This window comes from Amblyomma maculatum, chromosome 7 (assembly GCF_055883805.1).
Source record: "Amblyomma maculatum isolate TAMU_Amacu chromosome 7, ASM5588380v1, whole genome shotgun sequence".
NCBI classification, from domain to species: domain Eukaryota; kingdom Metazoa; phylum Arthropoda; class Arachnida; order Ixodida; family Ixodidae; genus Amblyomma; species Amblyomma maculatum.
This window is the reverse complement of record NC_139350.1, coordinates 115,499,481-115,571,569: the sequence shown is the minus strand read 5'-3', so window position 1 is coordinate 115,571,569 and position 72,089 is coordinate 115,499,481. Positions and strand designations below refer to the sequence as shown.

General features: G+C 45.6%; 1 protein-coding gene across 1 annotated transcript; it reads left to right on the top strand.

Annotated features, from left to right (window-relative positions):
- The first annotated feature begins 16,648 nt into the window (after nt 1–16,648).
- LOC146184496 (aurora kinase A-B-like) lies at nt 16,649–47,330 on the top strand. The gene is made up of 7 exons (XM_084608569.1): nt 16,649–16,692; nt 19,905–20,031; nt 23,784–23,863; nt 25,222–25,360; nt 38,837–38,985; nt 39,488–39,719; nt 46,940–47,330. Exons 1-7 carry the CDS (start codon nt 16,649–16,651, stop codon nt 47,042–47,044), a joined length of 876 nt encoding a protein of 291 aa, XP_084464695.1. The 3' UTR covers nt 47,045–47,330.
- Nucleotides 47,331–72,089: the final 24,759 nt, after the last annotated feature.

Genomic DNA, 72,089 nt, shown 5'->3' with positions numbered 1-72,089 from the left:
AGCCCTTACTCTGCCCGCTTAATTAAGAATTAATTTTTTCCTTTAAAGTGAACGGCTGCCACTTACGTGCTCTGAATGCGATATCAATTCTTTATTTACCTAACTTAGTCTAGCATAACCCAAATTAGTCACCTTTATTCGAACCTAATCTATATAATTCAACGTGATCACCTTTATCTCAGCCTAACATTTCTTAGTTGATGGCGGATCACCTTTAATGAAAGGTAATCCACCATTATCTAAGTTAACCCAAAGTAATCATCATTAATACCACAAAATTGTCATAATCCAGCTTAAACCTACCTAATCCAAGTTATTTCTTCCTAACCTAACACTATTGCGCCTAATTAAACGTAATGAGCCCTAATCGCCCTTTATACTCACTATCTCCCCATTAATATATCTTGGTAAAATTTTAATTCAACTTTCTCCACCTAACCTTTCTTAACCAACTAATAATCCAATTATCACCCTATCTGACTTAATACATCATTCCTGTGCATTTTAGTACAGAACAGAAACTATGCTAGGCCTATATAGTAATGAGCAGCGCCTGCAGCCGCTCCGGGATTAACGCAACCGGCACAGAGTGTATGAGCAATTGTGGTCTTTGCCAAGTGCAGTCAAACAAGTCTGGAGTAAAATAACCGAAGACGAGCGCTTTACGTATTTTTCTCGCCAGCTTTCGCGATGAACCGCTTGTTCACAAAGTGCTCGCACCCCAGGATCTTTTGGAAACCTATAGCAGGACAGAGAGAGCCGCTATATACCCGCAGGGTATATAGCGACTCTTGAGCTTTAAAGAACGCAGATTTTGAAATGGGACTCCACCGCAAGCCACGCATGAACCAACAACGTTTACCTTGATCGTGTTTTATGCCACGCACTTAAACAACCTCCACTTCTTCGTGCGCTCAGCAGGCGCGTTCTGCAGCAACCGGCTCGCTTTTCTGCCCCCTCAAGATGGCCTTGCGGAGGCTTCACTCGACCGGCGCTCCTTCCAATCCACCAGTTTTTGATAACCCCATTGATGCAGAAGCAGACGCAGTGTATCAGGAATCAGTAGCGTTTCAAATTGTTTTACAGGAAAGAAAACGCGCAGTATATGTCACAGTTCTGCCAACAACTCATTGAAAACTCGTGTATCGAGGTATATTCACGAATAAGTTAATAGAACCAAAGACAAAGAGCATCGCTGTGTCATTAGTCGTACACGAGAGTGTAATCAGCCCTAATGTTTTGCATTTGGCTCCGTATCTGAGGATCTTGCTCTCACTGTTCATTAAATGGCATCCTCTGTTCCCGGATTGTCGCATCTGACGAATACGAGAGCTTAATGGCAGTTGGCTACGAGCAGTATGATCGCAGGCGTTACCTATTAAAGAAGCTATTTGGTGTACTGTGCGAAACTCTGTATCACGAGCGTCCACATTTTGCTGTAAATGGCAGCGGCTTGTTCGGGGAAAAGGGAACCCTTGAGGTTGAGCCGGCGACAAAGTTTAGTACGTCTGTCGCCCGCCGTAATGCATGCATAACAAGGATATATAAATGAATCAGTTGCTGAATGTTTTTCCCGTGGAATTATCTTTGCCATTAGTAAACGTTAAGATGCGAATCAAAATTCACTGAGTTAATGGTATTGTGCTTGCAAATAGCAAGAAGGGATACGTTATCATACGCATACAAAATACGTAAACAGTGACAGTTGAGAGATGTGAGTGATTATGTGCATCGCGGAAAAACCGAAACGAGTACCAGTGCTGCCCTGGAGGTTGAACAAAATGTCACATAAAGCACGGTAATTCTTCTTGGCCATGTAAGAATGGCGGCGAACACTTCCCACTTCCATTTAACTTCTCCGTCGTCAGCTAACTGCCGAGCGGAGCCTAGAGCTGCCAGCACAAAACCTTCCAGGCAAGACTGGCAGCCAGCGGTCAGCTCGCAAAATTCCCGCCAGAGATAAATGACCACGTTCTGGCAGCAACTGAAGATGCCGGGGCGACCAGAGAAACAACTTAGTAGGATTTCAGTACGGTTAAACGGTGTTAGACGTGCGAATTAACAGTTTTATTCGGTTTAGCTGCCTATATACGTATTTGTGTTTGTTTGCTGTAGGTTCGATTCGGTTACTGTCACGAAATCGGCGCACAGTTTTTTAAGCCGGCGCGGCGCGAGTCCTACGCGGCGCCGCATGGAAAGTTAGAGAAAAACCACCTCCCCCGAGCGTGAGAGCACGTAGCTTTGTACGCGTCGCCGTCGCCCTTTTTCTCACCACCCGGCGATGAAGGTAATTCACCAGTTTGGAAAACGCCAGACGCCTCTAGAACATTCTACGGCACCTGGCCAATGACGACGCGCGGCTCGACGGGAGGAAGACAGAGCGCTCTAACCAGCGAAGCTAAGTGTGTGTGCGTGCTAGCTTTGGCGCGTGCTAACAGACAGACGAGGCGTGCCCTATTTAGAAACCGCGCCCCTTGTGGAGTCAGTCAGTCAGCCAGCGTTTGCGATGTTTTCACTAGTGCTTCGGCTAGACTCCCGGGGATCACCTGCTGCTGCAAGCCCACGGACGTGTGAGGGAGCGGCGCTCGTCTTGCATGGCGGCCACATCGTGACTCTCGAGGCGCCCGACTGCAACAGTGCCCGGTGAACAATTTGGTGTTTGTTTACGTGACTCTCTCGTGTTTTGATCTGTGTTGTAAAGCCTCTGTGTTATTGAATCTCTCTGTAGTTGCATGCTTAGCGTTTGTATTATGTGAACCTCTCGTCTGTGCATTTCAAGTGTTCTTGTGTATTCCTTTGTATCGTCTCTTGCTGTGCATAAATTGCATTTTGTTTGTTACTTCTGACTCTGAACCTTACTCTGGCTTGAACCGGCGACAGCTGGGCACCAAACGGCCACCCCCTTCTGTCACTACAAGGTAGTTCAATTCCGGCTGAGCTTGCCACGCAGGTCGAGGGCATCTCCTTTGCGACCGGAACAGCTACCCCCCCCCCTCACTCTAAGTGTGTCTGGGAGTGTGCGCACCGTTAAGGACGCATCGTTAATAATCCCCCTAATTATTAACGGGTGACAATTATTCTGGCGTCCGCGACAGGACGTTTGGTGCACTCAAGGTCAGAGGACGGAGAACGAGTTGGAAAAGTTTACGAAGAGGTCATAAACAGCGTAGCAGCAGAGCGATAGTGAGAGGTAGTGCCGTGCGGCAGCGTTCAGGCGAGGTTCGCTAAGCATACTTAAGGCTACACCCAAACGGTTCGCGCTGCAGATATGAATCTGAAAGAGCTGATTGAGGCTGGCACCCAGCTGGGGTTGTCTGGTGCCGAACTGCGCAAATGGGTTAGCCTGAGAGAAAAAGAGGAAAGAGAGAGAGAAGAAAAAGAACGAGAGAGGGCTCGAAAGGAGCGAGAAGAGGAATTTCAGCGGGAAAAGAAATTATTTGCTATGAAACTTCAGCTCCAAAACTCGGAGAACGACAACGGTTTTGCTGAAGTGCATAGCACTAGTGAAGGACATAGTAGCTTGCGGATAGATGCAAGATAATTGATCCCGAAGTACGACGAGAGAAGAGACGATTTCGACGCGTTCCTCTTGCGCTTCGAAAGGATCGCCATAAATGCAAATTGGACAGACAGTGAATGTGCTACCATCTTGAGCACTAGCATTAGCGGCGAATCATTAAGCGTATTTGGAAGACTTCCTTCTGAGGATGCAGGCAGCTATAACAAGGTCAAAGCTGCATTACTTAAAAGGTTTAGATTTACGACGGATGGGTTTCATGAGAAGTTCAGGACTTGAAAACCTGTGGACGGTGAGACGGCAACACAGTATGTTGCGCGACTGAGTCATTATTTTGACCGCTGGACTGAACTCTCAAAAATTAAAAAAGAGTATGGCGCACTTCGCGAACTCCGAATTAAGGAACAATTCCTGGACAGCTGTCACCCTGGTCTGTCGCTTTATTTAAAAGAAAGAAAAGCGCATACATTGGACGAAATGATGGATCTCGCAGACGAATATTTGGAAGTCCAGGGAGGCAAAAATTTGAGCAGGAATACAAATTCTCAAACCCCTCAAAAGCCTGCATTCCGGCAGACAAAACCTAGCGTAAAGTCCCCCCCCCCCCCCCCCCCCCGATGTGCTATCTTAGCGGACAACTAAGCCATTATGCACCTACCTGCCGCAAACCTGCAACGAACAATCCATCCACGTGTTGGAAATGCAGACAGAAGGGCCACAAAGCGATGTCGTGTCCCTACGCTGACAAGGCAGCTCCGCAGGCGGCATGCGCGAGGGCTCTGTCAGAGTCCGAATGTCGCCTGGAAGAAGATGCCGATGGCTTTGTGGAGCTGAAGAACGGCAAGAAAGTACGCGTGGTGCACGGCCTAGAGGAGGAGGAAGCAGAGAAGGTTGTTAATCGGAAGAAGGACAAGAAAATTATACAGTCAAACCGTCATTATCAAAAATATTACGTCACCTACAACAAATTCTGGCGAATCCCCCACTGTGGGTATGTGCTATTACAACGAGGGAGAAGAAGAAGAAGACAAGAAAATTCGGGTAGTGAACGCCGTAGTACATGCGCAACCTGGATCTGCGATGAATCGGATGCCGGTTTCGAGGGGAAAGATAGGAGGAAAATCACTTTCTGTGCTACGAGATACAGGTAGCAGTCCCGCAATCGTTAGACGCAGTTTTATTCAGGAGAATGAACTGACTGGTGAGAAATGCCCTGTGAGGCTAATTGACGGCTCAATTCAGTTGCTCCCTGTGGCAAAATGTGAAGTGCAGACGCCATATTATTCTGGAAAACTGACAGCCCTTTGCATGGAACGCCCTATCTACGATTTGGTGTTGGGCAATATCAAGGGCGCCACATTTCCCGCGGATCCTGATCGAAGTTTCGCGCCTGTGCTCTGCAGTGAATCTAAAAAAGAAAAAGGGAAGGCGAGGCAAGCAAGGCCATGAGAAGCCGGAGGAGAAGCCCCGTGAAAAGAATAAAGAAAAGGAAGCACCTCAGGAGGAAACTGAAAAGAAAGAGACGACACAGAAAATAAAGACAGGAATGCCTAGGCTATCGCTGATGCAAGTAGCCCAAGTGTTTTTCCTACTTATGGGGGCATTATTTGGAATATTTCATCTTCAGCGGAAGGCATACCGGGGCCTAGGTAAGAGCACTAATGCAGTGATTGTTTTTGTTGGTCTGTGCGCGTTGGTGCAGGTTCCCGTGTATCCATCGGTGTTACTGGTTGTAGGGACATTTATTGGCATGGTTGTGTGATTTGCAAGGTGACTATCAGTCATGCTCTAAGGAATTTGCAGTAGCCCGATCTGGGAACATGGAAGTACCTGAAATGTGAGAGCCTAGAGCGAAGACAGAATGCCACACAGACAGAGGCGTGTCACGCACTGGTCGCAGCTTGTAATTATGCTTAAAGTTTACGTTTGTGCGCTTCGCATTTGAGAAGCTGTGTGTTGTTGATTCCTATGTGTATCCGACAACCGTGTGTTGCTATGTTTGTGAATATTATGTAGTGATGTGTGAACAAAATTGTCATCAGAATCTGAGAAACTTGTGAGACTTCTGATGTGTGCATTGTAATGTGTTATTGCAATTTGTGAAATGTATATGCGTGGCGTGGACATTTGCCCAATGTGGTTTGTGAGCGCATGCATGTGCGCGCGATGTTCGTGGTCGTTGAGAATATTGTAGGACAATATTCTATAAGGGAGGGGCAGTGTCACGAAATCGGCGCACATTTTTTTAAGCCGGCGCGGCGCAAGGCCCACGCGGCGCCGCATGGAAGGTTAGAGAAAAACCTCCTCCCCCGCGCGAGAGAGCGCGTAGCTTTGTACGCATCGCCGCCACCCTCTTTCTCACCACCTGGAGATGAAGGTGATTCACCAGTTTGGAAAACGCCAGACGTCTCTAGAACATTCTACGGCACCTAGCCAATGACGACGCGTGGCTCGAAGGGAGGAAGAGAGAGCGCTCTAACCAGCGAAGCTAAGTGTGTGTGCTCGCTAGCTTTGGCGCGTGCCAACAGACACACGCGGCGCGCCCTATTTAAAGAGACCGCGCCACTTCTGGAGTAAGTCAGTCAGCCAGTGTTTGCGACGTGTTCGCTAGTGCTTCGGCTGCACTCCCGGGGGATCACCCGCTGCTAGCAAGCCAACGGACCTGCGAGGGAGCGGCGCTCGTCTTGCATGGCGGCCACATATCGTGACTCTCGAGTCGTCGGACTGCAACAGTGCCCGGTGAACAATTTGGTGTTTGTTTATGTGACCCTTTCGTGTTTTATCATTGTTGCAAAGCCTTTATGTTATTGAATCTCTCTGTAGTTCCATGCTTAGCGTTTGTATTCTGTGAACCTCTCGTCTGAGCATTTGAAGTGTTCTTGTGTATTCCTTAGTATCGTCTCTTGCTGTGCATAAATTGTTTTTTTTTTGTTACTTCTGACTCTGAACCTTACTCTGGCTTGAACCGGCGACAGCTGGGCACCAAGCGGCCACCCCCTTCTGTCACTACAAGGTAGTTGAATTCCGGCTGAGCTTGCCACGCAGGTCGAGGGCATCTCCTTTGCGACCGGAACAGCTACCCCGACTCACTCTAAGGGTGTCTGGAAGAGTGCGCACCGTTAAGGGCGCATCGTTAATAATCCCCCTAATTATTAGCGGGCGACAGTTACGATCTATGATGTATAAACATTAGGCAATTTGGCACAGTGTCTTTTGTCCCGTTCCAACTCAGCCCGCCGCACACGGCGCGCTTCTTCGGCGGACACGGTGAAAGGACTCGTCTCACTCGCCATCCTGGCGTGGTCTTACATGACATAGCAATTGCAAGGTGCGACTATGTAAGCGACCATGGCGCAGCAAGATGTTATTTTCTTTGTTTTTCTTCTTATTTATTTTCTATTTTATTCATTGATCCCAATAATTATGTAATATGTTTAAGGTAATTATTGGAATAAAAGTGTTCATTACGAAACAGTTTACAGCAAAGGTAAGGGGCAGTATCTACACTCTGTGTGCGCAGCTGAATAATATAATATTAATAGGTCCACAGGACAGGTAAATCGCAGTATCTGTGGCGCACATTCTGAAGGCCTGTTAGATCTCGCGAGCTAGTGCCTCGCACTAAAAACAAACTCTGCTCTCGAGCGACCCGCGGGTAGCCCGCAGGCTACCAGACGTGGATTATCAAAGGAGCCCAACGATAGCGGGTAAAAAATATGCCGCCATGTGTATTTGAGATGTCTTCTGAAATATTTCAAAAAGAAGGATTTCGTACATGGTTACGAGGTGGCGCTTACTCCCTTATCTATTCCCTCTCTAAAATCAGGCAATCATTAGTATACATTCGTAAAGCATGGCAATTTGTGAGAGGCTATAGGCAACTAAAATCCTACGTTAAACTAGCTGCACCAATGCGCTGTTTTGGATACATATGCGTTCCTTACTCGGAATGCAATGGTCCCGGTATCGGTTCTCATCTCATATCCCAGAATGTTTTTTCGAAATTTGTTCCTTTTTCAATTTCTCTGGTCCAGTTCTGATGCCGAATTTTTTCGACCTATCGCCATTTTTCAAGACATACAGTTGCTCTAAAGGGCATAAAGCCATATTTGTGTCGACTCCTCAGCTCGGACTCAGTATGCTTCGTTGTTTTCTTCATCCAGGGATAGCGCTCTCGTGCTTCGCCCCGTGCACGCGCCGGTGCTCGCAGTGGACGTTGGAACACTGCCTTATTTGAGTACCATTCGGTCACGAAATCTAGATTTCTTGGCGGCAGCTGTCTGCAGCAAGCAGGTAAGTCGGCGGCACTTTCCACTGGCTCCTGTCAGCAGCAGGGGTAGCCACATTAGCGATAAGCTTTAAGCACAGGGTGCTGCAGCGCTGATTCAGTGCCGGGTGTCACACCAGGGCCATTTGTAGCTATATCCGCGAGTGTTCAGCTAGTGTCCTCGGCATGTCTGCAGTATGAGGAATTTTTAGGAGGAAATTTCTACAGAAAATTACATGCTTTCTATTTGACTTAACCATGGACTGACTAAACTAGAGTGAGTTTGCTTGGCGGCCACGGGCACGTTAGGTCTTTGGACGAAAATGAAGGTTAGTAAAGAATAGTTACGCTGCAGTGGGACGAATAATGTAATCCCCCTGATGTTGGTGCAACCATTTAGCAGAGAGATCGTCATTAGACCTTGTGGTATGCTAACTAGATATTATTAATCAAGTGGGGAGTTGCATCCGCTCGCACACTGATTAGGTTGAAACTACGCCGGTGTTTTATTCCCGATAGCAGCTCGCAGGGCTTTTTTTCCCAGAGAGCAGACTCGTGCTTTTCGCCGTATCCTTCCCACTTCGTCATGCAACGCGTGGCCTTTCATTGGCAAGTGCAAAACATGTTTTCGCTGAGCCACTTCTGTTCCTATAAGGCTAACAGGGAAGCATGAACGTTCGTGTGCATCGGTCTGCTGCAATATTTTCGAACGCGGTCTGCTGCTGACTTCTTAAGTGTGCGCGCTACTTTCGGCGATTGGCACTTATTCTTCTACGCCTTGTAACGTAACAGAAAACGTTGTTTGCGATGATTGTGCAAGTCCAATATAAATGCCGGTGGGGACGGCTGACTTTATTTTGAAATTTTCCAGCCCGCCTAGATTACTCCGGTCAACTGGCTAGAGTAAGAGCGCTGCCGAGCGGTGGCACTTCGCCGGTACCGAGGTTGCGCCGAGAGAAGGAGTGCCTTTTATTCCAACGAGTGGGTACGCCGGAGGCACGGACGGTAAGCACTTGTTTGCTCAGTCTAAAACTGGGGTTTGTGATGACTCCGGCAAGATATCAATTGGAGCAAAAAGCAAAAGACATAGGCGTCCTGTGCTACATATGAGTGTTCGTTAAATATTTCCAGGTGATCAAGTCTCAAAAACCCCTCTACTACGCCATCTCGTTTCTTGTTCTTCTAGGTTCTTGTTCTTCGTGTCATATGCTATGTTTCATGTGCCCATCTGACAGTGGTAGAGTTGGTGCAATTTCTGCGCATAAACTATTTTCCACTTCTAAATTTTTCTCGATGGCTCGCGTTGCGAAACATTTACATTGCCAAAAGGATGCGCGGAGCGGCAAATGTTTACGAAGTGGTACATCCACCCACTCCCGATGAAGCTGTTCCCTTAAAAGCAGAGCCTGGTTATGTGTCTTTAGACGTCTTTGTGGGGCGTCTTGTTCATTCACGGGCAGTCAGTGACATGTTCATAATTCTAGCCCGAAATTAAACTTAAATCAACGCGCTCTCGTGCCCACCCCCTTTCTGCGCCGTCGTGATTGAATAACGTACATACCACCGTTTTTGGCGATGAATGTGAAAGTTACACTGCACTTGCCTTCGTCACAAAACAAGCCAGGAAATGGCTTCCTGAAAGCGCTTTCTATTTTAAAATCGCGGTGGGATCCGAACTGCGAATCTAAAGTCTGATCCGAAGGAGGCGTCTAGATTCTTTTTTTTAATTCATCTCTTGCATCTGATGCGAGAACTCACTACAAAAGCTTTTCACTTTTGCAGACATTACTTGAGCGCCAAAGTTACAAGTCAGTGTGATCTTCGCAAGGACGAACCGTGAAAGCGAGTGATATGGCAGAGGCGAGCACGAGCAACCAGAAAGGCACAGAAGAAGGGTAAGGATTTCGACTACTCTTACCTTCCAGGGTTTTCGTTACTGTCAAGTTGGCATCCTGTTATGGGTCTGCTGCAGGCACTGTTACTATTTAAAGGAATTCTCAAAACTGCGAGAGCGCATGTAAGCTATTCACACTCTAGCACGATTGTATTTTTTTCTGTCCGGTAATCCGGGCCATAGGATTATGGCCTTTGCGTATACAGTCGCTTCCCTTCCACAAACAAGTAGCAGTCTCTATCCGAATGCCGATGGCCACGGCATTCTCGTTCTACTTTTATGGTTGAGGTATAATGTGGGTGTTCTATGTGTTTTCTTGAGCTAGACCATTATCTGTTATCATTGTTCTTATATAGCCGTCGATGAGCTAATCGGAGCCAAAATTCATTCTCAACCTCAATATATGTATTCCATCCATAATGTTCTAAATGGCGCGGAGCAACAAGAAAGAATGATAGCAGTTGCCCTAGCGTAGGAGAGCCAGTTAATTAGGCAGTTTGAGGTGTTTAGTTTTGAACGTTCAAACCACCAAACCGACTCAGTACGTTTGCATTGCCGCACTGTATGGTTGCAAGCAATTGCGACTGTCGGCTGTTGTTTCACCTGCATTTTGTTACTACGGATTAGTAATTACATATTATCTTCTCCCGAATGCTATCATACGGCTCCCCGCAGGGGCACCTTGTGTAACGAGGTGCTAGTGCTTAGCGCCCCCACGGACCCTGAGCCCCATACCGAAGCTGTCATCCATACCGTGGCGAAAGGTTGAGAGGTGAAGGGAAGAAACCATGAACGGTGGCGGTCGAGGCCGCGGTTAAGTCTCGGCCGATGGGCTCCTCGCCTGTCCACCAGGCGAGGGGCCACGGGACCTTCCTCTGAGTATAAGGGTGAACCTGACGCGACATATACTAGGACCCCTTAGACTATCATACTTCACGGAAAACCTACCCTAAAAAAAACCTGATCAACCTCCGAAAAGAGTCGCACCGAAGTGACATAAAAAATCACAGCGCCAACTGAAAACTTCCCAAAAATTCTTGTCCAGCGCTCTATAGCAGAATCTGACCTGAAGACGAACTGTCAGTCTTTCTGATTGCCAAATCGCTGAAGGCCATCATTGGGGCTAACTATAAAGCGAAAACACTAGGATCCGCTGACCCACTAATAGAGGTATTAGACAAAAGCCAGTCTGACAAACTCCTCATACAAAGACATGTGCTCACCTTGACACTCAAGTATCACCCCACCGCAGTCTTAACAGCTGCCAGGGAGTGGTTTCTGAGCGAGACCCCCTAAATGAAACCGAATAAGATCTCCTTGAGGGAGTACAGAACCAAGGTGTAACGGCAGTTCAAACATTAATAATCAGGCGAAAGAATGAGGAAATAAAAACGAAACATATTGTTCTCACTTTCAACCGAGGCACACTTCTTGAATTAATCAATGCGGAATTCGTCCAATACAAAGTTAGCCCGTACAAACCAGGCCCCCGCAGGTGCCTCAAGTGTCAGCGGTACGGGTACGGAAGCCAGAAAAGCCGAGGATGCCTTACCTGTGCAATATGCAGCGCACATGGCCATGCAACCCATATTTGCAGTGCAACTGATTTCAAACGTGTGAATTTTGATGGCACACACCCTGCGTACTCATGGTCCTGTGTGGCCTTTCAGGCCGAAAAGGACCATGGACAAGATAGTCAAAATAACCGAGGAGTTCTATACAGATCTCTACAGTAGCCAAAGTAGTCAGGACCGTAATGAGATTGGCGGTAGGGAAAAACAGTCAGACGTTCCACCAGTGACGAAGGACGAGGTCAAGAAAGCACTAGAAACTATGAAAAGGGGAAAATCAGCTGGAGAGGATCAGATAACTACAGATTTGCTGAAGGACGGGGGGGATACGTGCTAGAAAAACTGGCCACCCTGTATACGCAGTGCCTGGTGTCATCGACGGTACCGGAACCATGGAAGAATGCAAACATTATCCTCATTCACAAGAAAGGGGACTCTAAGGACCTTAAAAATAACAGACCAATCAGCTTACTGTCTGTTACGTATAAGGTATTTACTAAGGTAATCGCTAATAGAATCAGGACAACCTTCGACTGCAATCAAGCAAAGGATCATGCAGGGTTTCGGAAACGGTACTTTACTATCAATCATATCGATACCATCAATCAGGTGATAGAAAAATGCTCGCAATATATCCAGCCCTTATACATAGCATTCATTGATTACGAAAAAGCATTTGACTCAGTTGAAACCTCAGTGGTGATGCAGGCATTGCGAAATAAGGGGGTAGACGAGCCGTACGTGAAAGTGCTGGAAGATATATATAGTGGCTGCACAGCAACCATAGTTCTGCATAAAGAAAGTAACAAAATCTAAGGGTAACCGAGAATAAATCATACGGAGAGGCGCGGAAGAAACGTAGACTCCTCTCCTCCGCTCCCTATGCTGACGTAGCCCGCAGAGGGGCTAGGTCGCATCTAGTAATGGTGGGCACTAAGTGCAATGCTGCTGACGTGGTCCCTCCACGGCTCCTCACTAAGCAGCCACCGGCTGCACCAATCTTTGCAATCCCGGAGGTCACTTTCTCCCAGACGTCCGGGACACCAAAAACATTTGAGAGAGACTTGTTTCCTGTTGAAAAACGTTCTGACTCCATGCTTTCACCAGAGGCGATGGAGGTGAGCGCGGGCTCTTCAGCGTCAGTGGCGCCTAGGGAGTCCGCCAATGAGAGGCGGTGCCTGCCGGACCGCTTCAAATAGAAAAAACATACGCCAGTTAATCCACCTGATAAATGCGGCGAGTCTTAAACCCGCTGTCCCATCCACATTTCGCACCTACAAAAATGGCTACTGAGAGCATCATTTATTGGAACTCTCGGGGACTACCAAATAATCTGGATGATGTATATGAAATTCTTCTCGAGCTCCAACCAAACATACTTTGTCTGCAAGAAACCCACTTAAAGCCAGAAAACACAAGTGTCCTCACCCAGTATCTTGTATTCAGGAAATATAGGCAAGGCAGTACTCGTCCTTCTGCGCGTTGCCATTGTGACTCAAAAATCAATCCCATGTCGAAGAATCTGGCTTAATACAGACTTGGAGGCAGTGGCAACACAAACCTTAATTATCGATAAAATAACAACAGTGTGTTCTCGGTATATTCCTCGACATTATGGGCTATGTAGCGAAAATTTTGAAAAGCTGATTGATCAACTTTCAGAATCATGGCTGCTGGTCGGATACTTTATTTCAAACCATCCATAATGGGGATGTACAAGAACGAACTCCCCAGGTGTGCTAATGGAAAAATTCTTATTGTTCTCTCGATCATGCCTACTTAACACAAAAGAGCCAACATACTACAACATATTACATAACACACACACATCCACAGATTTAGCAATTGGCTCCCAAATGCTCTTTGCAGCTATAGAGTGGGTTGTTATTAACAATCTATATGGAAATGATCATTTTCTGATCTCTAGAGATCTCCAGAGATCTCTAGATCTCTGAATTCTAAAAAGTTTAGAGAATATGCAGCCAACTAGGAGAGGTTCAGGACACACTCATTATTGGCTTGTTCATCAGTTACTGACTTGGGAGTTGATGAAGCTCAGCACTTGATCACGCTGCACATTATAGAGGCAGCAGAAAAATACATTCCACAGACGTCAAGTAACCCACGATATAAACAAAGCGCCTGGTGGTATGCAGAATGCAAGACTGCTTGTGAGACTCAAAACAGTGCATGGTCGAAACTACGCCGTAGCCCACAGCCGAAAACCTAATAGCCTTTAAGCGTCCAAGGGCAAATGGCAGGTGTGTTCGACGCATCTCCAAGCTAAAAAGCTGGTCATCATTCCTTTCTTCTGTTAACTCTTATTCTTATGCACACAAAGTTCACAACAGGACAAGAGCACTCAAGGGATATAGCACAATCCCAACACCCCTTGTCAGCACCAGTGGTGACTCTCTTGAACATCAAGCAGACACACTAGGGCAACACTTTGAATACATATACAGCTCAGCACACTAAACATATTCATTTTTCTGGCACAAGGCAACTGAGGAGAGGAAGCATATATACGATATAAGACCATGCACAGGAGGGTACAATAGCCCTTTCACCATGCAGGAGCTGAAGATTGCACAAGGCACATGTGGTAACACAGCACCATGGTCCTGACAGAATCACATATGGAATGCTCAGGCACCTGCTTGTGGACACCCTTAATACCCTACTCTGCCTATATAATAAAATATGGGCCACAGGACACTTTCCTAAAGCATGGAAGGAAGCGATCATTCTCCCAGTATTAAAACCCGGAAAAGAACCCAAACTTGCTAATTATTTGTTTATTGCACTAACCAGCTGTCTCTGCAAGCTTTTTGAAAAAATGGTAAATCGTCGCCTTCTCCATTTCCTTGAATACAATGATCTTCTTCATCGAAACCAAGCTGGTTTTAGAGCTGGGCGGTCAACAGCTGATTACCTCATTGCATTTGAATCTTATGCAAAGGATGTTTTGTACATAAACAACATTGTTATCTGTCTTTTTCGAACTAGAAAAAACATATGATACCACCTGGCGCTATGTATGATATCATCCGTGACCTCTTCTTCCTTAGCATCACAGGCAACATGCTGAATACGAAGTTACTTGTCTGAACGGACCTTCAAAATTCGTGTTGGCAATGCATACTCAAAGCAAGAAATACAGGAAAATGGTGTCCCTCAAGGTGGTGTTCTCAGTTGCACACTTTTCATAGTCAAAATGAACTCTTTAAAAAGTGGGATGCCAAAAGCCATTTCTTGTTCTGTATATGTTGATGACGTCCAGATAAGCTTCAAATCTTGCAACTTGGCCATTTGTGAACGCGAAATTCAGCTAGGTGTTAACAAATTGTCTAGGTGGACTGATGACAATGGGTTTAAATTTAACTCTGAAAAGAGTGTTTGTGTACTTGTTTCTAAGCAGCGTGGCATCAGGCCTGATCCCAACATTACACTGAATGCTCAGAGCCTTGCCTTTAAAAAGGAACATAAATTTCTTGGCATAGTTGTTGACGAAGAACTTTCCTTCATTACCCACATAAAACAGTTACGACTGAAGTGTCTCAAAGCAATGAATCTACTAAAAATTCTCTCTCGCCGGTCATGGGGCACAGACCACGACAGCCTTCTGAGCTTTCTGAATAGTGTAGTTCTGTAACGCATTGACTATGACTGGATGCTCTATGGGTCTGCATCATCCTCTGCACTAAAATTGCTCGATTCCGTACACCACCTCGGCCTTCGCCTCGCTACGGGTGCTTTTCGAACTAGCCCAATCGCTAGTTTTTATGTCGAGGCGAACCGATGGTCACTGCAACGAAGAAGAGAATTTACTTTTGTAACTTATGTTATGAAGTTGCTATGCCAGCTGGATCATCCATGTCGCCGGCTCCTGCTTGACAAAACTAGCACAGCACTTTTCTCAAGAAAACCATCTCTAACACCACCATATCCAATCAGTTGCCACGCATATTGAACACCTGGACGTTCCGGTTACCAGTCTTCGTACAACTTCCATAAAAGACTTAATTCCTCCTTGGAAACTATATGATCTTAATTGTGACCTGTCGTTTCTTGAAGTGGGGAAGCACGCATCCCCTATTGCCATGCAGCAGCACTTCATGTCACTTCAAGCGAAGTACACTTGTCATGAATATTACACCGATGCTTCGAAGTCTGCTCAAGTGTCCTGTGCAGCACATGGACCACAATTTTCACTTTCAAAAACACTGAACAAACATACAAGTATATTTACCGCTGAATTCCATGGAATTCTGCTAGCCGTGAGACACATTATAGAAAAGAAAATACAGACATCAATCATCTTCACAGACTTCCTCAGTGTTTTAACGTGCCTATCCTTTTCGAAGCGGCATAATAAAACCCAGTCCTGATTTCTATTTATAACACCCTTATGGCTGCCCATAAACTAGAACTTAAAATTACACTGTGTTGGGTGCCAGGCCACTGCTGTATACCAGATATTCAGGCAGCTGATAGGCTTGCTGCATCAGCTGTCCTTCGAAACACTACAGACATTGACAACATATCATATCAGGAACTCAAGCCACACATCAAAAACATGATCCGACAACCATGGCAAGAGGAATGGGATACAGATATTGAGAATAATATACACACAATAAAACCAAGGATAGGCAGGTACACCACAGAAAAACGAAACAGATTCAAAGAAGTACTCTGTGCAGGCTGAGAATAGGTCACACATGTAGAACACATTCATACATTTTAACAAACTCTCCTGCACCACATTGTTGCAGATGCGGTTGCCGGCTAACAGTATTTGGTGTTTTATTGAATGTCCGAGACTTAAACAGCATAGGAGGCGTCATTTTCCCGAATTATACATGAAACAAATATCCACAACTCCGTCCATCGTTCTTGTCGATATTCCAATGTTCCTTTTAGAAAGAATTTGTAAATATTTATTAAAAGTAGGCTTTTTATATGGAATCATTTATCAACATGACGGTCAGCCCGTTTCTTATAAATAAATGGCTTCCTTTTAAAGAAATTGTTGCTGAGGCAGCTTAGCCTTTTGACACGTACATGTCTCTCTTTCATTTTTACTCAGGCCACTAAACACCGCAATATGTTTTAGGCCCTATACACCACTTATTTTAGACTATACATTCCGCAATAACTTTTAGGCCCTATACACCACCGTTTTTATGTACATCATTAGACACCTCACCTCGGACATTTTATTAACTTCAGTTTACACTTCACCTTGTGTTTGGCGCCCTTTGGCCGAAGATGCCCTTGCGCCATAAAAAATTCAGTCCATCATCGTCATCAACATCATCATTACCATACGGCTGCATGGAAGCACACTGTCTCTTGTCTTGGGCCTCCATTGAAATATGGCAGTAACGGCTGAGATGAACCTTAGGTACTTCTGCTCAGTAGCCGAGAGCCCCCTCAAGTGAGGGACTGACCGCAGTATTCATATTTAACATGCAACATCCCCGCATCATTTTTGGTATGGAGTAAGTAGCTGCGGCAAGCAGCAATTACGGTGCTCGCCAATTGAGCACGAAGGCGCAGATTACAACTCAGTTGTGGCGAGCTCCTTTCGGTAATTGTGAGGGGGATGGCGCCCATGTTCTCTGCAATGCAGTTGCACGTTGAGGGAATCGATGAGTTCGAAACTATTGCCGGAGGTCTTCACTATGGTGTCCCACCCCCCCCCCAAAAAAAAAAAAATACGTTTTTCAATGTAAACGTTAACACCATATAAATCAGGAGCTACTGCTGGGGATGCCGTTCAACTTTAATGAAAGAATTGCCGAATTTGAAATAATGGAAAACAGTGAGGATTGAGCACTTGCTAAAAATGCACACTTGCTACCTTATCAGACAGCGCGCTCGCAACAGCTTTCTATAGTTGCCACCTTACTCCTCATTCGTCAACGATAGGATACACAGGGTTCTTCCAAAGGAAGAAACCCTCAGCGGCAATGGCTGGCAAAAGGGGAAGCAGCCTTTAACGAGCCGCTCGGAAAGTCAACGATCAAAAGCGCTTCAATTCTCTTCACCTGCGAGTACTTTTGTTTCATTTCTGCCTTGTGAGCCGTTACATATCTTATTCTAGTACAACTTCGAATTTTTGAAATAATGATCAACTTTTAAAGAGTGCGAACTGAAACTTTAGTGCGGTGGTGTCGATAATTTGGTATGACTCTACGTGCAGTAAGCTGCACACCTAGAAAGCCGCGGCCTGTAAACAAGAAAAAGAAACTTTTAATCGAGTGCCGAGTAACAGCTTTTTATAATAAATACATCGTTTAGGGTAACGTTGTAGGCTTGTGCTTTCAAAGGTGCAAACTGCAGGTGTGAGCCTCGATCTTGAATGCCCACAAAGGTGGCGGGGTTGTATACAGCAGCGCTCCAGCGGGCAGTTTGCAGGGGCCGCTCTTTCTTGAAAGCAGAGTGCGTAAGGCACCCATGTGTTTGGCGATTTCATGACACATTGTTTAGTCAACCTTAGATTGTGATGTCTAATTTAAACCCCCCTCCCCCCCCACCCCCGCACTGACGCGTCTTGTCCTCTCTCATTCTCCTTTGCCCCATTCAACCAGTCTCTAACAACGAGGGATGCAGTACAAGGGCAAAGAGAATGCAATGATCAGCATAGGACTCGACATTGCCTACCAGAAGTTAAGGTTCCATAAACAATGTGCAGTCACATCGTGTCGTTATCCATGCGGTGTTATCCGCCATAAGGAGACAGCAGTGAGATAGTTCTGATATTTAGAAAGTTACGGCAGCGGATTTTCCTCCTTACCTCCGCAACGGTTAAATGGTAAAGCGAATTTGGTTTCTTTCGCAAGCTGAACCCAAGGTATAACAGTGCACCTGTACAAGCAAGACTATGAGCCAATAACAAACAAGCAAAAAAAGGAAGTTTGTACAATGCTCGCACTTGGTTGAGGATATTTAAAGGCGTAAGCTACTCCCATACGAAAATAGAGTGGTTGGCTGCGCCTTATACACGCAGGTTACGATGCGGAGTGTTACTAGCGCCAATGGAGAACTGGACCGGAGGACTGTAGTCAGTGCATCCACCTTGCATTTGAGAGCTGCTGGGCTCGGTGACGAGTGCCGCTGGGTATTCAGGGGATTTCTAAAGAGTACAGGATTCACCGGACGATATCCTCTACTTTTGGTGAAATGCATGAGAAAAGGATCCATGGTGAACCCATCTCATAAGCAAGAATGTAATGAATGACCTATGTCGATGGAACGGCGGCGCGAACGTGACTTTATCGCGCTAATAATTTTTAATTGGCATTCCCGAATTGCTATCCTTATGTTCCTACGGCGTATATGTAGGCAGTGGCTAAAATAGTCATATGCAGCGTGGAAGCAGATGAAAATTACCTTGAATCCCCATATCACAGTATACCAGAACAAGCATTCTTGCTCGGCGGAAGGTCGCATGTGTGCTCCTTATTCTTTTATTTTAGGCGCTGCAACATTATACCTTTAATACCACAAATTCTAGGCCTTCATTCTAGCTCGTTATGGATGCAAAAATATAGATTAGTGCAAGGAAGGCAAGAACTTAATTCCCATATACAGCGCCGTGTCTATCTTGTGCGCTTTTTTTCTTCCTCGTCTTTGTTCATATTCAGCAGCGCGACAAAACCGACGACGGAACAAGCGCAACAACACAAGCGCTGATTTTCAGCGGTGATTATACTTGTCCTTTGTCTATTGCGCGCAGCTTGATTATGGAGAAAAAAAGCCAACTTCCCACCTCTCTATTCTTCTATCCTGGCCTCAGCGCCTCCCTTCGCCTCATCGAAGCCCACGCTGTCCACACTTTTTCGTCGGTTGCTGAAATAAATTCCGGCTCATGTGCTCGTTTTAATGAATTTCGTTTTTTTGATGCGTTCTTAAGCTTAGAGTTAGAGCTCTCGAGTATTTTGCACCGCCTTCTTCCGGGGTAGGCCGTCCATTAATAGCAGAGGTGCAATATTGCTCGGGAGTTCAAGTGTCCTAAAAAGCCACTGTCGACAGGTGTTGACCCAATTATTGCCGCTTGAATGGGTTCCCGCGGCATGTTTGTCACACTGTGACGAAAAAAACATCAGCGTGAGTCCTGGAGTTCTACCGTTAATGTTTTTGTTTTCGAAGCTGCAGTGTTTACTGTAACTTTCGTTTGTTGAAAAAACAACTTATTTTAAGTAAGCGATACAAAGAGAGTACTTTAATGACACGTAATACACCATTTAAGAATAATCAGTTAGTTATAATGTTGTAGGAAAATTGAATCATTGCAAATACCTAATGCTTTTGTAACTATAATATTTGGGCGAGAGTAAATGCACGTCAGCTGTGAAACAAAGCAGTTCTCTTCACCCGCATTCGGGCCAACAAAGATACCTTTGCAAGCGCTACGAAAAAGGACGAATGCGAGAAGCAATGAGCTTGTTACCATGAGATTTACAGGATTAATTTTTTTCCCATGCGCTCCACTCGAAGATTCTGTTAGAGGTGTAATAGGGTAAACCCATGCTCTCCTAGCGTTTGCGGTTACTTGGAATATCTCTCGTTTAACGCATGAAATGTTTGCTTGATGACTCTTTTTGCTTCATCTATGTAATGTGAGTTTTTTTTTTCTGATCGCAGCCATGAAGAAGGGGTAAAAATTTGGTGCATTGACAATTTTGATATTGGCCGGCAGATTGGGGAAGGGACTTTCGGTGAAGTGTACCTTGCCCGGGAAAAGAATACGAAGTTTACTGTAGCCCTTAAGGTGAGTTTATTTGTGCATTGAAAATAGCACAGGTAAATGGGAGTTCTACCAGTGAATTCATATGAAAAGCATCCGTTTTTCACACACTTTTTCAACTTTCTTACTTCCACTACTCTTTGGTACCATTAAAAAGCTGAAATGTGGTACGAGAGGTTAGTTATGCAATAGACCACCGACCTGCAGTTTCGTTTATAGTAGCGACTAGAGAAGTGTTGAAATAAAGAATCATAAATGACAGCAGCCCGGCAACAAATCAGTGCATCTCGCTGGATGGAGTTAAAGGAAAAGAACGAAAAACTCTTTTTTGCTATTTACACGGGCTTCAAACTGACAGCTTCTGCTCTGTCGGCGTTGTGAAAGCAAAAATTACGAGTGACATTCTTGTTTGTTTTAGTGTATGACAAGGTTCGGAAATTGTTTGCAATTGATTAAGTGAAGGCGTGAAACCACACTATACGGTCAAAGGTATTTCACGAATTTTGACATTCATTTGGATTTATTTTGTACTCAAATGTGCGTAACAGCAGACGACACGCTGCACTGCAATAAATGACGCCTAGACATCGCTTTACATATGGCTAGAACACTGGCCGGTTTCTTAGCCCCTCTGTGGGGTTAGAAAAACACTTTTTCTAGGAGACAGCAATACTACCGGAAGCCACACTACGATGACCGCTGTTCTTCTGATCTTCGTGCTTTTGTTATCGTTGATGGAAGTACAAGCAAGTACAGTCTTGCTCACGTTATGCCAGACGCAACGAAACAGCTCACAAATACATATTTACTGAAGGCATGGATGAGAATACCTGCGTTATTCTTCAACGAATTATTCATGCGTCTCCCAAGGCACGTATAAGGTTAGGTCAGCATCTATGTTTTGATACCTCCATTGCAGGAGAATTGCAGAACGGAAAAAGGTGAACGTTTTGTCTTATCCCGCCGCAACGGCGAGTAACTAGCTATAGTAAAAGGAACGTTTCGTTCCCAGTAAACTGTGCTAATCAAAAGCATGGCAACATGACAGCTTAAGCGGTTTGGTACTGCTAGCCAGTTGCGACATATTTCAGGAAAGCATGTTCTTGTCATTTCTGCGTGTGCGCAACAGCGGTAGTGATCTTATGTTAATTTTTAAAGTACGGCGATGCATATATCAAAGTTACCAGCAAGGATAAAGTATATTATTTAAAGTATCGTACCCTTTTTTCGGTTATTTTTCTATTCCTACTGCTATATTGTTGAGGCTTAAAAAAGACCACACTCTTCCTTGGCAAAAAACAAACAAACAAAAAAAAACTTTCAATGGTAGTATCAGGCCCTTATTTTATTATCGCGTCGCTTGTTAGTCATGCCTCCTTGCGTTATAATTTGATACAGTAGATAAATGACAAATTTCGTATGGGGACGCATTGCGCGAAGAACAACGCCATATACCTTGCTAAGATGCTCTGAAATAACATAGGGCAATGAGAGCTATGAATGGACCATTTTCTTCAGCCAGATGCGAATATATTTTCATATATTTCAACGTAGTCAACAAGCACTTCTAGCTCGCGCTCAGAGGCGCACCGACACCAGCAGTGTCATACTTGGCCTTCAGAGATCTTAAGGCACGAAGACCCAGAACGCGCTTTATGTTTTCATCGTGGTTTCTCTATGACATCGTTACAAGATACCCATGTGATAGTTCAATAAAGCACACGTCATAGTAGGACACGTTTGGGTGAACAAATATTTTAGAGCTGGGGTGCGCGCAAAACCCAAGCCTTCATATTGTGTTTGATCTCGCGAAAGGAAAGTGGCGAACGAGTCTATATGTGTTTTCGAGCTGCAGCGCGCAGAAACGTGGAATGGAGAAGACACGGGGTGTACAAGCCCGGCTATTTTGAATTTCATCTATTTTATCCTGCCGTTATAGTTACTGGAGCACAACGGTATTTCTATACAGGTCAGTCGACTTAGGAGGCATGTACTTTGAGGAGCGACTGGCATACCTACGGCTTCGTCCTCCACCGAAAAGGGGCAACTTTACCTTTGGCAGCGTCCCAATGGCAGCGCAAATCCATTAACGTATCTCGACTTTCCCTTGTGTAAGACTTTGTGATGCAACAAATCTATGAAATTAGGGCAGGCATATCAAACTTGCTTGACTGTTAGTCGTTTCTTGAAGGCTTTAAAATATTTCCATTTTTACCCGAACCACACACTGCTCGTTCGGTCCAGAAGGCATGGTTTAGTAGTAGTTGGCACTAGCATGTTGGTACTATTCGCGCGGAAAAATCGTCATTGGCCGATAGTGTTATGACGTCCCAAACACATGACCTCTTAAGGAATTTCAAACAGCCCACATTCAAAATAAAGGTGTCGCCCGTCTAGTTAGAACCGGGGACCTCTGCATGGCAGACGGGCACGCAACGCGTAGGTCACGAAGGGTCGTTGGTATCACCGTGTTGAAGGGCACATATGAATGCGCTGTGGTAGGTGTGAGTCACTAACGCGGCTCTATGATTTTAGGATCTAAATAAATTAAACAAGTAAATATTATTCCCCACGTTTCCACAATAAAAAGGTGCTTTAAAGGCGCTTAAGGTGACGCTCAAGTGTTCCCCATCGTTTAGAGGGTACGCTAAGGTACGGTAAGTCCTATACGCAGTCATTGTCAGACAAGTTTCTTTAAGTTAGAAGATATGTTCTCTCCACATATGACCTACAAAGCGTTTTAGGCATGATTTTGCGTTTGTGTTCATAGACCACGAATGCAAACGGCAGAGTTAAATCAACTGGGCGAAGCTTGGTACACACCTTTTCGAAGAGCATCAGTGTGGAAAGAAGTGCGGTCGTTTTCCCCAGCCTATCTTCATACGCGCGCAAAAGCTTCTGTACGGAGCACGTCGTGAAACGTGCGTTCTTTTTTAACGCCGTTACAGAGAACGTGCGGCATTGCACCTACCTACCACGTTATACAAATTTCCAAATGGATGCAAGGCTAATATACAGTGGCACCGTCCGATGAAAAAGAGCGCTGCTTTGATAACACACGAAGATTTCGTTTTATTAAATTTGTGTATGTAGGTACCTGTTATCTGGCTTCAGAAATAGTTCGACTTTTAGCTCTGGTCCTGACTGGCTGGTCCATTTTCTTTATTTCTCATTGCGCTCATTGTGAATTGTTAACCTGTATTAACAGGCGACTTGTATTGCATCAGTGCTTCTGGGTCTGTTCGATTGTTGCAATTTGTGCAGTTTTGGTGATCATCCACTTTAAAGCAATTTTTATACGAAATGGGTATTATGCGTACTTTTAGCAAGGGCTATTGAAATTTAAGCAAACTAATAACCTTCTCGTCCAAGTCCTTCCAGTGCTTGACTTAGCTATTGCTAAAGTGCCTGTCGAAATAAGGCTCTGCCTTTTAGTTTTTGAAATGCCGTTCTGCATGCATGGAGAAGCCCCATGACGTGTAAAATGAGAGCGCAAAATTCACTATGCTCAGAGGCGATAGAAAGGACTACACGCGAATATTTGTAACGTTTGTTGCAGACTGCTACCGGCGCTGCCTTGCGCGCACTGTTTTACGTTTAATCTACGCTTCGCACTTGCCTGCTGCTCGACATACGTAATGTGAAATGCCTGCAAGATGGGTGTTTATCGCTCCCCATGTAAGCGGTCATGCATTTTGACTTGTCGGGCTTTTTGACAATGTTTTCTTTGAGCCATTAAACGCTAATTTTCGTCAACAAAACTGTTGTGCGTGCAGAAACTCTCGAAGTCGAAACTACGAAAAGCCAACATGGAGCAGCAGCTGATAAGGGAAATAGAAATCCAGTCGCACCTGCGGTGAGCCTCCTTGTTTTCCAATCTGCGTTCGCACAAAAAAGCTTGTTGCGCAGTGCCTATTGCTATGTTCTTGCTTCAATATTATCACGTGCTTCGGGCGTTATTTTTATCCTGCGTTGTTTATATCTGCCCGTTGTTTATATCTGCGTATTATTTGCTCAAATGTATTAGCATTTGTCATCTTAGCCCTGCTGCTAATGCATTACTAATTTCCTTTGTAAGACAGTTGCAGGTATAGTTTAAGATCTCACATTCATTTCACCCCTCATTTTTTTTCCCGGCGGATGTGCATACGCACCATTATTTCATGTAAAAATCCGGAACGAAACAAGTCAGAAATGCTAGCTGCGTGCCAAATTCTTGTCGAGATTTTAGAGCAGGTATTTTACAGCTCAGTTTAGGTACACGGTACCCTTTCAGAAGGTTTCATTACGCTAGCAGTGGGAATCGTAATTATGAGGCTGTATTTTTTTCCAGCCGTCATAAGTTTGAAATACTGATGCGTGCTTCAGGTTGCATGGTGGTTACAAGTTGTTACCCCTTTTGGCTCTGCTAGGTTGAATTGGCGCGTTTATTTTTCGTTACACCGTGCGAAGATGAAGGTCGCAGACTGAGTGCTTGTAATTTAACCTGAAGTACACTTCTGGAGTAATTTACTTCTGAGGCGTCCGATTATAATTGTTCCGGAAACAGTAGGTATATACATGCAGCACCCGTGTTCCATGACTGAATGCGTGCCATAATCGAGCGCATTAAGCAGAAATTTATGACATTCTGAAGAATGTTTGACATTAAGCATATATTACTGTTTCGTTCAGTGCTGCAGCTTAGTCTCCTCTTCTGTCATGCCTCTGGAAAGCAACACCTTAGAGCCAGTTTGCGACAAACCTAGGTCATTGGCCTCCTACAGTTAGAAGACAAAGCAAACACATGCATGAAACAATCCTGAATTCCTCAGTCAAATTTCTCTATGCAATGATCTTTAACTTTTTTCCGCTGATTAAATTGTTGCAATTGCTTGTGATTTAGTACTCGTTAATCTCGACGCACATCGACTCCTGTTGAAGTTGTTCAACGGCTCTCAAGTACAACAGGCAAATCACACCGTTTAATAGAATCACTGAGGGAAAACTCCTATGCATTGTACGCATATACTTTGAATTTGCGAAAAAGAATGCAGTGCATGAATCTTTGTTCAATTTAGTGCAATTTGGATACAAAATATTTATATGCTCACATATATAGCTAGCAATTATCTCTACCTTTCTGTAAAAGCTGAGAGCGCTTTTTCGAGTGCAACACGTAAAATTGCTCAGCGGCCATTTTGCGCTCCCCCCCCCCCCCCCTTCTCTCCGCAGGCACCCCAACATCCTATGTTTATACAATTGGTTCGATGATACTAAGTACGTCTACCTGATTCTGGAGTACGCACCAGAAGGGGATTTGTTCAAGGAGCTCCAGAAAGCTGGTAGATTCACGGACAAGAGGGCTTCAACAGTGAGTACTCTCTTCCCTTTTGTTCACCAACGCGTAATCATGCCAGCTGCCCTCATCAGAGCGCTGAGCCATAATATTTGTTCGAAATACCCCAAAGGTACAAACACTACAGACAAATCATCAATCTGAGCTCCAGGGCTGGTAAAGGAAGACGTACGGCTCTGCGGTAGAAATTAATTTATTGTTGAAAGATAGGTGAAGTAATGGTTTTGAAAATATTACTTTGTCCACCGCAGTGATTGATAGCAAAAATTAAAAGAGCAGGTAAACCGTTAAATAGCTCGTATTCAACGAATAAGTGAGGAGAGACGCTGGCAAGAACATGTCTGTCTTTTTACCGTGTTGTTAATTATGCCCATTCTCTTGTAGTTCCTGAGTAACCCTCACAAAGAGTTGTAGCATAAACCCCTCATTAGACCAACAGCACTCTAACACCATCTAAACGTCAGCTGTCCAGATTAAAGCTTTATTCAGTAAGAGTGGAGTTCTTGAATATTGCGGTGGCTGACTGCAATTGTTTCAAGTTAAATCCCGGAAGCAGTGCATTTTGATGGATGCGGAACGCATGGCGCTCTTGTGATACGCGATTCCAGTGCACTTTAAACCAAACGTATGAAGAATAAATTTTAACTGACCATGACTACAGCAAACTCACAGTCGATGTCGTTTTTGGGCGTAAGCATTCTTGTCCAAACCAAACAGCGCAAGTGATTTATACAGCTCGTCAAAGTATGAGCTTATAGCATGACTACCATATTACAGAAATGTCTAGTTCACTGCAATAAAACTTTGGTTGGGCCTAGTTCGTCCTAGTTCGTTCATAATTTTCTACGGAACTGAACAGCGCGAACAGAAGACAATGCACAGAGAAGAAGAAGAGAACACAAGGACAGGCGCTAACTAACAACTACTTTATTCGTCATGACAACAACGCATATATTGAGCTAAGACCACACTTGTGCAAGCAGACAAGAATCTGGCAAGTCATTTGATCCAAGATTGCAATGTTGCGCACACAGGAACTTATATTCAGCTTCGTTCAAAGAGAGAAGTATCGCTAATACAGTTTTCTCCTTTTTTCTTGATACGAAAGGCTTCAAGGGCGAACCGCGCGTGTTCATCTTTGCTTCTGCCAACAATCGTCGGCTCATCAAATCGCGGTGCACACTTGCAAGAAATAATATGGGACAGCAGATGAACACACAAGAATGCTAAATTGGGCGAGTTGGTGCATTCGCATTTTAGGAAAACGTAGCGCAAAAAGGACAAGGACAAAAAAAAGAAGGAGACACACACGAGCGCTTACTCACAACTGTTTATTAGAAAAGCTAACAGAATATATAGGATACAAAAAATTATCAAATACATCTAATAAAGCGGTGAAATTGACAAAAAATTGACAAAAATGTGGAGAAAGGCAAGTCTGCAAAGATACACACGTGAAAAAACTACTTGACCACTGATTCTAGGTATGTAATCTCTACTTTCGTTAAGTTCATAGAAGCTTCGCTGACACACTTATCCCCTATATATTCTATATAGCTATATATTCTGTTAGCTTTTCTAATAAAAAATCAGTTGTGAGTAAGCGCTCGTGTGTGTCTCCTTTTTTTTGTCCTTGTCTTCTTTGCGCTACGTTTTCCTAAAATGCAGATGAACACCTTTGTCATCTTTCTTAACATTTAGCGCATGCTCCCTGAGGCGCTCATTAATACAGCGGCCAGTCTGCCTCATGTACGTCTTCCCACAGGAAAGTGAGATGGAATACACCACTCCAATGGCGCATAAAACTACTCATGTTCCATGCGCCATTGGAGTGGTGTATTCCATGCCACTGGGGCAGACTGGCCGCTGTATTAATGAGCGACTAAGGGAGCATGCGCTAAAAGAAAGATGACAAAGGTGTTCATCCGGTGTCCCATATTCTTGCTTGCAAGTATGCACCGCGATTTTATGAGACGACGATTCTTGGCAGAAGCAAAGATGAATACGCGCGGTTCGCACTTGAAGTTTTTCATATCTAGAAAAAAGGCGATAACTGTATTTGCGATACTTCTATCTCTTTGTACGAAGCCGAATATAAGCTCCTGTGCGAGCGACGTTATTAACTTGGATCGAATGACTTGCCAGGTCCTTGTCTGCTTGCACAAGTATGGTCTCAGCTCTATATATGTGTTGTTGCCATGAAGAATAAAGTAGTTGTTAGTTAGCGCCTGTCCTTGTGTTCTCTTCTTCTTTGTGGATTATCTTCTGTTCGCGCTCTTCAGTTCCGTAGAAAATTTGTTCCATTGTTTAGGGGACATAACCAAGTTGCAGGAATGGTAATTACACTTTTTTATAATACCAGTTAGAATCCTAAACAGCCAGCTTGACTGGCTTCATTTTTTTTATCCATTGTAAACAAATGTATTGCAATAGCACGGGGTATGCTGCACAGCGTCCTCATGCTTTTAAGAGAGCGACAGAACAGCTAAATGAAACTTGCGTTAGGTATGGAAGAAGACAGGACATACGCATTTGATGTGCTCGTTCAGCTGTGGCAGCAGTTCGCTGCAGTTGGGCATTCTGCACTTGTGCGTAACTACTGTTACACATATGGTGGAGCTGTACTGGTTAGGGTGCCCGGCCGCGTATATGGTAAACCATATCCTGTAGGAGTACTCGAGCTGACGACACTCTGGCGCGTGATTCGTTCTTTTAGCGGTATGGATGGAAGGATGGATGTTAGGAGCGTCCCTTTTTAAACGGGGTGGTGAAAATCATTAGCATGCTCAACCTTTCTTTTTTGCTTTTTACCTTAGGTAACCCTTCAGCTTTAACTAATTCACTTTTAAACCCGGGCTATCTTTAAATACCCGTATTTATTTCGACGTAGCTTTCATGCTTCCCCTTCCTGCTATTTATCCGCCAATCTTCCAAACCTCTCTTGCTAACCTCTACCGCCGATTCTTTTACGCCTCTTTTGTTACCTCTAAACCCCTGAGCCTGGGGTAAGCTTCTAGGGTAAGGTTCTAGGGTAACCTGCCTAGGTTAAGCTTCTTTTCCATTAAATCATTCCAGTTTATATCCTCTGCGTTCTTTATATCTCGTTTAATGCTCTTTATTTCTCCGTCCTCCCTTCCTAACTACATATTGGTTAGTTTCCTGGTCCTTTTCCGCCCTGTGAGTCAATGCCCGTTTGGTATAAGTATTGAATACTCTAGCTACCCACTATTGTCGTCCATTTTCCTGAGGTATTCTTCGAACAATATTTTGCTCAGAGCCTCTAGTAGGGTCCTCTCAGGAATGTCACCTGGCGACAAATAGCGAAAATAATGTCAAAAAGAATAGGAGTGCGTTTAAAGCCAGCTGTTGGTGTTGCTTCTGTGGCGCATTATATTAATATTACTTATCTTTGCACTCAAAACATCTCTTTGAATTCCTTGAGGGCAATTTGTCTGTATTTTTGTACAATTCACAACAATAAAATAAATTACTAGCAACATTCTTGGGGTGTGTTCCCGTTTTGGGCTGCATTATGCCTTTTGGTTCCTAAAAGCTAAAAACCAGCCGTTATCAGAGCCACCAGGTGACGGTATTACAACGGTTACACTATGCAGTTACCTTCACCGAAATCATTTCCTGCATTCAGTGCGTGTATGTTACCTTTAGGTTGCTTTCAGAGACACCTTTTAGGGGCAATCGTCGTTTAACTCGCTGACACCATCGTCTCCTCGAGCGTGTCTACGGCATATTGTTTGGAAATACGCTGCCCTGCCTGCGTTTGCCTACGAGGTTAAGACGGATCTCACTCGTGTGCATCAGCAACCTAAGGGCCACCTACATGGCGAGTCGCTTCAATTTGGTCACCCTGCCCCGCTGATAAGGACGACGCAGCTTTCACCCTCGGTCCCACTAGAATTTACCACAGAAAACGGGTTACCGGCACCCCGCCTCTCCCACACGCTGCGCAAACACCTCTATTTTGTCCCGCCGGTGCGATGCAATGCTTACAACGCTTGGCTACTTGCCGAAGGATGTGATATTTAATCCCGGCTTCGACAGACACATTTTAATGGAGGCGAAAATTAAGGCGCCCGTGTGCTTTGTGATCTCATTGTAAATACAGGACCCCAGGTTTTCGGAACTTTTGGAGCCCTCCGCTACTGCGTCTCTCATAGCCTGAGTTGCTTTGGGACGTTATATTTTACAAACCAAGCCAAAACAATCTATCTTTTTACGGGAACCTGTACGAAGGTGCGCAAAACTGGCTGGACAACTCGAGCACATCGCCTGCTACAACGGGTGGAGGAGGAACGTGCGATCCATAACGTGTACTATTCACTCAAGTAATTTGCTAGGACGTGGTTTGAGTTTCAGGTCAACCCTCTGTCTACATTAGAAACACTTTGCCGCAATCTCCAAGCCATATTCCCCACTGGAGACTTCCGGCAGACAGCTGAAGTTGTGCTGGACTGCTGTAACCAGCGCTGTTCTCGGGTCTTGTGTGCAATCCGTCACGGATTGTGCATAATTTCTAACCTAGATGAACACCTTTGAGACGACGTTCTTACAAAAAGCCCGCCACCAGAACTGGGATTTAAGCGTGGTTGAGGCCACTGTTTTTCGATGCCCTTCGTGCGCGATACGGTTGTTTTATGTGACCTGATGCTGTCGGTCGTCAGGGAGGAAGTACAAACCCTCTAGCTGACTTCCGGCGTAATCTGGGACGAAGTGCGTGCGGCAGTGCTGCAGCAAGACACCAGAAGTGCCTACGAATCAGTCATCTGCCAGGCATCAAGCTCCCACGTGAACGCAACCATTCAAACACTATGGTCGCCTAGTCTTACCTGTGGGCTTGGTCCGCCAGCCAGTCACCACGGATATGCAAAATGTAGCGTGCATTGGATCTTTAGCTCCTCTGCTAGCCCTGTGGTTAGGCGATTATTCTTCGCTTTTCGTGCCCGTATCGCCGAGTGGGTACGCGGTGATTCGCCTCTGAACTCCATTGCGCACGGAACGGTGAAAGGCCACTCGAGGTCGAATCTTTTCTGTTGGCCTGGCCGAGCCCTGTGATACACGGCGGCCACGATTCTCCTCTCCGCTACCGTTCCCCAAGCCCTCTTCGGGTTGCCAGCTGTTCTTAGCGGCTCTCATCCCGTTCGCATTAGGAAAACTAAATTTCAACGGGCCCCGGAGGCGTGGTTGAGGAAGAGCGAATAACTGAAGATCCTCCTGCGCAATTATGCGTATACAACGATATTTTACTGCGGGCAGGGTAGCGACCACATCCAACGCGCTACCTCTGATTTGAGTGTGACTCCGATGGAACAGACACGTGCACTTTACTCGGTACTTGTGCAGACTATTCAAGGATGAGCCGCACCTTTGCAAAGGACCTGAGCAGTAGTTTGACTTAATGGTTCGGCCTTGGAAATCGCACGGCTGGAGGTCACCTGATTACCCAGACAGGAAATGCACAGCCCGAATAGGTATCTGCGGTACCATAAGCGTAGTCTACTGCGAAAGTTTAAGCAATTTGATCTTGGGCCCCTACTTTCAGCAGTCAAACGGTGCTCTCATCAACCTACACGAAGTGCTGGTGGCATTCTCAACGAAACAGACCATTTCGCCCAGTAACACACACTACTGGAAAAGCAACACACTGCGTTTTCTCGTATATGAGAGCGTACATTCACCACGGTTCAGTGTCCTGGTCCTAGTCAGTGACGAGTAGCTTCAGGACTACGAAATTATTGCAGATAGCCATCTTTTGCTGTTGCTTAAGACCACACAGTCTTATGCAACTTGATGACGATTGTGGTAGTGTTTGGTTGCATTTCACACATTAGGTTCAGTACCTCGCTATGGAAGCGGGTGAAGGCTTCCTCCACGATGTGGATAAGATGTTGAATTTTGTCCCGACGGTGACGAATCCTCAGGATAATGCCGCACTTGTTCACACTTTTGAGGATACTAAAATCCATCCGGGCTTCTCATTTGATGACCTAACTTAGGTATCATCTCTGTTAGCCAATTCTGAACACCACGGCACTCGTTTGGCAGTGTTTGTACCGGGGTTTGCCTAAATGTCATGACGCCATGAGAACGCAAGGGAGCGAAATTCTTGCAGGCGATTTTATATAGTCGTCGGAAAGACCAGGGTCGCAGCCGGTGATTCTTGTGAGAAAGATAGACAACATTTCGCTGTTCTGCGTTGATTACTGAAAAGTTAATACCGTTATCAGAAAAGGTGTTTACCCGCTCCCCAGGATCTATGGTGCGCGTTACTGACCCCGTGATGCCATGTTCTTGTTTTCCTTAGCACTCACAAGAGAATATTACTCCGCCGCAATGGTGTAGTGGTTAAGCACTCGACAGCTGTGCCCAAGGATACAGGATCAAATCCTGGTTGTGGAGGCCACTTTTCGATAGTGGCGAAAAGGAAGGCGGCAAAGTGTTGTGCGATGTCAGTGCATGCTGAAGAATCCAGGTGCTCGAAATTTCAGGAGCCTTCGACAGTTGCGTCTCATAGCCTGGGTCGTGTTCAGACATTAAACCCCCAAAAGCAAACCAAACCCATCAAAACGGGTATTCGCATCTAGACATGGGCGAACGAGACGGGCTTCCGTTTGGCCTTTTCTCTTCTCCATCCACATTTCAAAGCATGACGGACACCATTTTAGCTGCTCTGAAGTGACAGTCTTGCCTTGTGTACCTATTGAATTTCACTATTTTCTCGTCCAGCATAGTCCTACAGCTCGAGCGATTGCTCATTGTCCTTCAAGCTCCCCAATGTGGGCAACGAGCCGTCTAGCTAGAGAAATGTCATTTCGCCTTGGCGGAGTTCCGTTTTTAGGACATGCCAGTCCACAAGGTACACTTGCAGACACTGACAAAATCGCTTCTGACTCCACCTTCTGAAGACCGACCCACAAAGAGGCCCTTCGAAGCTCTTTGGGCCTCTTCTCGTGTTACCGACGCTTTGTGCAAGGTTTTCTCGTATAACTGCTTCCTTAGCAGCCTTGCCTTTATAACGGCACACAGTTTTGTAGCGTAGTGCCCAAACGCTTTCAGACAGCTGCACCGCAATATTAGGTGATTACTTAGAGAATGCAGAAACTGATGCCCACACTGACACCTGTGACGTCAGTTGGGGCGATCCTGTTACAGTGACTGCGTGGTGTAGGACGAGTGATCGCATATGCTCGCCGTAGAGTTTCTCGATCGGAAAGAAAATAGACGGCAGAAAGAGAACTGCTTGTCGTCATCTCGGCCATAAGTATGTTCGGACATTGCATTTACGGACAACTGTTTCATGTTGTCAGCGATCACCATTCGTTGTGCTGCCTGGCGAGCATTAAATATTCTTCTAGCCGGTCGAAATGATACGACATCTAGTTGCAAAAATACTAGCTGACGTTCGTCTGCCCATAGGACCAGCAGCACCAAGATGAGGACTCCGCCTGCCATCACCGACGACTGCTTTTTTCTTTGAGCTGATTAGCACATCCCGCATATCACAGTTTCAACGGGCCGCCTTTGAGCTGGTACCACTCACGGAGTACCTGGGAATTTTAATGCCGGGGTTCCACGTGTGTTCCCCTGTAAAATACAGGCCGTCGTTATGCGATGTCACATTATCTGCAAGCGCGAGTTTACAGGAACACGATCCTTATACTTGTCCTACGATCACCGTTACGCTCATAAACATTGAGCACTTGTCATAATGAACTGTCCACCGGCCTCTTTGGGGTCAGTAGTTTGGTGGCAAATTCGGCTCAAACACCATTGGCCCGTATTACAGCATTCTGTGCGCACTTACGTTAAAATGCGTTGCTACTGAGAACGCGGCGAGCGTCCTCCATTAAAATGAGCCGGTTTTCTCTAGCCCATAGCGCCAACAAAAAACTTATTTCCCGTAAGTGGGACGGATCTTGACCATTTTTCAAAGTCGTCCACAGGGAAACACTACAGATTACTCTACATGATATGCTGAGACCACGCCACTTTCAAGCTGCAATGCTGCTGAAGCCGCCGAATTCAGTATCGAAAAAATCGAACTCGGCGCACATTTTAATTAGGTCGGCTCGGCTTGAAAGAAACATGCGCAGCGTCTGCGTAGAGGGTTTTAAAACATTTGAGAAACGTCTCCTTTCCCTCGCGAGGACATCGCGTAGAGTTGCGCTCATCCGTGCCACGCCCTCCTCATCACTCGGGGGCGACACTGACTCACACGGCCGAGAAGGTGCTGGCCATCTCCTAAAAGTTCTTTCCGCCTAACCAATGACTAGGCGCGAGGTCGCTTGCAGAGTTAAAGTGGCGTGTATGTGTTCGCACGCGTTGGCGCGTCCAAACAGACAAGCGGCGCGCCCTGTTTATTGACATCGCGTCGCTTCAGCCAGCCAGCCAGTGTTAGTTAGAGGAGTGTTAAAGCTAATGTAGCAGTGCTACTGCTGGGCTCCCGGGTTCAACCCGCTGTTCGGCAAGAATCTGATATCTACGGGGGAGCGGTGGTCTACAGGAGGAGCCACACTGTGCCTCTCCAGACGTTGGTATGCAACAGTGCCCGCTGTACAATTTTGTCGTTATTTGTTCCGACTCTCTGATATGGGTCAGTTCTGTAAAGCCTCAGTATTTACTGAAAGTTCTTTTTAGTTGCATGCTTTGCATTGACTTTATGTGAACATCTTGTCTGTGTATTTTAGGCATTAGTGTGGATTTCCCTGTATTGTCTCTTGCTGTATAAAGTAAATTTTTGGAAATTCCGACTCCCACCTTTACTCTGGGATGAACAGGCGAAAGCTGGGTACCATTGACCACCCCGTTCTGACACTGCAGGTAGCTGACCTCCGTCTGAGCTTGCCACGCAGGTCGAGGGCACCTCCTTTCAGATATGAACAGTTACCCTCCCCCCCCCCCCCAAACGCACATTTTTAGTGCGTCTGGCATTGTTCCCACCGATAGTGGCGCATCATTAATAACCTCTAAATATTAACGGGTAAGACCTGCGCCATGTCACGACAGTAGCTACTATTACTGACCGCGCGGAACTGCCTTCATAGCCTGCTTTACTCAGGTTTGGCTAAAGCTTAACGCACACCAGCCTTATACCTTCAACGATCTTTAACCGGTAGACAAATTGCTTGGCGGACCACCTGAACGGTTCATTATTTCCATGTATGTTGATGTAGAGCATAAAACCTGAGATCACACTTTTACATTGACAACATACGCTTATACTATGAATGTGTTCACAGCGCTTACAAAGACAAATACGCAGACAGCAGAAGGTCCAGCGACGAACTAACTTGTTATATTATTTGGAAATGAGTAAAAATAAAACATTATGCGCATGAGTAAAAAACATGGACGTAAACACCCTCAAAAACACCTCCACACTGCCGAAAAGGCTATAAATACCACTTTAGGCCATTCCTATCTTATCAACTTAAGTAGTTCACTTGCACGACAAAAGTAGATACCGTGGTGTCTCTGAAGCAGTCTGATCACAGCGTTTTGATATAAGCCGTTTCGAGCAACTCACAGGCGAGAGTGTCCTTCTCGCTTAAAATTGTGATTTCTGCGTGCCTTCGTTGACACTTTGCCTGGAACTGGTTCACACTTTGCCTAGGGAGCAGGTAAATGTAAGCTTAAATTGTGTTCATAGAACGCTTGTGCTGTGCGGTTCAATCACTAACAAATCAGGCAGCAGGGCCGACGTATACCTTGTCGCATGTTATAGTGATTTGATAAATGACCCCGGTGGCATATTTGACATACAGTGTAGCATATGCTTCTTATAGAAATGAAAAGGATTCTAGTCAAGTTAAGTACAACGTAGAGGGCTTTGGAACGAAAAATGATAGGGGTAACAATAAGATATAAGAAGCGTGCATAGTGGGTCAGAGGAATAGCTCGTGTGGGTAATATTGTAGTAGGAAATTTCTAATTGTATTAGATTTAGCCGCTTTCCTCAATTGCGTACAGCTGTTCCTACCGAATTTATTAATAGAAAAGCTGCTCTAATTCATTTATTAAGCCTACTATGTTTATCGTCAATGTTTGCCTGTTACAAAGTGCAAATATATACGGCCTTTTAGTCGCTCCTGTTTCTGAATGTATAACATATCAAATTAGAGTTCATTCTGTTGGACAATTTGCATTTCAAATATGAATAGAATTTTCTGCTTTGATTTGGTCGAGCGCGATGCATTCCGATTCTTAACTGAAAAGATTCAGATGTATCGTTAAGCCTCGTAAGGAACTCACAATAGAAGCACTTCAGGTTGCATATATTTCGACATACCGTGAAAAGGCACATTTTATAATGCATGCTTTGTGCTTCTGCAAATTTTAAAGGTAGAAACAGTCTACGCCAGTATATCCGAAAGGCCTTGCTACCACGTAGTAAAAAATGGTGACTGCGCATTTGCGGTATATTAACTGCATTATATACCTAATAAATGGTAACTGTTAGACTCTCATAACGCGATATTTGTATAATCCCGAAGATCTGAACTGTATGAGTTTGCCGACTGCAAATAAAAATTTGGAGGACGCTTAAGCTTCGCTTTTAGGAATGGAACGCGATAGCGTTATCGAGCAACTTGCTATACTAATTTGGATTTATTAATCCTTCCGGGACGTAGAAGCGCTGCCAGCCAGCTTGCCGAAACGCGCGGGCCTCAAGTTGCAGTCGTAGCTCGTCGGAAACATCGTTGCCGATCCGAGCCGGCGCGATGAAGATCTCGGAGGCCATGCCCTGTCTATCTTGTTCCGTGCGCCACACGCATGATGGCGCTACGTGCACGCCAAGCGAAGAGGAAGTACAGCGGAAACGTAATTTGCCACTCGCTTAACTGCGTGTTCTATAAATCTATAATTTACATGCTCATAATTATTATTATACGCCACAGTACACTTCTCTAAGGGACATTTCTGAGACAACAACGCAATCAATAGACGCGCCTTTGTTCGCTTCAAGCCATGTAGCTAGCGTGGTGGAGTGGTTAGCGTGCTCGTCTCGCACCCCGGAGGTCACTTTCGATTCGTAAGGTCGGTGATTTTTCCTACTCTTTTATTTAATAATTCTTCTGGGAATTTTTGGCTCACGGCCAACGCCTGATGACGCGGGACGGCGGCTGCCGACGACGACACCGACTTTTCTGCGACCCGGGGCCCTTGCATGCTGTAGGGCGCTGACGACCCCACCCAAGTGTGGCGGTAATGCTAACGGACCCCAGTTTGAAGGCAGTAAGAAGAGGCGACCGCTTCCCTTATGTCAGGCCATGTTTCTATTCCCAGTCTTATTTTCAAGCTTTTATTAGAAGCTTCTGCACAAATACTCATGCATTTTTTCTATGTCAAACATGCTACGTTTAAGGAAAACCGAGTCAGGCGTCCGTAAGGACGGTTAGCTTTATATCTATCCTATGTTTGTAAATTTTTGTTGGGGGCAGTATCCCAAACAGAGTTATGCTCCAAATGAAACGAAAAATGAAATGAGCAAATAAAAGCTTCAACCTCGAGAGCAAAAAAGTGTCGAATGATGTGGGTCAATCTTAGGACAATTGAAATCATGAACAATATGGGATTGATATGGTCATCTGAAGTCAGCATATCTGAAAAATTGACTCTTCGGAGCTTTTTCATTAACAGCCCCTGATTTAGTACTGTTTAGGTTGATATTATTATAATCTTTACGGTTTATGCTTTTGTGGCTGAATAAAGATGGATTTGTTGAACTTACAATATATTATCTTTTTCTACATGCCTCGTGTTGCAAGATTGTGATCTGTAGGGTCGCACTGAACTGGTTGTCCTTCTTCACGCAGTTGAAAAGAGCTGCGTTGTATCGTCAGCAAAGGGTTTACATTTGGTAAATTTATCTAAGCTAAAGATGTCACTATATGCACATTGATAGAAACCGGGCTAAACTTCTTCGCAGGGGATGCCCGATAGGATCGATTTAGTGTATGGTGAGTGGTTATTAATGTAACGAAATTGTTCCAGTCGATACAGATACGAATTCAACAGATCTCTAAATACTAAAAGCCGGTTATCTAATTTGTGAAGCAGGAAATTATAATTAGAGCAATCAAATGTGCTTTTTAATACTTCCTATAATGAGTAGGTTTATAAAGCAGTGTTTTATCGGAAGTACGACAGCAGCAGCTCCATACTGCTACCAACCTAAGCCAATTGGCTTTCACGGATGCTTCGTAGTTGAAGAATTTGCCTGGGTCATGGTGGGGGGGGTTCCAGCCCAGAGCCATCTCAACGGTGAAGTCGTACGGCTGCTGTATGGCTGAGCACTGAGAATATGGGAAGGCGTTACTTTTATAAGGTTTTATAGTGCAAGAGCAACTGTGGCTATATTGCTCCAATATAGGAAGGAATGATTATCGTAATATTTGTCCACAGTTAGGGGCTTGGGAATATAAAGCATGTCGCTTCTTCATTTCTTTTGTTCAGCCGGCAGATAGTGAAATTCTTTTCAAGTGGTAAAGCTCATTTTGGTGATTTGCCTTGAGAACTGCTGTTAGTGCTGCTGCTCACTTCTAGTAAGTGAATCAATGTGACGACGTTGCAGGTTGAAAAGCTTTGGAAATTAGGGAGTGGCTTTGTAACCTCTTGCCTTTTCTAGTGAGCGCTATGAAACGAGCACATTAGACTCACTCCGATCTGTGCTCCAAACTGATGGGCCTGACAGTCGTAGTATCTCGAGGTGTCGTTTCTCTATGACACCGTGCGGCGCCACAATCCTCACCGCTGAGTCTAGACGATATGCTTTTTAAGGTTTTTTATGAATACACTGCGGACTACAAGTCTCTCATGAAATATAGTTGTAGCACAAATGGGCAAGAATCAGGTCGATTAGGATCTAGAAATAGTAATTTTATACTGTACACGCCTGCCTAAATATCCCAAGAACCCTCCAGCGTCTGAGCATAATGTATTCCCGGCAGTATTTCTCAGGACAACTTGACAAATACAGAAAGGTTTCTTTTATGAGATGTTAACGTCCCAATGCTACTTAGACTATGATAAATGCCGTAGTAAAAGGGTTCTGATAATTTCGACCCTTTAGGCTTGTCAATCCAACATGCAATGAGAGTATTATTGTGCCTCGTTTCTCCTCCATCGAAGGAGAATCGACGCGGCTGTGATCGAACCTGGGTCGCCTTTAGCCCCTCTACCGCTGCTGCGGGTCTGAGTAGTTGAGAAGGTGAATTATTCCGGAATTCAGAGCATTGGTACCTAATTAGGCCTCTTGAGGCAGAATAAAGTAGAACACATAGCCTAGAGTAGCTGAATGTGTGATCTCTGGAGCCTAGATGGAAGCTGCCAGAAAGCCCTGACACCAATGAGAAACAAGAGGTTAACTTCCTCTCGGAACGAGGCAGTGTGATTAAACCCTATTTTAGAAATCCTTCGACGATATCGTGCTTATGTGACAGCAGATGTGGACACATTTGCCCTCCCTCCATGCAGTACGTCTACCAACTGACTAAAGCTCTGAAGCTATGCCACAGTAACAACATAATTCACCGGGACATAAAGCCAGACAATGTGTTGCTTGGCAGCAACGGGGAAGTCAAGATCGCCGATTTTGGATGGTCAGTTCATGCTCCATCATCAAGGTACGCACACTGGTCGCCTTTCGCTCGATATTTTTGGCAGACTCGAGCCACTACAGATCTGAGAAATGTCCGGCGTTTTGAGCTATTTTCTTTATATGTCGAGAACGCTGCTTGTTTTACCATGAACTTAAATCTTTTAGTTAAGGCCAAAAGCAGTGAAGGTTTTTAACTCATTTTGTCGTTTAATATACAGGTTTAGAGTTAAGGTGGCCTTCTTCTCATTGGTTATCATTAATGCCGTTCAACTCATTGGTTAGTCTGCGTGCCTTCATTTCACAGCCCTGTTTCCATACAATTTAAGCAGCGATTTATGATGAATACATGATTAGCTAAAATAGGCTTAATTAAGCCTACCTTCGTTCTGCAAGCGACAATAAACGACAAGAAAGACCTTTATTAAAGTAGTAGCTGAGAGGTTAACTGATAATAAATGGGCGCAAACAGGCTGCGTAAGCGGAAAGCGAAAATACGCGGATATTTACCATGGGAGCGATTTCTGCAGGCGACGTACACTATGTGGAACGACAGATTACTTGGCACCCGAGATAGTCGCGCGGTCCAGCTATGACGAGAAGGTGGACCACTGGTGCCTGGGCATCCTCATCTACGAGATGCTGGTGGGCAATCCACCTTTTCAGTCGGCTACAGCAATTCAAACCTGGTGCCGTATTCGGAAGGCTGTGGTCAACTTCCCTGACTATGTGGGCGCTGATGCTAAGGACATCATCCAAAAGGTGAAACACAGTATGCATTGTGTCAAGCAATGCAAACATGTGGATGCAGGTTGCAGTCATGATCGTGCTTGAAGCATGGGGCACGCTTAATGTGAGTTCTGTGCTACAGATGAGTGCATTCGAGAGCGGTTATGATGAACGTGACAGTCCTGGGAGCAGAGGTCATGCTCTTTATATTCGAGGTTCGTAGGAGCTAAACAGTGAGGATAAACTGCTGTTATTTTAAGACGAACCCATGATGTTCGTCCGCTTCATTTTGCTCGCCGTGATCAGTTCTGCAACGATGTGCTCTAGAGAAGAGTCATCAAATATGTATAAAACAAGCTTTATCTGAATTAAGCACTGTGCGAGCCTCCACTTCGGCGAGCGTGAAGCGTGACTGGGGAACGCAGCGATGGAACTAACACGTGTGCGTAGAACGCATAATGCGATAGCGTTCAGGGCTGACTTCGTCTAAACGCCAGGGTCTAACCCTAGCTTTAGAGTGAGGTTTCAAGGACGAGGCAAAAACTTGTTGGGAAAACATTTTGGCGCCAGCATTCTGCGTCCACCTCAACTTTATTGAGACCTGAGACGGCCGTTCGAGGACAAATAGCACCTCCGCGTTTTAACCCCCTACCGCATTGTATATCATATGATACAGTATATTTCTTTTGTACTAAATTATTCTCAACAGCAAGAAAACACATTAGTGTTATTTACAACCCCAGTGTGCACTGTCTTAAATATATTGCTGTAAGTGACTCTTCGGAATCAATTATTTAGTTATTTTCATTTCATATGTGCATGGAGGTAACGTCTATTTTTTACAGAAATTGGATAGGTACAGAGGGCATTTCCTTCGTTCTGACTGCACGCAGCTGTTCAATAAATTTATTTGGACAGCATTGGAATTTATTTTGTCCGGCTACATTGTTAATTGCGCAATACTTCTTTACGCTTCCTTTGATAATGGTATTTACTCATGTATCAGATATGATACACCAGGCAGTTAGCGGCAATTTTTGTCACTTCATCAGGTTTCGTAATTTATAAGCAGGGATTTAATTCATTGCGCTCGAATAATTTTACTTCTTCGAGTGCAGATTACCTCCGCTTTCTTATTAGCTACTGATTCTAGTCAAAATAGTGGTAATAATTTGTATCATAGACCAGAGTGTGGCTCCTGCGCTCATTCGGCATCCTGTGGTGGCCAAAGTAATAGTGTATTAGACATCACTATACACTGCACTGACTGCCAAAAAAGACGTCTTTCTAGAGTTAGTCGGAGGAAGAAAATACCAGATTTCTAGATGGGAGCCATGAGCCATGTGCTACCATATTAATTTATTTAGATCGGGTCTGTTTGCAACTAAAAATATTTTTGTTATTAAATGTCGTTTCCTAATCAATAATGCAATTCCCATTCAGTTAGTGCTGCTTAGGAGCAATTTTACATTTTTGTAAAGTACCCTTAACTGCATGGTGTATTATATATGATACGTGACAATATTTCGCAAGTTATAGTAACACAATAGTTTTTCAAAACAATGATTAACACATAGATACAGACATTTGCGTCGCGAATGCGGGACACTAATGTTTTTGCAGAGAAAGAAAATATATGCAGTAAGGGGCTAAGCCTGGAACTTACTTTTGCAGATCAAAACTGCGCGTTTACATCAATTTCTTAACGCGGAAGCACCCAGAGAAAGACAGGCGGTTATAGCGTTATACCTTAGGCGGAGCTTTATAGTCAATATTTATTGACCGCTTGCTCCAACGCCCTACCTCCACACCGCAGAAATTGGCGAATAGATATGGCAGGGGACTCACGCTGAGGAATCACCGCCGTACGCAACATGACTAGCGTTCCAATTTCTCCCATCGTTTCGAGTTGTAGATCGTGAACCACACGTGTAGCTCCGCTTTTTCAACTGTAGCTATGTCATATCTACCGAACGCCTGCACTGGGCGATGCCCCCTGCGTTTTCACAGGTATGGATGACTTGTCAATTGTACGCACTCTAAAAACATCTACAGAAAGCATTATGTTGTCCTAGCGAAATTTGTGAGTAATTTGCAATGGTGAGGCCGTTGCGACAACCAAAGTTTCTGTAAGATCATGACTATTTCGAGTGATAACAAAAGAAAAGTACTACAGGCTACAATACCTACTGGAGGAAACCTATAGAAGAGACTACAAAACGATAGTGCAGGAAAACTATAGAAAAACATACTACAAAAATACTCCAGAAACATTGCGGAAATTCAGAATTGAAAAATAATTAGAGAACTACAGAAGTGTGACGTTAGGACGGAAGTACAAAGTTTTTGATGATATTATTGAATTGTTGGTGCAGATTTTTTATCTGTTGTATAGGCTCGAGGTTAATTTTTTGCCTCTCATAATTGTCATGTAGGGTTCACTAAGTTGCATTCGAGAGGATGCAGGATTGTCACGAAGTTAAAAACCAAACGATGTAATTTAATGGAAACGTGGAGAATTCGGCTTGCGGACAGCTACATTAACGTAGGGAGGAGGTAACGGCGAATGGGAGGGTGACGCTGTAGTACAATGCATTGCTTGGCGCAGACCGGGTAATACAAGAGACGCAAGTGGTGGAACTCATCTTGTGTACTCGCTGTGTAGCCATCAACACGTCTTCCACATGCAGCCTTGTGCACACCCGTGGCGGAGTTGCAGAGAACAGCGATGCACATTCTCGTAACCTGGCACAAATACGTATGCACGCTTTCAGAAGTCTTAAAACTACACAGGCGAAAGTCTACACGCAGACGATGCACCTGTGCGAGCATGCGATCCGCACTGTGCACCATGTAGGTGCACACAGCAAGGCAAGCGCGTCACGCATAGATTTTTAAGCGCATTTCACACATGAATAGAAAAATAGGCTTGTTCGACAACCATTCATCAGTTATTTTCTTCGTATAAACAACGAGCGTTCATTGGCTAAAAGCATTTATCCAAAGTATCTATTTATCTAAATGTATCTTCGTCTCAGTGCACTGAAGACTATTGCAAATAGCATGATGAAATATTATAAATTGTCAGACTGTTCACGTTCAAGCAGTTCGTTCTTCAACTCCTATTTTCTGCAGGTAGCATTTCATGTATGCGTATAAAGTCGTGACTGATGGAAGAGAGTTCTATGATGTCGGTTAACGTTTAATGTTTAAGAAGTCTCAGAGCAGCTTCAAGCCGAGAGAGGTAATCCTCATGTTGGCTCACAATTTTTCAGAGCAGTTGCGTGACATCCTGAACTGAATGAGCCTGTAAGGCTGCATTGTCATTTCCTGAGAATGGTGTTCGAATGGAAACCCAGCTATCGTGTGTCAGCTTAGCCTCCTCATCAGCCCTTGCATTTCCCGCAGTGCTACTAGTAGTATGTAGCAATATATTGTTATATATCGAAAAAGAAGGAAATGATGTTTGCCAGCTTCGGTATCTGCTGTCTGTTATCTGAAGCACCTGAACTGGGGTGGTTTCGCAATGCTGCACTGGCTGAAAATCTAATGAAGCTTCGCGGTTTGGCTGCAGTCGGACACCTCAACTATCAAAAATACAAATTGCTCGATTACCTGCTCGCATGTGCGTGCTGTGATACATTTTCTCCAGGTTGCAGTGAAGATTGAAATCGAACAGTATAATCCAGTGGTTCGTGGTCTACTGTCCAATGTTTCAGGTGGCCTCTGTTATGGCTGCTAATTCGGCTTTTATGAATGAGGCTTTCGCTTGACTGTCAAGCGAGAAAAATGGTGCAATGAGGTATTACGATCGCTGCTGCTGAATAACTCTTTGCTACTTATCCGCTAAGAAAATCTTGTTCTCAATACATACCTGGGGGAGATATATGCAAGGCTAAGTGTTTGAGCCAAGTGACGATTTGTGCGATATATTTCATATCTCTTGAATCGCTACACTCACGTTCAAATTTCGAATTATCCGTATTGTCAACACGGTAATCTACTGGGGCAAATAGGTTCACGGCATCAACTATCGTCGCATGCTGAACGCTGGGAATAGTAGGCGTCTTCACTAGTAGTACTAATTTTGGCCAAGGGGGTGGGGGAGATAGCTAGAGTAGTTCCGCGAATGCATCTGTAATGGCTGCTGTCGGAAATGAAGGCAGGCATGCTCGGGTGCTATGAAGGGTACCTAATGTCGACGCCTTTCAGTGTAATCCAAAGAGCACCCTTAAGGTACGATACTGAGCATTTACCCCGGTTCAGTAAACCTTCTACATAGAAAGGAACGCCTGACATTATTTTTGAAAACGGACCACCCCACAGAAGATGTCGGCTATAAAGCTGGCAATTCTTGCAAAATTTTGCATTGTTTCTCTGAATAAGCAAACCTTTATCTGGTAGCTCGTTGTCCATATTGATAGCTGATTTATGTTGTGTCACGTATTAAAAGGTATGACCTCAATTTGTGACGCATTACTCTGACTTCAATTGGTCCGGGATATTTTAAGCTATGTTGGAGAGAATATTGCTTTTTTAATTTTTACGCGCATCCTTGGCTTGGCGCGGAACCAGCCTTTCAATTGGGAGTGATAAGCTACCTATTGACAGAATTTGTATTATCAATATCTTCGACTGATATGCTTTAAATCGTGTATGTGAGCGGTTGTACAGTTAAGGCAGTCGTGTTAGCGCTCTTGTTGCTCGAACTACTCTGAGTCGCCCTATTAAAGTTCGCACTGTATCCTCGACCTGAGGATGTATTCCAGACCTTCTGCTTTAGGCGACATCACCTTCGCGGAATAGCCACCGTCGTACTCTATCATCAGTGTCGAAAAATCTAGACAGTGGTAGTTCGAAGGAAACAATTATGCTGGAACCGTATGCACTGTCTGACTCTACATTACTATCTATGGTAGGGAGCAGATACAGCGGGTTAACCACTATTGCATTGGCCAGTGATGCCACCACAAATATGACAATGAAATATATACAGGAACAAGGAGGGGGCCAAGAAAAGCTGCCGCTTGCAACACTCTTATTCCTTCCATTCAAGTTTGTGGATCACACGTTTGTCATAGAGAAGCCGAGTTTATGGCGTCTGTTGGACATTTCAACTGAGATTTGAGATATGGTTAAGGTTTCTAGAAATGGCGGAGTTACGAGCGCGGTCCGCTGCACGTAGATGAGTGCGCTGCCCTTGCGCCTGTACGCCTCTAGGGAAGAACGGCTCGGCATTCAGAGGAACCATCAGCGTTTCGTGGGAGACGGCGTAGAGAAGAAAATCAGTCCGTGGTTGGGCGGGAATTAGTGCTGTGTTTTGCAGCCTGACTCGCTTGTTGAAGCTTGTTGCGAAGATACCATCAACACCAAAGAAACGAATATTGGTGATGTTGCTTCATCTTGTAGTGCGCCTTGCGATATAAATGGTGTTGCCAAAGAGAACTATGTTCTTTAGTTTTTACGTTAGCATTTTCTAAAGCGCAGACTTATCGCGGTTTTCTTGTCTGTAGGCAGGTATATTGAACGCGAATTCAAGTACATTGTGAACGGCAGCTTGATCGTAAGCCCACGTGAAGCTTTATTATTTACAGATATGGCGGTTTCCGAACCTGGCGCTTTCAATATCTACAAATGTAGACAAAGAGCTATGTTATTTTGAGGCAGACACGCACGGAAAAGAAACATGTTGGCAGGAAAGTGGAATCGAAATAAATGTGGAAGAATTACAAAGTCAGGGCACAGGGTCTCGTGAATGCACGGCCGAGGGGGTTTATTTCGTTCATGTACTTGGATGAGGCCAGCAGTGACAGGAGAGGTTTTTGAGGAACAGTTAGAATAAATGCCCCTGAAACCTTTGTTGGGTGATGATTTATTCATGCTTTGACAACGAAAATCTCATTGCACCACTTTCAAACATAACATCCGCCTCTAAGAAACGAGCATAAGAAAAAACAATACGCCACAGTTGAACTTCGGTAAAGATGCTCGAACGGTTTAGCATTTAGAGAAAGTCACAAATCTTGGCAGTAATAAATGTCTTTAGTTCGGTTATGTTTTGCATAAAGAAAGGACATAAAATTGCAGATGCTATGTCGACGGATTGAACCCATTTTGCAAAGCGGCATTCAATGCGACTAGTAGCTGAATCATAAGTGGAAGCGGATGGAAGACACCACCCTGAAAGCTGCGCAAAGATAAATGCATTAGATTTCGATACAGAGTCATGCTATAATTTCTGCTGCTTAAAATGTACAATGTAAGTAGGTTTATAGCATAAAAAGGGAGCAAAGTGTATCCCACTTCTCGATGAACACCTTAGCCGTGCTTAAGGAAAGGGAGAAAGCTGTGAGGGAAAGAAGAAAGAGAGATGTGTTGTAGTGGAGGGCCCAGTAATAATTACGACAACCTGGGAATCTTCAGCTCGCACTGACAGCGCGCAGCAACCGCGCTTCTTTCTTCTTCTCCTGCGGTAAAGTTCGAACCCCGATCACACATTCCGTTCGCGCAAATCAGTAGGCAAACAATTTCAACCAGCTGCAGACTGTTAAGGTTCGCACAATCATTCAATACTACTGTAATATTTCTCTATTATCGGAAACAGGAATGCTATGTAGTGTAATACAATCTTAGGCATCTCTCAATGGCTGCGGTACCTGCTTAATCCTATAATATCAAACAAAGAATTTCCTCTACGGACTTTACCTTGTGCATGCCAGCGGACGCGTCACGCAAGCTGTCAGCGCCCCTAAACAACACAGCTGCGCAATCATGCAACAGAGGGCCACTTTCTTCCGGCCGATATCGACACTTCCCTTCCAGACATCATAAATCCTTTTGTTTGTTGCGTATGTGAAAGGCTTGACATTGCTCGAAGACATTTCGGATGACCACATCAGTTTCGTTTTTAGCAGAGAAGCGTTCGTTGTTTGTTGACTTTGCTAATGCCTCAGTAGTGTGTTTTCTCTGTTTTCTGCGCCTTTTTTCTACCAAAGTTTTTACTGCTCACTGCAAAGAAATTTGCGTGTATGCCTATCTCGCCTTCCCAAACAGTGATATTTAGAACATATATATCTGCCTAGTCCTTGTTTTTATATTAAACACATCTTTTCAGACAGGTAGACCGACAAACCGATCTGTAACCTGTAAAGAACATATGTAGGTAGGTATAGTAGAGGCAGTTTGAAGATGGAAGGAGAAGTAGCCGTCTCTTTCAAATGTTTCGTGGACTAAAACATATCTTCCGTTCGCAGCTCTTGCAGCTTCGCCCAGAAGAGCGCATCTCCCTGGATGATGTTCTCGCCCATCCTTGGGTAGTACGGAATGCTGACACCACCGTAGAATGCAAGACACGATGAAGCGAAACACTCTTCTGAATGTTTTGCAGCTCTCATGAAAAGAGAAGAATCTGACCAGCCTACGGGATTCAAGCGCCAGCTCCGAAAACGTGTGATCCGTGTTTGTGTGCTTTTTTTTTGCCAATGAGCTTACCTTTGAGGTCACGTCCTGTCCTGCGTAATATGCTTGCTCATGTTGGTGTCGAGGTGAATGTGAACTTTGCGTAATGTGAACAGTTCTCAGTGGACTTCTCTGTGGTGTGCTCTGTGACGCAAATTGCTTCAGCTGCCTACTATGAACTCGGTACTGCCATGTTGGAAGCAGCATCATGATGAATCATCACTTTTAGCTGCGTCAAATGCCAGTTTGACCGATCTAGTGTTCCAGCGTCATTTTGTAGCGTCGAAAGTGCTTTCCAATCGCTTGTTTGAGCGCTAGACTGCGACTAACATCTCAGAGAACTGAGTGGCGGTCTTCATACTGCCAGAGTCGAAGAGGCAGTCCCATGCGTTCCTGGGTTAGAGCAGGTGTCTAATAAATGTGTAGTATGTGCCGAGTACATTGTCGGAAAGCATTTACACATGCAGGTGCACTGAACTACCTCAACCCGCTGTGATCCGTAAAATAAGTGATGTCTCCGGCGTGGTTCTATTATTGACATTATGCAGAAGGAGTGGTTCGCTGAGATTATGTTACCCCTAAAATGTTTGTTGAGGAATTTTTTTTTAATAATACATCACGACCTCCCGGGATTGTTGAATTCATGTACACTAAAATAAAGCTTCCTTTTGATTAAAGGTTAGCACCCTCAATGAAGTAACAAGATCATCAGTGTGATCTAGGAAAATATTATAGAGAAGGAAACGCGTACCAACTCCCTTAGCTTTGCTTTGGACATGCAAAATCAGGCAGGTATTCGGCGCTTCTGCGCTATTGCAGCAACAATAGGTTCGACCTGTTCGCACATGTCTTCGCGAAGTTAACACTCAGAGCTGTCGCGTTATTCAAGTCACGCTGAAAGTCTGCCAGTCCACGTGGTGAGGGGAGGCTATGCTTCCGATGGTTGCGGGAAAGCTTTAGTATCCAAAATATTCTTCTATCTGCCTTCAGGGAGACCTGGGGTCCTCGAATCCCGGTGGTTTGTCCGGCCAGTTTGATTGGACCTAGGTTAGTTTCAGGGTGTGAGCCCAACTATTTAGTATTGCAACGGTCGAAATTTCTGGAGTCCTCCACTACGGCGTCATTCATAGCCTGAGTTGCTTTGGGACGTTAAACCCCACAAACCAACAAACCAACCAACAAATTTTCTGTTTCTGTCTCTAGATCAATATTTTGTAGTCCCGTACACACTGCCATCATACCGGCCAGATCAGCCCTAGCTATTCTGAAATATTTTCATTTATCTTGGATCACTTCCGGGTACCACTGCTTAAAGTAGTTTTTTTCTGGGGGGGGAGGGAATGAGTGTAACGTTATAAAGCAACTCAGGGTATGAGAGACGCGGTAGTGGAGGGCTCCTGATATTTCAAACACTTGGGATTGGTTAACGTGAAGACATCGCACAGGACACGAACGCAATGCTTTTCAGGTCCACGAAAAGTGACCGCCGCGACCGGGATTCTGTTTTAAGAGTCCTTGTCATGTAATCTGCATCCCATGTAAACAGAAAAGGGGTCCTGTGCTACACTGTCCTATATTATGAAAGTAGTCCGCTTCCTGTGCTAGATGCTCGATTAAATTGCGATCCTGTTATATTATACTCTAGGATAGTGCAACAGGGTATCTCTGCGAAGAAAACTTCCCGTGAAAGCGGAATACTCTGCCAGGCAAGCAGGGAATGCGCGTCGACTTGAGAGCATGCCCGCGTGCCCGTCTGTGGTTAGCGCGACGAGGGCGGCACCTGGTGGCTCGCGGAGAAAGCAGGCGGCGCCCGTCAGTCTTTGCGTCTCGGGTGACAGGCGAGCTTCTCCCCCTGAATGACAAGGATGAACTGTTATTTCAGCTGCTGCTGAATACTACTCACTCCGTGGTCGCCATCATTGATATTAGTTTTGTACTTTTTTTCTTGGCGCAGGCCATTATGCGCAAACACAAGGTTACTGAGCTTCTTTTATAGGTGAACGTGAAAGGTGTTTAGGGAATACAGCTTATTTAGGATTCATAATTCGTTACGAAAACCAAAAACAGGTGAAATTTCAACGTGTTGGTTGTCACCTAGCAGTTAGCAAGTGTGGAATATGATGTTCGTTGAAGAATGGAGTAAAATATCTTTCTTTACTGTTCAAATTTGTACACAAGAATAAAATGTGGTTCACGTGAGCTCAACTCCACATTGTCTGCATACAGGTTTTTGGTCTCTGACTGTAAAAAAAAAATGTGCTTTATGCGTGTATGTTCAGTATGAAGACTGCACGAATTTACATCAGTGAAACTCTCCTTCAGTGTGCATCACTTTCATTCTCCTATGATGCGTATTATTGCGTGTAACACCTCCATTCTCTTATCATGTTTATTTTTGTGCGTAGCTTTCTTTTAGGGCGTAGCACTACTAGCTGCAATAACGAATTTCGCCGATGTCTCTCGGAACTTGAAGTGCAGAAAGAGAAGTTAGCGACGCGCGCGTAGCACGGCTCAGCAATAAGCAGGCAGAGCAGCTCCACAGCGGCAGCAGAAGCCGCTCTGTCTCTCATTCTCTTTCCTCTTCAGGTTCGCAGAGATGGACAGAATGTAAGATGGAGTCCAAATGCGGGCGTAGTCTGTCTTTGGACTCCATCTTACATACTGTCCATCTCTCTGTGAACCTGAAGAGGAGGAAGAGAAGACAGCCACACTCGCATCACGCGGCTTAACAAGTAGGGCGCGGAGCGGCCGCGCACCCAGTGAGAAAGTAGATCGCGTCATAGTTGCGGGCGTCGCGACTGTGACCGAGAGACTCTGTACAAGTGTGTGTTACTCCGGAATGAGCAGTCGTGTGTCGCTCACGCGTCTTTAACTTCGGCATTTCTCCTCTCGCATCAGACACTCTTCAGCCTTCGCAGACAGTGGACGTGTACGCGCGGAGATCCCTGGACTTCGGCTCCGAGTCGCTCACCGCATCTTGACGCAGCTATTGCTTACCTCCGCGCATTACCTAGCGCGGTCATTAAAGCGCATTTCTCTGCTCTTAAATAACCTTTGTTCGTCCTGGAGACCTTCTTTTACTGCTCGAAATGTGTTGAATTCGAAACTCCCATGATGGTAAAACCACCGCTATACAAACTTTATATGCAGGTCTACCAGTAAGATTCAATAATGAAACTTTATATCATGGTTGGTGATATTAACAAGGATTGCCGTAAACATCCTAACTTTTTGAGGCACCTGGAAGAACACTATAATATAACATTGGCAATGCCTACAAATATAGTTACCACGTAGTTGAACAGCGTACTAGACCTCGTAATTCAGAATGAAAATGAAAATAAACAATCAAACATTTGCAGAGAGCAGAATGATATCCATGAGAACGTTTAATATAAAAAAAGCAAACAAAACTTAAAATTTATGAAAAGTATAACAGCGATAAGCAATTCTACGCATCTACTTTGCATTCGATTAACTATGAACATCGGCTGTATTTTTTCCTTCATTATTCTATTTCTCCAACCATTTATCTCTGAACCTTCTTTTGATAAATACATGGGATGTGTGTAAAGGATGTGTATGTTCTTTATTTTCTTGTTTCGAGCTTGTACAGAACATGAGACAGCTCTGTCGTTGCAATATATTCTGACATTGCTAGGAACCCAGAGCGATATTACCGTTTGGCCTTGTGTTGTGATTTTTCTGTCATGAAGGATGTTTCCCATTTTAGGCTCAACTCTATTTTTAAAATATAGTGCTATAAGCAGGCTTAATGAATCGGTATATATTATGTTCTTTTTATGCTTCTGTTTCATAATTTTGTCTACAGCTACAAAAGCAGGATAACATTCAGCAGTAAATATTCATGTACAATTTGGTAGGCTTACTAATGTTTCCCGGTGTTCTTACACAACACCACGTCCAACATAATTTGCCGTCTCTGAGCCATATGCAACTAAATTCGGTGCAGTTTATATGCTTCTCTCCCAGCTCTAACTATTCTTGCAATGGGTGTTCATGTAGCATTTGCTTTTGTCTGAAGTCTGTCAGCGTGAGTTCGCATGTAGAGGGAAGGCAGTGCGAGGGCTGCAACGAATAGGACCTCTGGACAAAATTAAAAGTGTTCCATTATTCCTAAATCTTGGCTTACTTCTTTAAAGCGGAGTAGTTTGGACCTATAGTTGACAGGGGTTTGTTAATAAACAGTGTTGTGGAATTGTACTTTGTAATTATGAGGTAACAGAGCTGTTTGTTTTGATTTGGTTTTGTTTTGGAATTTAACGTCCCAAAGCGACAGAGACAAAGAGAATCCGTAGTGGCGGGCTCCGGAAATTTGGCCTCCTGGGCTACTTTAACATGCACCGACCTCGCGTATTAAAAGCTTTGATGTAGATCCTATTTCGAGTATGTGTTCCCTTTTAAGCCTCATTCTCCGGTCTCCAAGGGGTGGTTCATGCGTTTACACGTAGATGCTTTTAATGGGAGATGTTCTGTGGGCACCATTACAGAGATGCATACTAAGGTTATGTATTTGGTCTAATCGCTGCACATAGCATGGTCTCGCAGAGCCATACACTATGCAACTGTAATCTAAACTGGAACGCACAACAGATCTTTATATATGTAATAGGTATTTTACGTCAGATCCCCAATGTTTCCTTGATAGAACTTTGAGTATGTTAAGGGAGTCAGAGGCTTTCTTTTTAAGGGCATTATTGTGAATTAGGGATGTTAGTTGTTTGCCAAACATAACACCTTAAAATTTGCATTCACTTCTTAAAGGCAAAATAATTTCTTTCAGGTATAAACAGAGTTCGGTCTGTATGCCTCGTTTCATTGAAAATATCACTGCCGCCGTTTTCTGCGAGGCAAACTGGAATCCAGTTTTTCTGCCCATGTTGCGACATTGTATAATGGTAATTGCATTTGTCTGTGACATGTAAAAATATCGATAGATGTACAAGCTATCTGGAGATCATTATGATAAAATGAATATTTATTCCGTTTTCGAATTATTTTGCCAATCGAATTCATTTTCACAACAAAAAGCGTTGCGCATAAAATAACGCCGCGAGGTACCCTGTTCTCTGGAACGAAGCTGCTCAAAATATTGCAGTTTTGTCGGTGCGCCGACTTTTTTGGGAGCGATCTTTGAAGAGCAAACGCAAGGTAAGTTAAGTTAAGCCGTAAGGTAAGTTTGTTGTTCGGCAGGGGTGGCGCCTACTAACCACGGAGCGCAACGAGAGGACAAGACAGGAACTTGCCGAGCAGTCATGCCCATGCCACCCGTACACCCCGACTATACCCGAGTATGGCATACGGAAGGTGATTAGCCGCTCAAGGTTAACCCTGGCTGCCACGAAAAGAAGAAAAAGCAAGAAGAGGTGAAGAAAGCGGGGTGTAAGAAAGAGGATAGAAAGTGAAAGATGCAGCGAAGGATAGGAAAAGGCTACTGCCGATTTCTCCCGGTCGGTTTAGCAAGGGGGTGCCATATATGCCAAGCGTGGGCCAAACTGGTATGTTGCCTCCTCCAAGGGGCCTTAACGGTCCAAGCATTCGGCGTCGGCTCAGCCACCAAGATCCCTTTTTTTCCCAGACAAGGCGATGCAACGTACGGCTGCGTGGGTGCTCGGGGCCCGTGGTGCCGCACAGTACACGCAAAGATTTGCATTAACAGATGCCGCCTTCGGCGACCAAGTCTATGAGGGATACATATAAGTTATATTTGCACAAGTGGCAGGCAATGTACACTACTGTGTAAGTGCAGAGTCATGTAAGGTTATAGAACGTTACCATTCATCATTGATGGATATGCTTTTTGCGCTTGTATGTGCTGTGACATTGCAAACTGGCGTAGTTACGTCGTCCTAATTTGGTAAGTTCGGCGATTAAAATCAACATCTGCTTTTGTGCTAATGGGACATACACCGTTTTCTCGATAACAACGCTTCCTGGGCTCATCAGTGCGGCTTTGACTCATATCGCGTGGTCGAAAATTACGACTACAATACTCTACAATGAAAACTCTGCCAGACAGCGGCTTCCCGGGTGCAGCAGAAACACGCATTTAGTTTCATGGTTCCAAAGAACTTAGCCGCGAACTATTTGAAGCAAGAGCATTATTTTGCTAGGGAAAGATTCACTGAAACATCAACAACCGAACAGTCGACGTTTTTTCCAGCAGAAACTAATGTTTCTGTGTAATAAATAATGATTTTTATTAACGGGCCTTTCGCTGCCAAATGAACAAACAGACGTTTGGAAAGTATTCAGCAACAATCTATCCCTAACTGCTCCCATTCAAAGTATGAAGATTTCATCTAAGCAATGTTACGACCAAGCATCCGCATTTGCGCGCTCTATTGTTCGCCTGTGGGCATGGATAAGTGTTGTGAATATGTGGTGATGGTCCAATGGCTCTAAGTGAGCCTGTTTCTAGGAATCCTGTTTTGTAAGCCTGTTTTGCTTTGTGGACACTCTGCAAATGCCAAATTGACCCTGCCAAGAGAACGTCTGGAAAAACACAAAGAAACGTCCCCCTGCGGGAAATGCAGGAAGTGCTTTCTTTCTTTTGTTCACCCTTCCAGTCGATAAGCCCTATCGTCCAGTGAGGAATGCCTACTTTCCAAAGGAGACGACAGAGTGACATGTCCGCTGACGTGCAGGACAAGAAAGGAGCATGACGCATACAGCCATTAAGTGATTTCCCAGGAATGCAGGAAAGATTTGCAATTGTCGAAAACGGACAATGCTGGGAGCGGATGCGGCGCCACGTGCACTCGGGTTTCTGAGAAGTAAAACCACTTGTCAGAACCAGCCTGTGGTTTCTTTGCTGAAGAATAGAAATGTACCTCCTCTCCTCGCCGTTCCCAAGCTTTTCCCGCCAACAAGTGATCACGCCCAACGAATTAATGCCGGACCAGTCAGTGCTTCAGACCATCAGTGCAGTGATGTGTTCGATTGGATGCCGATACCTGAGGGGCGTGCCCTGGATTTGGTTGGTCAGCATCTTCAGAGAGGGGCTGGACATAGGGGGGTTTTAAGGACGCTGCAGAGCACGAAATGTCGCTCTGAGCCCTGGGTAAACGGCTCATCCAGTCGCTTCTCGCTATGAACTCTTAACGCTTGCCATTTTGCTGATGTACCCTTCTTTTTCTTGTAAATAATCTTGTAAATAAGTTTCTCAAAGTGCCAGTAAACCTGCTTGTACATATTTCACCACCTTCGAAGATTCAATCCTACTTCAACCCCGAGTCTCTGCACGCTACCAAGTGAAGGCCGGGTCAACTTAGTCCCAGCGTCACGACAACTGGTGATCAGCGGTGGGATCTGAATCTACAAGCCACGACAACTGGTGACCAGCGTTGGGATCTGAATCTACAAGCCTCAACATCTGATGACTGGAGGTGGGATCTGGATCTACAAGCTACAACATCTGGTGATTCGAGGTGGATCAGAATCTACAAGCCACATCTTGTGATCGGAGGTGGCATCTCAAGCAACAAGCAGGCGCAACAATCGGCCAACAAGAGAGCAGCTCGGAACATCGATCGCATGTGTGGGTGAGTGCTTGGCTTTCTTCTGATGTGGACCAGGTTCTAGAACAGGGTTAGAATTTAGAACTGGTAAAAAGTGTTGAAACGCCTTTAGGTTTGGTAGTTTGCACTGTTGTTTTGGAAGTAGCCGACACTCGGAGCGATCATGGACCTACAAAAGCTGCAGAAACCGGACCTGTTGCTATTGTGTGAGGAATTGGGAATTGATACAAGTGGTTTGGCACGAAAACCCTTGATTATAAAGGCAATCACTGATCTGGGAACCGATGATGAGGAGCTCAGTGAAGCATGGAACCTCATCGGGCAAAAAAAGGAACAGCTCAGACAGCAGAAAGAGCGGGAAAGAGAGGAAAAGAAGCTAGAAATTGAGCTCCGGAAATTAGAACTAGAGTTGAGCAAGAGGTCGGGCGATTGTCCCCAGCTAGCGGTACCTCGTCTCAACAAGGAGGCAGATTTCAAGATGTCAAAGTACATGCAGCCATATGTGATATCAGGGGATATCGGTCTGTATTTGGCTAACTTTGAGCGAACCTGCGAAAAACTGTCCTTCCAGCGAGACACGTGGTCTCAGAGATTATTGACGGTTCTGCCCTGCGAGGCAGCGGAGGTTGTCGCGCGGCTAAGCAAGGAGGACGCGGACAACTACGAGAAGGTCAAAGCTTGCCTTCTGAGAAAGTATAGGCTTAGCGCCGAGGCGTTCAGACAACGTTTTCGGAACGCTACTAAGAATAGGGACGAGAGTTACCCTGAATTCCTGTACAATTTAAGAGTAAATTTGGGCGAGTGGCTAAAGAGCACTGATTCCTACAGTGATAGGGACGCTGTAGTCGAGCGAATTCTTTTGGAGCAGTTTTATAGCTGCCTCCCAGAAAAAGAAAGAAATTGGTTACAGGACCGAGGCGACATTAAGTCGGCAACTGAAGCTGCCGAAGTCATTGAGGAGTACGCTTCGCGCCGACAATTCAGCAACCCAGCAGTGGATAGGCTCCGCAATCCCAAGTTGAGTGTAAATAACCGTCAGAAAAGGCACTTTGCTAGATTTGCAAACGAAGAAAGGAAGGCTTCTTCAGGCAAACGCCCTAGAAAGGACGGCAGTGAGAAAAGTGGGGAAGTGACCAACGCGCAGAACACAAAGAACAAGCTTGGGGCTAGGAAGCCGCTCACATGCTTTAGGTGTAATGAGCAGGGTCACATTGCCGTCAACTGCCGGAAAGAAAAGTTTGTTTTCTCGTATGTCAGTGACTGCGATGAAAATATGCAGCTTTTGGAACCTTACATGCATGACCTAGTAGTCAACGGGAAGCCTTGCAAGGTACTGCGCGATTCGGCCGCAACGATGGATGTTGTCCATCCGGTGTATGTGTCGCCTTCCGACTATACAGGACAGTGTGCGTGGATCCGCCAGGTAGTGGAGGAACAGAGTGTGTGCTTGCCAATCGCGAACGTGGTCATCGATGGCCCTTTCGGAGAGTTAACAACCGAGGCTGCCGTTTCAGAAAAGCTGCCTAAGTGCTATCCGTATTTGTTTTCCAACAAATCGGACATGTTACTGCGAAAGAGGGGCATCCTTTTCGGAGACAGTGTTGTGCAAGCATTAACACGTTCAAAGGCGCGAGAACTAGCTACACTGCTCATACCAGAAAAATCCACAGCGGAGGAAACGGCAGTTAAAACAGTGGTCGATGCGGAAGATAGCGGGTCGGAAAACTTTGAGAGCGAGGCATCTCAGATAAGTCAACTTGAAAGCGAGCTTGATGAGACGCGGAATGAGGACGTTATTGAGAGTAACCTCTTGCCGCCAGTCTCTAGTAATCTCACGAGACTACTAAGTGGAACCCGAGAGGACTTAGCTATGGAGCAAGCCGTGGTAAATCTAACGTTAAACCTTCCCGAGGAGATGGGGGACAACTTGATTTGCCTCAGCGAAAAAGGAAGCAACGCTCAGGAGCTTCTCAGAAAGACGGAGCAGAGAGGAGAACTAAAGAAATCCCAGCTGTCCGATCTGGGCGAGATAATAACAGAGTTTGAGGCCCGCTTCGTGGACAGGCCAGGCAGGACTGATTTGACTGAGCACGATATTGAGCTGACTTCAGACGTGCCAGTGCGATCAATGTGCTACCGATTTTCTCCAAGCCAAAGAGAAATTCTGGTTAGGGAAGTAACTCGCATGCTGGAATTGGGAGTAATAAAACCCTCGGAAAGCGATTATGCTTCGCCGATGATCTTAGTAGAAGCTCCAGGTAAAGACCCTAGGCCTGTGGTAGACTACCGAAAGCTAAATTCTCTCACCAGGGATCAAGTGTATCCTATTCCGAATATTGAGGAGAGAGTAGAACAGGTCAGTAGAGCGGCATATGTGACTACGCTGGACCTTACTCGAGGATACTGGCAAGTACCGCTCACTGAACGCGCCAGCAGATACGCGGCTTTCGTCACTCCGACGGGCAGCTACCAGCCAACAATGATGAGTTTCGGGCTCAAAAATGCTCCATTTTGTTTTTCCCGACTCATGGATAGGGTTTTAAAGGGGTGTGAAACATTCGCGGTGCCTTATTTAGACGACATTGCGGTTTTTTCCGACTCATGGGCGGACCATATGGTACATCTAAGAGCTGTACTGAGCCTTTTGCGTCAAGCTGGACTAAACGTAAAGGCCGAGAAATGTTGCCTGGCAAGGGCGACCGTGGACTACTTGGGTCACAATGTAGGTCAAGGTTTCAGGAAACCCAGCGAGATTAAGATTTCTGCGGTAGCAGACTATCTGCGGCCGAGCACGAAGACGGAAATTCGAGCATTCCTAGGTCTGACTGGGTACTACAATCACTACATCCCTAACTATTCAGCTTTGGCTAGCCCTCTGACCGACGCTCTCCGCAGGACAGAACCGACAAATGTAGTCTGGGACGAACAAAAGGAAGCCTCCTTCGTAAACCTGAAGGCTGTGCTGATTAGCCGTCCGGTATTGCGAGCTCCAGACTATGGCCGAGAATTCACGGTCCAGTGTGATGCCAGTGATCGAGGGTTAGGTGCTGTTCTCTGCCAGAGAGATGACGACGGTAATGAGCACCCCGTGCTCTACTTGAGCAGAAAACTGAGTACTAGAGAGAGGGCTTATTGCGCGTCAGAGAAAGAATGCGCTTGCATTGTATGGGCCATTCAAAAATTGCAGTGCTATCTTGGAGGGGCCAAATTCACCGTAGAGACGGACCATTGTCCCCTGGCTTGGCTGCAAACTGCGACATCGAAGAACAGTCGCCTTCTTAGGTGGAGCTTGATTTTACAGCAGTACAATTTTGAAATAAGATACAAAAAGGGGAAGTTAAATGGGAATGCGGACGCGCTTAGCCGCTCTTTCTAAGCGGTCCGAGATGTTCCTCACCATGTATCCAAATTGATAATCAGGTTTTTTTTTTTCGTGCGCTTGTATATGTGTGGCTATGTAAAGCAGCACGTTTGGTTTTCTAGGAATACGTGGGTCCTGAACGTCTTGAGAGTGGGCTTTTCTCGAACAACAATGGCAGTTTTCTTTTAACCTGGTCTCTTCAGACGGGAGCCGAGTGCTTGCTTCGACATGTGGTTGAGTTTCAGACAGCTCGAGCAATTTGGCCTACAACAATCAAGACAACGCGACAAGCAACAGCGAGCTTCAAGCGTTCACGTGCAGGACATTAAGTCGTCTCTTCATGCAGCAGCTGGGACTGCTGCCCTCCGAGACTCTTCTGGCGGGGGAGGAGGCTGTTACGACCAAGCATCCGCATTTGCGCGCTCTATTGTTCGCCTGTGGGCATGGATAAGTGTTGTGAATATGTGGTGATGGTCCAATGGCTCTAAGTGAGCCTGTTTCTAGGAATCCTGTTTTGTAAGCCTGTTTTGCTTTGTGGACACTCTGCAAATGCCAAATTGACCCTGCCAAGAGAACGTCTGGAAAAACACAAAGAAACGTCCCCCTGCGGGAAATGCAGGAAGTGCTTTCTTTCTTTTGTTCACCCTTCCAGTCGATAAGCCCTATCGTCCAGTGAGGAATGCCTACTTTCCAAAGGAGACGACAGAGTGACATGTCCGCTGACGTGCAGGACAAGAAAGGAGCATGACGCATACAGCCATTAAGTGATTTCCCAGGAATGCAGGAAAGATTTGCAATTGTCGAAAACGGACAATGCTGGGAGCGGATGCGGCGCCACGTGCACTCGGGTTTCTGAGAAGTAAAACCACTTGTCAGAACCAGCCTGTGGTTTCTTTGCTGAAGAATAGAAATGTACCTCCTCTCCTCGCCGTTCCCAAGCTTTTCCCGCCAACAAGTGATCACGCCCAACGAATTAATGCCGGACCAGTCAGTGCTTCAGACCATCAGTGCAGTGATGTGTTCGATTGGATGCCGATACCTGAGGGGCGTGCCCTGGATTTGGTTGGTCAGCATCTTCAGAGAGGGGCTGGACATAGGGGGGTTTTAAGGACGCTGCAGAGCACGAAATGTCGCTCTGAGCCCTGGGTAAACGGCTCATCCAGTCGCTTCTCGCTATGAACTCTTAACGCTTGCCATTTTGCTGATGTACCCTTCTTTTTCTTGTAAATAATCTTGTAAATAAGTTTCTCAAAGTGCCAGTAAACCTGCTTGTACATATTTCACCACCTTCGAAGATTCAATCCTACTTCAACCCCGAGTCTCTGCACGCTACCAAGTGAAGGCCGGGTCAACTTAGTCCCAGCGTCACGACAGCAAGCTGTGAACAGTAATGGGGAGATCGTGTCTAGGCGCCTAACAAGTCTCTTTAGAGTAATTATATTTCTTTATGCAGAACTATGGCAGCTGTGCAGCTGCTATAGATATGTTCTAGTACTTTTACCTACGGCTTGTCTACACCCAGATTTCACAATGCCTATATGACTGGCCGAGGTTTCAACTGAGTCAAATGCTTTTTTCGTAACCAATGAATGCTATGTACAAGGGCTAGTTACATTCAGATAATTCTTTCTATCATCTGGTTGATGGTATTGCTGTGGCTGGTAGTGGAGTACCCTTTCCTAAAACCTGTTTGATTCTTTGCTTGACTGAAGTCTAAGATTGTCCTAATCCTATTGTCCTAATTAGTCCTAATTCGTTATTGTCCTTTCCTAATTCATAATTGTCCTAATTTGTTTTATGAGGTATCTACCTTAGTAAATACCCCATAGAACGGATAGCAAGCTGATTAGTCTGTAATTTAAGTAAGTTGCGACCCCTTTCTTATGAAATAAAATATTATTTGCATTCTTCCATGATTCCGGTACTATCGATGTCACGAGGCATTGCGTATACGGCGTGGCTAGTTTTTCTAGCTGAAATGTCCATCCTCCAACCAATTAGTGGTTACCTGATCCTACCCAGCTGTCTTCCCCCTTCAAGAAGCTCAAAAGTGGTTCACGCGGCCTAAGCAGCAGCCTTGTCATTGTCCCCTTCGCACTTAAGAATAAAAAGCTATTTAAGCGTAACCATGTTCTGAAGCTCTCGATGAATACCATGTTACCTATACTAAACATCTGCTAACTTTTAAAAGATGATATTTTTATTTTACTATTGTGAATACTGGGGACAGAAAGACAAATCGCCATATCGGATTTTAAGAAGTGTGGGCTCTTTTACAAGGCACACAATGTACATTTCAGAGTACATTTCATTGCGACAAATTCGCACACTACAGAAATAAAAATATTTGTACCTGATTAATAATCAGCCGCTAATAAGCCGGTATAAATCGTTGAAAATTCCGGAACATTTCGAAATACTTACAGAATGTCTAATGCACGAGAATTTAAGATTGTTGGTAGTTATAGGACATGTGGGGTAAAAAAATTGTGACGGCATTGCAGCCTGCCATAACGTATGCACTCACAGTGAACGAACATGCTGTTTCAAAGTCAGACTTCAAAGGCACATAAGGAATATTCAGTGAAAGGACTTGTCCATTCATTGAGTGCACACGCGATATCAGGTTCAAAGTGCCCGCAATACCTTGGGGGCTCCAAGTGTTGTGCTGCAAACTACGAACACTCTTTTATTCTCATAGGCTATATGATGCGTACTGCAAATTAGTTTCTGTATTTATAGCGAGTTGTGCCCGTCTTTTTTGTTACTGGTTATTCTTGAGCTACAGTGGCCTTCCCTGTTGATCGTTTGTGACTTGATCAAAATATCAGTTAGTTAGTTCAGTCTTCAGTCGTGTCCGACTCTTCGTGACCCTATGGACCATGTCACGCCACGCTTTCCAGTCTCTCACTATCTTCCCAAACATCACATAACTTCATCTGCAGCGCCTCGAGGATGCCATCTAGTCAACGCGTTTGCTGCCAACCCCTTCCTCGGCCACCCTCAACCTTTTCCAACATCAAATCTTTCTCCAGCGGCTCCTCTCTTCTCATCAGATGACCTAAGTAGCTGAGCTTTAACTTTAGAATTTGACCCTCCAATGAGCAGTCAGGGTTTATGGTCGACAATATCGACTGATTTGATCTTCTGGCAGTCCAAGGAACTCTCAAGAGTCTCCGCCAGCACAATTCAAACGCGTCATTCTTTTTGGCGGTCAGCCTTCTTCACAGTTCAACTCTCGCATCCATACATGACAACTGGAAAGACCATAGCAAGAGTTACACGGATCTTGGTTGGCAGACTAATGTCTCTGCTCTTTACTAGGCGGTCAAGGCTAACCATGGCTCTCTTTCTCAGAAGCAGGCGTCTCCTAATTTCATGGCTGCAGTCTCCTTCCGGGGTAATCTTGGAGCCTAAGAAGAGAAAATCTGTCACAGCTTCCACTTCTTGTCCTTTGATGCTCCAGAACTTGATAGGGCAAGATGCCATGATCTTTGTCTTTTTAATGTTCAGTTTATGCCCAAACTTCTCATTCTCTTCTTGTACGCGCATCAGAAGTCTCTTGAGTTCCACTTCACTTTCTGAAGAAACTCTTTATTGGGCTGACTTGCGCCCGCAAAACAACTAAGCAACTCGGCGGCGGCGATATTAACAAGCGTGCTCGTCGATCGTCGAACAAAGAATGGTCGTCACACTCATCAACGGTCAATTTAAAGGCTGCTCATAACAACTTAGATAACGACGCAAACTGCTACCAGCACAATCTGGAACGTAGTAGAAAGACACACGAGTGGCTGGCATCTTCAAAACAGATCTCGGTGCGTCTTGCGCTACAACGGAACTGATAAAGGTGCGACTCGCGACATCGAGCATTAAGAAAGAATACAGAACTGATACGTGATCCAGAATCAGAGTGATAAGGCCGTATGCCGGCGGCTGTTAAAAAACAACAAATACAGTTTTGAAGGTTTCGCGGCGTTACTCCCCCCTAAAGAAACATCACCCCGATGTTCCAACACAAAGCAACTTAAACATAAACAATGCAAAGTTTAAACACCACAGATTCTTTATGCGCGTAATATGGCTTCAGTCGTACATGTACAATGTCTGGGCGTTCGCGACGCCGTTGTGATGCTGACGTTCCGTCGGCTTTGACTTCATAGTCCAGCGGTCCGACGCGGCGAATGATTTTGTACGGCCCAAAGTATCGACGCAACAACTTTTCACTAAGTTCGCGACAGCGAAGTGGTGTCCAAACCCACACTAGGTCTCCGGGATTGTATTCTGCGTGGCGTCGTCGTAAGTTTTATCGTCGGCTGTCGGTGCGCTGTTGGTATTTAATACGCAGCTGTGCAAGTCGTCGGGCTTCCTCTGCACGCTGCAGGTAGGCGGCGACGTCAAGGTTGTCCTCGTTGGTTACGTGCGGCAACATTGCGTCGAGCGTCGCTGTGGGCTCCCTACCGTACACAAGCTTGAACGGGGTCGCTGTGGTCGTCTCCTCGACTGCCGTGTTGTACGCGAAGATCACCTACGGCAAGATGGTGTCCCAGGTCTTGTGTCCAGCGTCGACGTGCATGGCGATCATGTCCGCGATCGTTTTGCTCAGGCGCTCCGTAAGGCCCTGGTCTGGGGATGGTACGCAGTTGTTATTCGATTACTTGTATGACTGTATTCCAGGATGGATTGCATCAATTCTGCCGCAAATGCCGTTCTCCTGTCCGTGATGAGCACTTCTGGGGCGTCGTGTCGCAAGAGAATTTGCTCGACAAAAAATTTGGCAACTTCTGCCGCGGTACCATTTGGCAGTGCTTTTGCTTCGGCATAACGGGTAAGGTAGTCAGTGGCCACGATGATCCACTTGTCACTCAGAGACAAAGCTGGAAAGGGGCCGAGGAGATCCATCCCAATTTGTTGAAAGGGCAGGTCTGGGGGCGGAATCGGGTTTAGTAGTCCTGCTGGTCTGATAGGCGGCGTCTTGCGTCGTTGGCACTCACGACATGTCTTCACGTAGTGGGCAACTTCGGCAGGCAATCGCGGCCAGTAGTACTTCTCCTGGATTCGACGCAACGTGCGTGCAAATCCGAGATGGCTTGCTGTGGGCTGATCATGCAACACCTGCAGAATTTCCTGCCGGAGGTTTTCAGGCACTGCAAGAAGTTGCGCAGACCTGTTGGGTGCGAAGTACTTCTTCACGAGGAGGCCATTGCTTAACGCGAACGAAGATAAATGTCGCCTGAACACACCAGGAGGGGAAGCGGTCTTTTCTTCCAAGTATTCGGCTAGCGCTTTCAGCTCAGGGCCTGATCGCTGTTGTTCTGCGAAACTGCTGGCGCTTACCGGTCCCAAAAAGGCGTCGTCGTCATCGTCCTTCGGGGTGAGTCGACAGGAGCGCGTGATAAGCAGTCTCCGTCAGAATGCTTCCGGCCCGACTTCGACAGTCAAGTCGAATTCTTGAAGTCGTAGGCTCCATCTGGCAAGACGGCCGGAGGGATCTTTCAAATTAGCCAGCCAGTAGAGCGAGTGATGGTCGCTTACCACTTTGAATGGTCGGCCGTATAGGTATAGACGAAACTTAGAAGTGGCCCAGATGATCGCAAGGAGCTCCTTCTCGAGTTCCGTCGAGTGAGGGACCTGCTAGCGTAGGCAATTACTTTCTCCTTTCCGGCACTCTTCTGGGCGAGAGCGGCTCCTAGGCCCACACTGCTCGCGTCGGTGTGACGTTCGGTCTCGGCGTTTTCATCAAAGTGGCCAAGTAGAGGAGGGCACTGCAGGCGGCGCTTGAGTTCGTCAAAGGCTTCTCCTTGCGGCGCTTCCTATTTAAAAGGTACTTCAGCCTTTGTAAGTTGCGTCAACGGTTCGGTGATGCGCGAAAAGTTTCTGACAAATCGTCGATAATAAGCGCACAGCCCAAGGATTCGGCGCACAGCTTTCTTGTCGGCACGCGGTGGGAATTGTGCAATTGCAGCTGTTTTCTTCGGGTCTGAGTGAAGACCATCCTTGCTAACGATGTGACCTAGGAACCGCAGTTCTTCGTAGGCGTAGTGACACTTCTCTGCTTTTAGCATTAGTCCCAATGACTTGATGGCATCCAGCACTGTCTGCAGTCGTTTTAGGTGGTCTTCAAAGTTTGACGAGAATACAACAATGTCGTCTAAATATACCAAACAAATTTGCCACTTCAAGCCTGCCAGGACTGTGTCCATCACTAGTTGAAATGTGGCTGGTTCGGAGCAGAGGCCAAATGGCATCACCTTAACCTCAAAAAGACCGTCCGGTGTGATGAATGCGGTCTTCTCGCGATCTCTTTCGTCGACCTCAATTTGCCAATATCCGCTCTTCAGGTCCACCGATGAGAAGTACCTTGCTTGCAAAGCCGGTCGAGAGTGTCGTCGATGCGGGGAAGCGGTTAGACATCCTTCTTAGTTATGCTACTCAAGCGGTGGTAATAAACGCAGAAGCGAAGTGTGCCGTCTTTCTTCTTCACCAAAACGACTGGTGTCGCCCAGGGGCTCTTCAAAGGCTGGATTACGTCATCACGCAGCATTTCCTCAACTTGATCGCGTATCGCCTGGTGTTCTCGCGGTGATCACGATAGGGGCTTTGGCGCAGAGGTCGGGCGTGTTCGTCCGTTATAATGCGGTGCTTGTCCAGTGGTGTTTGTCGTACGTTGGATGATGACGGGAAGCACTCCCCGTAGCTGCGAAGAAGACTGAGAATCTGGTCTTTCCTGCTGTGGGACAATGCCGTGTTGGTGTCAAATGTGGGCTGACGGAATTGGTGCGGTGCATCTTCCAGGGTTTGGTCGTGGAGGGCGATTATATCTTTGAGGTCCGCTAATTCGTCGAGAAAAGCGATCTTCGTGTTGACCTCTCCGGAATTTTGCGATGCCTCTTGCGATGCCGACACCTCGTTCTAAGCGTAATTGGATATTTTCTTCGATGATGCCTTCAGCGGTTTTGGAGTTTGCGCTTCCTACGCAGAGTGCGACGCTTGTTCGTGGCGGCACGGTCAATTCTCCATCGAGGACGTTTAGAGTGATGCGTTGCGTTGAAGTCGTCGTAGCAGGAATGGCTTTGTCTGCAGAGAGTTTGATAAGCTTGAATCGCAGGTCGATGATAATAATTAACTGGTTCACAGGAAGGGAAATGCGCAGTATCTGTCACACTTGCTCTGTGGACACCTGAACCGTAAGGGAAGGGATGAAGGTGGGAGTGAAAGTGGAAAGAGAGAAAAGGGAGCCGCAGTGGAGGGCTACAGAGTAATTTCGACCACCCGGGGATCTTTAACGTGCGCTGACATCGCACAGCACACGGACGCCACTTCGTTTCGCCTCCATCGATAGCCCTATGTTCATTTAGGAAGTTCATGCCTAAAATCACGTCGCGGGAGCACTGCTGCAAGGCCGCAAAGCTGGCGGGGTAAGTACGGCCATTTACGGTTATTTTTGCAGTACATAGTCCCGACGGAGTAATCAAGTTGCCATCTGCGGTGCGAATCAGCGGGCCATCCGAAGCGGTTGTAACTTTCCTGAGATGGGAGGCTAACGATCCTCTGATGACTGAATAGTCAACTCCGGTGTCTTCTAGGGCAGTGACTCAGCGACCGTCGACAACAACTTCAAGGTCATTTGTTCGCGTCCTCGCATTGCACGTGGGCCTCGATCTCGGCTCCTTCGTTTTTTCAGGTTATGTCTGGGGCGTACCGTTGTTACTACGCTGGGCGGTGGTGTCCGCCTGCACTCTAGTCGGGTCGTCGCCGATGTCGTCGTGTGGAGCGGCGGTGAAATGGCTGTATCATCGTTAGTGGTTATCGGTGGCGGAGGATGTTCGTCTTTTCGCCGTTGAGCAACCTCACCTCCAAAGGTAGGCCTTTTTAGTTTCCCCTGCACGGGCTTGGAGACCTCACGCGCACACTCTCATCGTAGTTACGGCCTGGCGATGCAAAGCGGGCCCTGTACGGTGATAGAGCCATGAACCAACTGCTTGATGGCGCAGTGTCACCGCTACGCAGATGTCGATTTGTTGCGGTCGTTCACCTGGCCGTGGTCGTGGAGCGTCGACTGCAAATCCGCTGAGGCCAATTCGTCGGTACGGGCAGTGGCGCAGAATGTGGCCGGCCTCACCGCTGTGGAAGCATAATGGCCGCTTGCTTGCTGTCCTCCAGGCGTCGCACTTCCTGGGGCTTGGGGGTCGTTGGTAGGCTTGGCGGGCGGTGGCCAAGGGGCGGTTTTCAGGAACAGGATGATAGCGGCGAGGGCTCGGAAGGTCATCACGTCGGGGCGCAGGGCGACGTAATGCAGCAGCGTAGTTCATCGCTGTTGCCTCTTGTGCTGGAACAGTCGCAGCCGTCGCTTGAGGAACGCCGAGCGCCTGCTGGACTTCTTTACGGACGACGTCCGCGAGCGTCGCCACCTGGGGTTGCTGCGATGATGGCATCAGTCGGCGGAGCTCCGCTCGCTCGATCACCCGGATGAGGTCCCGAAGGTTCTCTCCGCTTAGAGTTGCGCAGGGATAGTGGCTTGAGTAGTCCAGCTGAAGTGGTCACTCGTAGTGGCGCATCTGGGTGTCCGTCTTCTCGATGGTAGACGCTTCTGCTTCAAATTCCGCCACGGTGTTTGGCGGATTTCGGACAAGACATGCAAAAAGCGATTCTTTAACGCCTCGCATTAAAAATTTGACTCTCTCACCTTCGGTCATGTTAGGTACGGAGCTGCGAAAGAAGCTCTTCATCTCCTCAACGTGCGCCAAGACTGGCTCGTTAGGGACTTGAACTTTTGATAGCAGGAGGGCCTGAGCTCTTTCCTTTCGAACAGAACTTGGAAAGGCAGTCAAAAACACTTCCTTGAAAATCTCCGAATCTTTCATAGCTTCCTCATAATTTTCGAACTAAACTCGGGCATGTCCTTGAAGAACAAAGTAGACTTGCCGGAGTTTCGCGGCGTCGTTCCAGCCGTTGAATTTTGCCACACGGTTGAAAAGCTCAATCCAGTCTTCCGCATCTTGACTGGGTAATGCTTGGAAGATGGGGGGCTCCCTGGGCTGCACGAAGATGACTGGTGCTGTTGACTGGGCCATTTCGAAAATTGATGCCTTCCGGAGTCGAACGGGGTCAGGCAGCTGACCGTACTCGGGTTGCAGGCCTTGAAGTCGGCGGTTGGCTCGGCGACCTGTAGGCTGGTCTTTCAGGGCGAATGAAAAAGGCTGATGTCTTCGCTTGAAGGATCAAGGACAGCACCTCCCCCAGATGTCACGTGGTGGTGACAAGGTCGATGACACAAATGAAGAGTCGATGATTGCACTGAAGAAGCTCTTTATTGGGCTGATTTGCGCCCGCAACAGAACTAAGCAACTCGGCGGCGGCGATAGCAACAAACGTGCTCGTCGATCGTCGAACAAAGAATGCTCGTCACACTCGTCAGCGCTCAATTTGAGGGCTGCTCAGAACAATCTAGATAACGGCGCAAACTGCTACCAGCACAAGCGGGAACGTAGTATAAAGACACACGAGTGGTCTGAATCTTTGCGACAGATCTTGGTGCGTCTTGCGCTACAACGGAACTGATAAAGGTGCGACTCGGGACATCGATCATTAACAAACAACGAATACAGAACTGATATGCGATCCAGAATTAGAGTGATAAGGCCCTATGCCGGCGGCTGTTCATCATCAACATCATCATCATCAGCCTGATTATACCAACTGCAGCGCGAAGGCCTCTCCCATATTTCTCCACTTAACCCGGTTCTGTGCTAGCTGCATCCACTTGACCCCTGTAACTTCTTAATCTCATTCGCCCACCTAACTTTCTGCCGCCCACTGCTATGCTTTCCTTCCCTTGGAATCCAGTTTGTTACCCTCAGCGACCATCGGTTATCCTCTCTTCGCACTACATGTCCTGCCCATGTCCATTTCTTCTTCTTAATTTCTACTAGAATGTCGGTAACTTGAGTTATTTCTCTGACCCATACAGCACGCTTTCTGTCTCTTAATCTTACCCCTACCATTTTTCGTTCCATAGCCCTCTGGGTTGTCCTCAACTTAAGTAGAACTCTCTTGGTTAGCCTCCACGTTTCAGCCCCATAGGTGACTACAGGCAAGATGCAAGTGTTGTATACTTTCCTCTTGAGCGATACCGGTAAGCTGCTAGTCATAATCTGCGAGTGCTTGCCAAATGCGCACCATCCAAATCTTATTCTTCTTGTTATTTCCTTATCATGGTCCGGATCTGCGGTTACTACCTGTCCTAAGTTGACATATTCGCCTACTACCAGTATTTCGCTACCTAATGTAAACTGCTGTTCCTTCCCGAGGCTGTAGAACATTACCTTAGTCTTCTGCATATTCATTTTCAAGCCTAGCTTTCTACTTTTTCTGTCTAGGTCATCAATCATTATTTGCAGTTCATCCCCCGAGTTGCTTAGCAAGGCAATGTCATCAGCAAATCGCAGATTACTGAGGTATTCTCCATCTACCCTTATCCCTAACTGCTCCCATTCCAAGTCTCTGAATACTTCCTCTAAACAAGCTGTGAATAGTACTGGGGAGATTGTGTCTCCTTGCCTAACACCTTTCTTTATGGGAGTTTTATTACTTTCTTTATGCAGAACTATGGTTTCTGTGCAGCCACTATATATATCTCCCAGCACTTTCACGTACGGCTCGTCTACCCCCTGATTTCGCAATGTCTGCATCACCGCCGAGGTTTCAACTGAGTCAAATGCTTTTTCGTAATCAATGAATGCTATGTATAAGGGCTGGTTATGTTCCGAGCATTTTTCTATCACCTGGTTGATGGTATGAATATGATCGATAGTAGAGTACCGTTTCCGAAACCCTGCTTGATCCTTTGGTTGATTTCAGTCTAAGGTTGTCCTGATTCTATTAGCGATTACCTTAGTAAATACCTTATACGTAACAGACAGTAAGCTGATTGGTCTGTAATTTTTAAGGTCCTTAGAGTCCCCCTTCTTGTGAATGAGGATAATGTTTCATTCTTCCATGGTTCCGGTACCGTCGATGACACCAGGCACTGCGTATGCAGGGTGGCCAGTTTTTCTAGCACGATATCCCCCTCGTCCTTCAGCAAATCTATAGTTATCTGATCGGCTCCAGCTGATTTCCCCCTTTTCATAGTTTCTAATGCTTTCTTGACCTCGTCCTTCGTCACTGGTGGAACGTCTGACTGTTTTTCCCTACCGCCAATCCCATTACGGTCCTGACTACTTTGGCTACTGTAGAGATTTGTATAGAACTCCTCGGCTACTTTGACTATCTTGTGCATATTAGTGATGATGTTGCCCGCCTTGTCCCTTATCTCATATATCTCGTTTTTGCCTATGCCCAATTTCTTCTTTACCGCTTTAAAGCTTCCCCCGTTCTTAACAGCATGCTCAATTTTCTCCATGTTATACTTCCTTATATCGGCCACCTTGCGCTTATTGATTAGCTTTGATATCTCGGCCAATTCGATCTGGTCTGTTGGATCGGAAGCGTTCATACTCTGGCGTTTCTTAAAAAAATATTTCGTCTCCTTAGACAGCTTACCGGTATCCTTTCTAACTATCCTACCGCCTACTTCTACCGCGCACTCAGTAATGATATCTCTGAAATTATTGTTCCTTGCCTCTAGGGTAATGTCGCCATCCTCAGTTAGAGCTGTATACCTATTCTGTAGCGAGATCCTGAACTCTTCTGCCCTCCCCCTCACCGCTAATTCGTTGATGGGTTTCTTTCTTACTAATCTGTTGCGTTCCTTCTTCAGATGTAGGCTAATTTTGGACCTCACCATCCTGTGGTCACTGCATCGCACTTTCCCGATTACCTCTACATCCTGCACAATGGCTGGGGTTGAACACATTATGAAGTCGATTTCATTTTTAGTATCTCCGTTAGGACTTTTTCATGTCCATTTCCGGTTCTTTCGTTTGCTGAAGAAGGTATTCATGATTCGTAAGTTACTGCGCTCTGCAAACTCAACTAGTAACTCCCCCCTGCTATTCCTAGAACCAATGCCATAGTCACCTACTGCCTTGTCTCCTGCCTGCTTTTTCCCTACCTTGGCATTGAAGTCGCCCATTAGTACAGTATACTGCGTCTTTACTTTTCGCATTGCCGATTCTACATCTTCATAGAAGCTTTCAACTGCCTGGTCATCATAACTACATGTAGGTGCATGGGCCTGTTCAGCCTTCAGTTTATACCGCCTATTAAGCCTAATTACGATGTATCATAAGCGGCGGCTGTTAAAAAACAACAAATACAGTTTTGAAGGTTTCGCGGCAATAACGTCACAAAAAACTATCAAGAAAGAATACTTCATTTTTCTTGATAGTCTCCTTTCCTTTTTGTACTTGAGATTTTTGGCAGCTTTTGCTTCATATGTTTGACTGTTTTGCTACGACTGTCTTTCGTTTTCTTTGATTTTCCTTTTAATTTTAAGTTTCGGATTGGCTTCAGATCTGACTGCTTTTTCTACGATTGCTTGACACTGCCCTTGCTAAAAGGTGGCCCTTTTTTTGTTTCTAATTTCTTTTATTTCAATTTGTTAGTTTATATGCAGGGGTTAAAGGTTTCCTCTTTGTTATCCTGATGTTGCTGCTAGTATTCCTCGTGTTGGGTTCGGAGCGATAATTACGATGAGTCTCATGCTTGAGATGACTGTATATGCCACTTTTCCGATTAATGAATAGTTAGTAGTGTGTGCATATGGTGTTCCTGCTATTCCTTTCTTTTTAGTGTCCTTGTCGCGCCGCTGTTCATTTTATATCAGTGTTGCGAAGCCTTACCGGGACCTCTCGTTCTCACCCCACGTTATTGGCTGTTGACCACTACTACACCTAATGCTCTTGATTCAGCGACATTCCATGTGTGCAGCTGTACCTCTTTGTAGCACGTGTTTTAGAACACAGAGCCATGGTGCACAGAGCCTTGTTTATTTCTCCGATGATTCTAATCAGAGCGCGCAGCCGCGGCGCGCCGCATTTCATACAGCCCATATGCTTTGGTGGAGCCATCTGGTATCCTCAACACGAGCCGCCTCACCGGCGGCCGCTCTCTGAGCCCGCTACCCATATTCTAGAGCACTGTAGCCAGGCCAACGCTACCGATGGGGCCGTGACCCACATGTAACAACTGGTGGCAGCGGTGCGATACCAAGGCGTGAACGTGGTGCAGCAACGCCTTTTAAGTTGGCTTGCAGGCAACGCTACGAGTGAGGGGCCCAGTGCCAACAGTGAGTAAGGAAACTGTCGAAGAAAGGATGTGGTGAGGGCTCCTGAAATAGGGTGTGGGCAAACGTGGCAGACTCAGGCGCTTTTTAAAATCAGGAAATAGTATTGTATACATGCGTATCGGTACGCGTGCCTGGAACTCGTCTCTTTGTTGGCTTCAGCATAGTGCGCTCGAACGCTATTCACGTGATCACCCTGTTCTCCGCGAATGTGTTCGTGACGAAAGTAAGATAAATCTCGGATGCTTCATTCTTCCTACACACTGTGGGAGGGGGGGGGGTATAGTCGTGGCAAACTTTGGCAATGTCAGTGGCCAGAAAAAATGTTGCATATGTGTATTCCGATTAAAGCTAATAATCCGAGCATGAAGTTTATAAAGCATGGCTGCACAGTGCGCCGAACCTTTCGCCGACTCAGTACTCATTGCAAGTTAAAGATCGGTGGTCAAAATTTTCTGTGTCCGCCGCAATAGCATCTCTCAAAATTTACACCTCTTCGCGTTATCTCTCAGGGTTGCTCGTTCATTAGTCGAGCATTTTATCTTGGCTCGAGCATCTTCGCGTTATCTCTCAGTGTCACACATTCACTGATGATGCGTCTTCTCTTTACCTGAGAGTCTCGTGTAGGGTCGAAGAAAGAGATAACGCGAAGAGGTCAAAACTCCGTGAGCCCTCCAATATGGTGTGATTCGGCTCAAGGTGAAATTTTAGATAACAATTGCGGAACACATGACCGCAGTAGTAATTGTAGTGCGAAAAGTACTTTAAAAATATTGGGGAGAACTAAGCTCAGCTTTTGAAAGGTGTTGCAATCT

What these genes read in the sequence shown, in the direction of transcription:
- LOC146184496 (XM_084608569.1), top strand. Translation starts at nt 16,649, where the DNA reads ATGAACCTTAGGTACTTCTGCTCAGTAGCCGAGAGCCCCCTCAA. An exon ending in GTAGCCGAGAGCCCCCTCAA is followed by an intron (nt 16,693 to 19,904) that starts GTGAGGGACTGA and finishes TTCTGATCGCAG; the next exon opens with CCATGAAGAAGGGGTAAAAA. An exon ending in CTAAGGACATCATCCAAAAG is followed by an intron (nt 39,720 to 46,939) that starts GTGAAACACAGT and finishes TTCCGTTCGCAG; the next exon opens with CTCTTGCAGCTTCGCCCAGA.